This window comes from Fundulus heteroclitus, unplaced genomic scaffold (genome assembly GCF_011125445.2).
Source record: "Fundulus heteroclitus isolate FHET01 unplaced genomic scaffold, MU-UCD_Fhet_4.1 scaffold_348, whole genome shotgun sequence".
Classification (NCBI taxonomy): Eukaryota; Metazoa; Chordata; class Actinopteri; order Cyprinodontiformes; family Fundulidae; genus Fundulus; species Fundulus heteroclitus.
The window spans coordinates 16,627-88,715 of record NW_023396758.1 but is presented as its reverse complement, the minus strand read 5'-3'; the positions used below and the strand labels follow the sequence as shown (position 1 = coordinate 88,715).

General features: G+C 41.2%; 1 protein-coding gene across 1 annotated transcript; it reads right to left on the bottom strand.

Moving 5' to 3' along the window:
• Window positions 1–27,375: 27,375 nt before the first annotated feature.
• Window positions 27,376–67,436, bottom strand: LOC105923241. The gene is made up of 20 exons (XM_036130358.1): window positions 67,131–67,436; window positions 66,741–66,778; window positions 64,976–65,261; window positions 64,062–64,105; window positions 59,255–59,546; window positions 59,123–59,166; window positions 58,612–58,894; window positions 57,529–57,575; window positions 41,608–41,935; window positions 41,495–41,523; window positions 37,660–37,930; window positions 37,131–37,177; window positions 36,969–37,042; window positions 32,860–33,074; window positions 32,510–32,763; window positions 29,499–29,684; window positions 29,211–29,343; window positions 28,454–28,483; window positions 28,160–28,177; window positions 27,376–27,979 (listed from the first exon to the last, which is right to left on the bottom strand). The coding sequence occupies exons 1-20, from the start codon at window positions 67,426–67,428 to the stop codon at window positions 27,729–27,731; spliced, it is 3,168 nt and encodes a 1,055-aa protein (XP_035986251.1). The 5' UTR covers window positions 67,429–67,436; the 3' UTR covers window positions 27,376–27,728.
• Window positions 67,437–72,089: the final 4,653 nt, after the last annotated feature.

The following is a 72,089-nucleotide window of genomic DNA, read 5'->3' as shown; positions in this document are numbered from 1 at the left end:
GAAACACGACTGCTTTCTGGTCTGCCTAGCCTTTTTAAAAAGACAGAGAACCATGGATTAACTTTTCAAAAAGAAAAGATAGTTTAGATGCCACAAACAGTTGGAGGCAACGGATGGATGGCTGAAGTTAAGTGTTTACAATCACTCTACTAAAATCTTCTTCTGTGTTGTGAATTCACATTGCACAAATAAACTGTGTTAAACTGAATTCAATTTATGAAATTCCATTTAGGGGCATGGAGGGATGGGGGTTTGATTTGCAATATAGGGCGAAATGGCTTAATGCAGCATTAAAATAACTTAAGATAAAATGTAGATTTTAAATAGTCTAAACCTATAAACTTCTGGAGATGTTGCCATTTATTTCTATATTTAAAATTTTACACAATATTTTTACCTTGGGATTTTCATGATCATTTTTGTATTGTTTGTTATTGTTTGAATTGGTATATTTTGTATTTTTTCTACCTTTTGGATACGGACATAATCACAACAATCCCCAGTAGTGTCCCAGTTTAAAACAAATATGTTAGCAACACAAGAAACAATAGTAATGAAAATGGTCTTAGGAGGGAAAAAAGGATCAATAAATATGTTGGTACCCACAGACTATTTTCTATGTGTAAACATGCTTATTGGTTCATATAGAAGAGCATCTCTGTCATATTCTTGTATGCCTAGACTGTATACATACATAACCTTTTATATTGTAGATCGTTTGCTTCAAACTTTACTACACCATTTAAGCAATAATATATTAATAAAACAATATCTTGTTTTTACTCATAAATCATTGATTTGTGGTTTATTTTGGTTTCCAATATCAATTACTGTTTCTTGACTGGGAAAACAGGGAAAAGCACAACTAGAGAGGTAAAGGGAAAAAAATCTGACATCTAACACTTGGCAGCCATCGGTTGTTCAAGTATTTTGCGGTTTGCGGTAAGGCGTATTGTATCACTTCCTGTTTTCACTGCGTGAGCAACGGTTTGTTGCTCCAGATTCTCTTGCTTTTATCTTTAATCTCTTTGCTGTAACATCTGTTTCTAACACATAAGCAGTGCACTTTTAAAACATTTTCTGTTGCTGCACATCACGCTTGGGAACTCCTCGTGTTTCACGGTTTGCTCTCTTGGCGTGGTAGAAGGGCGCTAGCCTAGCTTTAGCCTAGCCTAGCTTTAGCTCCACAATGGCTTCCTCTCCTACTATTACTTCAGCTTCTCCGTCTCTGACTAAGTCTCCTCTTATCTCCTGCTCTCTGTGTCAGATGTTTAGCTATTCCTCTGCCTCCTTTAGTGATAATGGTACTTGTAATAAATGTAGTGTTTTTGTAGCTTTGGAGGTGAGGGTGTCAGAATTAGAGTCCCGGCTCCGTGCTATGGAAAGACCAGCTGATAGCCGCCCCTTTGCTAGCGCGGAGCCACATAGACCTAGCGTTAGTTCACTTAGTGGTCCTCCAGAAGCACCCGAGCAGCCGGGTAAGCAGGCCGGCTGGGTGACAGTTCGTAGGAAGCATAGCTCTAGATTTCAGCCCCCAGTTCACCACCAACCTGTCTGCGTTTCAAACAAATTTTCCTCACTCAGCGACACACCCGCTGAGAAGCCGACCCTGATTATTGGGAGCTCAATAGTCAGAAACGTGGCACTAGAGACACCAGGGACCATAGTTAAATGCCTGCCAGGGGCCAGAACGGGCGACATAGAATCTTACCTAAAACTGCTGGCTAAGGATAAGCGTAAATACAGTAAGATTGTTATTCACGCTGGCGGTAATGACACCCGGTCACGCCGATCGGAGGTCGCTAAAGTTGGTGTTGCTTCGGTGTGTGAGTTTGCTAAAGCAATGTCGGACTCCGTAAGTTTCTCTGGTCCCCTGCCTGATTTGACCAGTGATGACATGTTTAGCCTCATGTCATCATTCAACCGCTGGTTGTCTAGGTGGTGTCCTGAAAACGACATTGGCTACATTGATAACTGGAGAACTTTCTGGGGAAAACCTGGTCTGATCCGGAGAGACGGCATCCATCCTACTTTGGATGGTGCAGCTCTTCTTTCTAGAAATTTGGCCGGATTTATTAGTCCTCCTAAATGCTGAACACCCAGGGTCCAGACCAGGAAGCAGAGCCGTAGTTTAACACACCTCTCTGCAGCTTCTGTACTGTTACCCATCCATTATCCTATTGAGACGGTGTCTTTCCCACGGCCAAAACTTAACAGATCAAAAACTGATCTAAAAGGAACAAATCATAAAAACCTAATAAAAATCAATACGGTTCACCTTGAACCTAAAAATAGAACAATTAAATGTGGTCTATTAAATATAAGGTCTCTCCCTCCAAAGACTTTGTTTATTAACGAATTGATTTCTGATAAACAGATTGATGTGTTTTGTCTCACAGAAACCTGGCTACAAGAGGACTACGTTAGTATAAATGAGTCAACTCCCTCCAATTATTCAAATTTCCACTTTCCCAGATCTGTGGGAAGAGGAGGAGGAGTGGCAACCATCTTTCAGTCTGATTTATTAATTAGTCCCAGGCCAATTAATAATTACAGTTCTTTTGAACATTTAACCCTCAGTTTCCCTCATCCAAACTACAAAGCAATAAAACCTCTTCTGTTTGTTTTTTTGTATCGTCCACCAGGCCCTTACACTCAGTTTTTGGATGAGTTGTCAGATTTCTTATCTGATTTGGTGTTAAATACTGATAAGGCTATTATAGTGGGTGATTTTAACATCCATGTTGACACAGAATGTGATAACCTTAGTGTAGCCTTTAAAACTATCCTAGATTCAATTGGTTTTGCTCAAAATGTGCATAAACCGACGCACTCTTTGCTCCATACTTTAGACCTTGTGCTGACATATGGCATTGATTGTGAAGAATTAATAGTATTTCCTCAAAACCCTGTCCTATCTGATCATTTTTTAATAACATCTGAGTTTAATCTAACTGAGTTCTCCACCCCCAAAAGAGGGTTCCATTATAGTAGATCTTTATCGGATAATGCTGTATCAAAACTTAAAGAGTCTGTCCCCTTTTTAATATCCTCCGTATTGCAGAAATGCCCTGTAGATGGCAGCAATGTTGTTTCTTCCAATTCACAAATAGATGTCTTTGTAAACGGTATGACTTTGTCATTGCGTTCTGCATTAGACAATGTAGCTCCCTTGAAAAAGAAGGTGATTATTCACAGGAAGCTTGCTCCTTGGTTTAATTCAGAGCTGCGTTCCTTGAAGCACAATGTTAGGAAATTGGAGAGAAAATGGCGCTCTACACACCAAGAGGAATCCTACCTAATCTGGAAGAACAGTCTATTGTTGTATAACAAGACCCTTCGCAGAGTTAGAGCAGCATATTTTTCATCATTAATTGAGGAGAATAAGAATAATCCTAGATTTCTCTTCAGTACAGTTGCCAAACTTACCCAGAGCCACAGCTCTGTTGATCCATCCATTCCCTTAGCTCTTAGCAGTAATGATTTTATGGGATTCTTCATAAATAAAATTGATTCCATTAAAAATAAAATAATTGGCATCCTCCCAAACATGATTACCTCGTCCTCAGTAAGTGAGGCAGCATTGGAGGAATCCTTAGAACCTGCGCAGTGTCTGAACTGTTTAAAAGCAGTAGAGCTTTCTGAGCTATCTAAAATTTTAGCTTCATCTAAACCTTCTACCTGTATGTTAGACCCAATCCCAACCAAGTTGTTTAAGGAGGTATTCCCTCTGATCAGTGGTCCTATTTTAGACATGATTAATCTATCCTTGGTAAATGGATATGTACCACAGGCTTTTAAAGTAGCTGTTATTAAACCTTTACTTAAGAAACCATCTCTTGATCAAGATGAGTTAGTAAATTACAGACCTATATCTAATCTTCTTTTCTTATCTAAAATTCTTGAGAAAGTAGTTGCTAATCAACTATGTGAACATTTACAAAGTAATGACCTACTTGAGGAGTTTCAGTCAGGCTTCAGAGCTCATCATAGCACTGAAACAGCTCTGGTGAAGGTCACCAATGATATTCTCATGGCCTCAGATAATGGACTTGTGTCTATACTTGTCCTGTTAGATCTCAGTGCTGCATTTGATACAGTTGATCACAATATTCTCCTACAAAGACTTGAGCATACTGTAGGGATTAAGGGAAAAGCATTAGGCTGGTTTAAATCTTATCTGTCGGACAGTTTGTTCATGTTAATAATAAATCTTCCTCAAACTCTAGGGTCACTTGTGGAGTACCACAGGGTTCAGTCCTTGGACCAATTCTATTTACTATATATATGCTTCCGATTGGCAAAATTATCAGACATCATGGGATTAATTTCCACTGTTATGCTGATGACACTCAGCTATATTTATCCATAAATCCTGATGAATCCAATCAGTTACTTCGACTGCAGTCATGTCTTGATGACATCAAAAGCTGGATGACTTTAAATTTCCTGCATTTAAATTCTGACAAGACAGAAGTTGTAATTTTTGGGCCAGAGTCTTCAAAAAATAAAGTTCTTAATCAATCACTTTATCTGGATGGCATTAACTTGGCCTCTGGTAATAAAGTTAAAAATCTTGGTATTGTTTTCGACCAAGACATGTCATTTAAATCCCATATTAAACAGATTTCCAGAGTTTCCTTTTTTCACCTCCGGAATATCGCCAAAAATAGAAACATTCTGTCCAGGAGTGATGCTGAAAAACTAGTCCATGCATTTGTTACTTCAAGGCTGGACTATTGTAATTCTTTACTATCAGGAAGTCCACAAAATGCAGTTCGAAGTCTTCAGCTGATTCAAAATGCTGCGGCAAGAGTTCTGATGAAAATCAACAAGAGGGATCATATTTCTCCAATTTTAGCTTCCCTTCATTGGCTTCCTGTTAAATCAAGAATAGAATTTAAAATTCTCCTTCTAACGTATAAAGCCCTTAATAATCAAGCTCCATCATATATCAGAGCTCTGATTACCCCGTATGTTCCTAACAGAGCACTTCGCTCTCAGACTGCAGGTCTGCTGGTGGTTCCTAGAGTCTCTAAAAGTAGAATGGGAGGCAGATCCTTTAGCTATCAGGCTCCTCTCCTGTGGAACCAACTCCCAGTTTTGGTCCGTGAGGCAGACACCCTATCTATTTTTAAGACTAATGTTAAAACTTTCCTTTTTGACAAAGCTTATAGTTAGAGTGGCTCATACCCTGTAACCTGGCTCTGCCAGATAGATTTGCTCCGCATATCCATCTGGAAACCTTCCGTTGAAGTAATTTTGGGAAGGGGCGAAAATACTGGTTAGCTGATTGGCCTATGTTGGTGATAGACGGGCCAAATAAACCAATCAGATTCGTCGTCGCTCTGTTACGAGCGACGACGAAAACACAACCACAAGCCAAGCTACTCTTGCTGCTGCAAGTAAAGGCTCGTTAGCTCAGCAGAGAAATACTCTGTAATTCCGATAAAACTTGCTCGATAGCCACGCTAACGCTAGTTTCATCGGCTGAAGCCGCCATGTTCTTTAGACTGAACTGTCGCGCTTCCCGTTACGTCACACCTCAACCGCCTCAAAGCCAACGCTGATTGGACGTTCGTTTGGTGAACGGCTCCAAATTTTCTTTAACGGAGAGTATCCAGACTGATCTGCGAGGTGAAACCTTGAACACTCGCGAGATCAGGATGGTCTCACGAGGCTACATACCCTGAGCTATCTCTATAGTTGTGCTGTGATAGGCCTAGGCTGCTGGAGGACATCAGGGTCTAATTTTCTCACTCTACTGATTTCTACTGTTCTTCAGTCTACTGTTCTCCAGTTTTGCATTGTATTACATTGAAATGACTGTCGTCATTTCAGCTTTTAACTTTTTGCTCTCTCTCGTTTTCTTCATAGTAGGTACACCTGGTCTGGTGTTCTGTTAACTGTGACATCATCCAGAGAAGACGGCTCACCCACTACTACCATCTAATGTAGAACAGATTACTAGATCAATGTGTGCTTCTGTGCTTTTTTGTCTCTCTTGTTGTGTCTCTGCTCTGTCTTCTGTAACCCCAGTCGGTCGAGGCAGATGACCGTTCATACTGAGCCCGGTTCTGCCGGAGGTTTTCCTTCCCGTTAATGGGGAGTTTTTCTTCCCACTGTCGCTTCATGCTTGCTCAGTATGAGGGATTGCAGCAAAGCCATGTACAATGCACACGACTCTCCCTGTGGCTCTACTGTTCCCCAGGAGTGAATGCTGCTTGTCATGACTTTGAAGCAATCAACTGGTTTCCTTATATAGGACATTTTTTGACCAATCTGTATAATCTGACCCAATCTGTATAATATGATTGAACTTGATTTTGTAAAGTGCCTTGAGATGACATGTTTCATGATTTGGCGCTATATAAATAAAACTGAATTGAATTGAATTGAGTAGTATATTTTTCAAAACCGCAAACCTGTACTGCTGGTATCTGCTCAATCAGCTGCCTTAGGAAGTTATTACCTGCACCAAGCCATTTGCCTAGAAGCTCAAAAGTTGGAGACATAGAAAAAATATGAGAAATCACATTCCATTAAATTTGGTCAGAAGTATATTGGTAGAAATAACAGTCTGAATTACCTTAAAAATGTCTGTTATCAGTCTGTGGTCCTTGAGATGGCCTCGGACTGACATTTTCAGCAGATCAGGCAAAAAAAGAGATTGGAGTTTAGACGTCGCACTCACAGCTTCCATGTGTGGAACTCCACATTTCGTCCCCCACGTGTTGCAGTGATTCGCTGTCGATGCACCTCAGTGACAAAGTTCTGGTCCATGACTCAGAAACTGGATGAGGTATGCAACTCCAGTGTATGCAGACAGTCATTTTCCCTTGACAGCTTAGGATCTGTGCTGTTCATAGGCATTGGCCATTGTTCCAGGGTGAGGAAACATTGTTCATGGGAGCGTTATCCCCTAGATGGGGCACTGACCTTCTTGAAGGTGAGGTGGTATTGGGACTTCATGCCAGGATTTAGTGATGTGAAACAGTCCCTGGCCCAGTGTCCAGCGTAAGCAACTGTCCCAGATGTGATGGGTGCCCCACGACACACATATCGGCTGTAAATGCTCAGTTTTATTCTTCCAACCCCAAATCGGCATCGATCTGCATCTCATGTCATCCGTGTTCATACTCCAGAACGAACAGACCTGTAACAAAATTAAGACAGAAAAAGAAAAACAGGGGGGAAGGGAACTCCCCCACCTTAAATTAAAATAGAGACAGTTCTCGATGGAATCAGCTGCTTACTCTCACTCGTTCCTATGTTGTTTTCCAATAACTGTAATTTTACCAACTTTTAGTAATTAACAAACTCAAGCGTTGTGTATCACCCTTCCTTTGAGTCACAGGCAAATGGTGTATCAAATATTGTCTCAGCGAGCGTATCAAGATTTAAATTCATCAGCTGAGATATTGAAGACATTTGTTTTGTTTTTTTGTAACACCATTACTCTAAATAATTCCCCTAAATTGGACTGATTTACTACTCTCTATTAAACAGCTAGATTAAAGTCTGACAGATTATATTTATTTATTTATCTATTATAACTAGGGCTATCAAACAATGAAAACCTTTTAATCACTATGTAATCGCAAACTATATTTCATGTCTGAAAGTATATACATTCATTAGGCATTTTTAAAACGCTATTTTGCAATAGATAATGCTAGTTAAAATTACACTCTAACAGAAGGCATTTTCCCTTGTTTGTGTTTTCCCAATTTATAATGCCTCAAACAGATGTTTAATGTTCTGCCAAATTTTCAACAACTTCCCCAAACTTCTAACCACTTACTAACTTTTAGGCTACAGTTTAAAATAAAAATCTTCTCCAAAATTCACCAAGATGTAGCAGGCCGTGCTCTCACTCTAATGCAACTCACCCTTTCAGCTTGCAGCCAATACCTCAAATCGCTTGTCTGCATTGAAACTTGTCCTGCACTTCAACAAACATCATTAAAGGCATACTATGCAACATTTTTCAGTTAATTAATGTGTTCCATACCGTTTTGGATGATTAAATGAGTTATTTCAGGCCGAACAAAGGTTTTCTCGGCCGCCCTGGTGGTCTGTGGGGGAAATACCGCACTTGCAATTGAAAGAGCTCACGGCCCGCACACACAGAAGTCTCGCTTTACGGCGAGAACTCCATGTGTTTTTGCCCTGCCATTCACTATATGCACGCGCGAAAGCAACAACAAAGAACCGCGTGTTAACGTCAAATAAACATGCAAGCATATCAAGTTTTATTATTATTATTATTATTATTATTATTATTATTATTATTATTATTATATATTTTTAAATTTATTTATTTATTTTTATGTTGGCGAGACGCTACCGCGGCGGCCGTGGCGAGGCGGCGGCGGCTGCGGCTTGGCGAGGCGGTGGCGGTAGCGTCTCGCCAACATAAAAAAATACAAAAAATAAAATAAAAAATAATAATAATAATAATAAAACTGGCGAGGCGGCGGCGGTGGGCGAGGCGGCGGCGGTGGCCGCGACGGCGGCTTGGGGAGGCGTTCGCCTGTCTGCTAAGCTCAAAACAACCGCGCCTGGCTTGATGGAGAAACCAGAACAGCTGAGCATCTTTACGACAGTGCACTTTTACTTTCGCCCTCTGGGGGGAGCCTCGCTGGAAAATCAACCCCGGTTGCATAGTATACCTTTAATGCATCAACCTTTTTTCCAATGATTTCCAAATTCCCTTTTAGTTTTTATTTTCACCCATATTTTTACTTATCACTTTTTACTTAACAAAATTAAATCTGCTCCCCAGTCACTGCTCTTATCTTTAGGCCCACGCACGTGGAGAAATTCACACCCTCATGAAGACACACACACACACACATGCAGAGCCGCAGGGCCCAACCAATCTCTCCTTCTCTCAACCCATGGATCCCATATTACTGAGACAAAATTGTTAGACAAGACGTAACAAACATAACATTTAAGACAGACAGCCTGGCGCATCACGGAAGGTCCTCTTTGCCCTTTCCGTAGTCGACGAAACCAGCTATTCATTTTAATACCACCTCGGTCTAATCGTCGTGCAATCAGAATCCCCGTTCTGATGCTAGAGAACAATTTAATTGTTCTCCTGGGCCCCTTTTAATCTCTTATCTTCTATAACAGCTCACTCTTTAGGTCTTGCTGCTCTTAGCCTCAACTTAAAGATGTTACGTATTCTTGGCCGTTCCTATCGCTACGTTTCTGTATAGAGTCTCCTTTCTCCGAGGTAACGTTCCACCACAGTCTTAAAATTTACCAGACTCGTCAGTCATGGGGGGGAGCGACCAACTTCCTGAGACTATTTTTTATTATTTAGATTTTTAACCTTTTTATTGTCTTTTTATTTTATTATTCGACAGCCTCACCACTTGGCTTCTTGGCTTTTATCTCTTTTATCGTTTCTACCTTATTTTACGTTTTTTGACGTGGACATACACATAAATTCAATCATTTCTCGGTTTCAACATAAATTCCAATCAACCCTCTCACACTAGTTGCTCTGTTCAACCTCTGATATTTTGAGAAGAAAGCGTCTCACTTACAGCAACACTTAATTTAGCCTAGATCTAATCTTTAGCCAATAGGAGAATCAAAATCTCCTTAGTTTTTTCGGGTCGACCCTGTTTTGCTCTAAGTGATTACCTCTTCGTGCCCAAATTCAAAAATGTCTCATTACCTCCAAATCCGGGTCACGGCACCATGATAAAGATCGGGTTTTACGGGCTTGCTGTTACATGTCTATTGAAAACCCAACTTTCCCAGTTCCGGATTTGGTTGCAAATGAGGAAAACATTGATCAGAGGTAGAACAGTTTAAATACATATTTAATTCATAGAAATTAAATATGGAGACAGAATACATTACCATTACAAGATGTTTTCTCACACGGTGGATAAGTCTGTCTAACTTTAAAAAGTCTGAACACATCTTTTCAAGGGTGAGACCATCCCATGTTTTTTAGGAGGAGGGAAAATCTGTTTTGAACAAAGGAACTCTCTGACCCACCCCCTCAGCAATAAAACTCCATGTTTATCTTACGGTGGAGCAGGGAGGGACAGACCCCACTCTGCTTTCCTCAGTAACCCCAACTAAGATATATTTTTTAATTCTTAACACACTCCAGTGTATTATATAGCTCAGTGCTCTAATCCTTCATCTGCCTCTCAATCTCAGCAGCAGGATTGGTTTTTACACTAGAACTAACAAAACTACATGTTCCTCACCAGTGTTGGGGGTAACGCGTTATAAGAAACGCGTTAGAGTACTCTTATTAGTTTTTTTCAGTAACAAGTAATCTAACGCGTTAGTTTGGGAATTCAGTAATCAGTAACTCCGTTATTTTCCAAAATAAGCACTCGTTACTCCGTTACTTTAATAATTTCCCTTGATAAGGAAAGTGAAGTCCCTGCTTTTCTGCATTTAGTCAGATGCAGCTGATTGCATCTGTACCCTGCTCCTTGCCTCTCTCTCTCTGTGTGTGTGTGTGTGTGTGTGTGTGTGTGTGTGTGCGTGCACACCTGTGTGTGTAAGCTACTTGTGTTTGTACCCCGGCAAGATGACCGAGAAGACAGCGTTTGATTCTTGGAGGTAGCCTACACACATTATTTTGAGTTAGACAGCGAAAAGGACAAGAACATGGGTCCGGCAACACCGATGCGTCGGCGCATGAGTCGAGCTCGTAGAGCAACACCTGTGTTGATGCGCGTATGCGCTACGTGACCGATACAGGAACTGTTTCGAACTGACTGATAGGGCTGTGCATAAAAATCGATATAAAGATTAATATCGATATTTTTAAAAACGATTTAATATCGATATTCTGGCTTTCAATATCGATATACCTCCCAACCTCTAGGGGGCGTTTTTTTTTTTTTTTTTTTTTTTTTTTTTTTTTTTTTTTCCCCCCAGTGTCCTGTCTAGCAATATGGCAATAGGAATTGATATCTCAATGCCAGATAGAGCTCGACAGATTTTGCTTTTACAAGTGGAGCAAACGGCTTTCGCCATAGTGCTCCACTTGATTTATGCTTGTAAATAGCTTTATTATGATTCCTGCAAGGAGAATTTCAAATTATATGGACATGACAATGGGAGGGTAAAGGAAGAACAAAAAGTGAAAGAAGAAAAAAAAAGAGTAGAGGTGAAAGAAAGAGGAGATAAAAGGGAGAGAATGATAAAACCTTCTTTGTCTGCTCCATCACCTGGAAAGAGACACAAAAAGAACAGCACAACCAACAGACATAAAGCAACAGATACACTCGAATAACACCTAGATGCCATTGCTAAATCATATATATTATTATGTAAGCTGACATGTGTAATGTGATATTTGAAAAAAGAAAGTGAAAGAACATAAATAAATAAATAAATTACAAGATTACTGTATATAAGTGAACACTTAATACCTGGGACCCAGCACCTGTGGGAGATGTGAAAGTGCACTAGTTTAGGTGAACATTATCCAGAAATAGCTTGATAGTGATTGTGGAGAACCGAAGACCCTAGGGGGCGTTATTACAGCGCAACCATTACAGTTCACAGCGAAGGAGAGCGAGTGAGACGAATTTGTGGAACGGCCGACAGGATTTTAGAAGCTCCTTTGACCCTAAAATCAGATGTTTGGGCACATTTTTGGTTTCTGTGACACGTTAAATGCATTGAAGCAAATGCACTTTATTTTCCTGTTAATATGTCTGTGATCAATAAATAGAACATAAACATAATATTTGGCTGATTTTGGTGATTGAATCACTGAGCATTAATTCAAAGTAATAAATATCGATATTGGAATCAAATCAAGCTGAGCTATGTATCGAGAATCGTATCGTATCGTGAGCTGTGTATCGAGAATCGTATCGAATCGGCTCATCCTAGATGATACCCAGCCCTACTGACTGACGCGCCAAACTGTTTATGTTCCTTCTAAACTGCGCACGTGTGCATTCGCGCACAGCATATGGATTCAGCGCGCACAGCAAAGCTATGCTGCACAGTCGTTTCAGAAAAAAATGGCTGATCTACACTGAGTAGAAAGCTGCAACTCTGAGCAGCTCTTCCTCCCTTTGTCATTCTCAGCCAGGCCCGTATTAAGACAATGTGGTGCCCCTGGGCACTATACTTCAAAGCCCCCCCCGCCCCCCTTACCTGTGCTGTCCTCCAGTCAAAAACATCACACATAATCAAGGGGATTTCTGTAATGTAATTTACTATTTACTAACTTACACAACTACATGTAGGCATATGAGCAGTGAGCAATATTCAAATATCTCATTTTAAAATGTTGAAATCAAAAAAATCTTGATTTATTTATCATTTATTCTTATTGTGACATCAGTGTTCACAAAATGAATAATGCATGGTCTTTCAACAATTTCAAGTAAATAATATAACAATTTATGAAAAATATATTTTTAAAGCATGTGTCATGTGGTTCCCCCCCACCCCCCCACCGTTGGTGCCCCTGGGCACTGGCCCACTGGCCCTTATGGATAATCCGGCCCTGTTCTCAGCATATCCGTTTTCAGAACAGATGATATTAGTCAGGTAACTAAACACAGCGCCCAACCGACCATTGAACGTGAGCATGAGAAAAATCCCAATCACTGGAACGCAAATAACATGATTCCCCATGGCAATGACAGGAAATAAGTTTGGAAGTGCGCATGTCCTGCGAGTAGAATTAGAAATATTTAAAAAAGGCATATGGACAGTATTAAACCATAAGAAACAATGCCGTTGCTGCTGAAAACCGCAAGAGAAAATTGTTGAAAAAGTCAATGCATGCGTGATATGAAAGTTATGTGATGGAGAATTAAAGCTGCTTTCACCACACTTCACTGTTCAACACAAAAGGAGGAGTATGTGTGTGTGTGTGTGTGGGGGGGGGGGTTGCATTGAATGGACATGGCAGCAAAAAAATTGTAAAAAAATAAATAAAGCTAGAAACGAAAAAGTAACGCAATAGTTACTTTTACTAGTAACTAGTTACTTTTATAGTGGAGTAACTCAGTTAGTAACTCAGTTACTTTTTGGGAGAAGTAACTAGTAACTATAACTTTTACTTTAACTATTACTTTTTCAAAGTAACTTGCCAAACACTGCTGATGATTGAAAAATGAAAGGGAAACATATTTTATGACTAATGTGAAAAATGCTGAAAGGCTGTTAATGAGACAGACAAATGAAAGCATGAATAATAACAACATTACACTAATTAATAAACATAAAAAACAATTAAAAGAATCTTAGAAAAGCCTTCATCTTCAGAATCAAAATCAGACATACTTTAATAATCCCAGAGGGAAATTACTTAATCTTATTTTAAAAAGAACTTAGATAATTGGATCCAACAGGATTTAAATCCAACTCACTTTAAGTTTAGTTTTATCTTTATCAGGTTTTCTTCCATAAATATCTGTTTTCTTGTGCTCAGTTCTAGTCTTGGTTCTTCCTGTTCCTCATGTTTCTTTTTATGGTTCCTTAAACAATCATTTTACAGTGAGTGTTTTTCCCCTACAGTCCGCTGTTAACATCCCCTCGCTGCTGCAGTGCTTCCTGCAGATCAGACTCACCTTGCATTACTGATCACCTCCCCAGCAGCTAAAAGCTGTTAAGAGCTTTTCACACTTTGTCAGATCTCAGCCTCGCCTCTGTGTGTTATCAACAGCCGAGTTTCTCCATTTCCTCTTCTGTGTTTTACATATTTATCAGTAGTTTAATAAATGTTCAAAATCACCATGAGCCTGGCCATCTTTGTGAACACCTGGGTCCAACAACTCCACAAAACTTGACTTGGAGGGCCTTAAAGGTCGACTCCAAAATAAAGAAATTAGTTCCAGCAGATGCCAGCAGTCAAGAGGTGATGACCGACATCCCTGTTTGTCCTTCTATTAGCTTCAGTTAAATATCTTTTTGCATTACTTTGTTAGTTCTGCTTTTTTCTTCATGTTTGGTTCTGCCTACATCCTGCCTCTGCTTGGGTCCTCAGCCACCGGCAGCCATAATGACACTGAATGTCTCAGACTTAACTAGTCCAAACGAGCCGTTATTGAGATACTGGGCTAATAATTATCTGTCATTCTGACTGAATTAGAGGAGCAGAAGGGCTGTTCTAAAACAAAGTGGTCCTTCAAATTGCTCTTCAGTCAGCCATGCTTGCCTTCATTGACAGACTGCTCATAAGATAGTATTTTATAGTATCTTAAGAACATGGACTGTTATTTTGGATTCATCACTTATTTATATCATCAGCTAAAAGGATTTATTTCACCCCTCTATTAATCAAGCAGCAGATCCATCTTCAGTCCAGTTCATAGTTGATTTAGGCTGTCTCTGGATGGCTGTTTCCATCGGTTTTTAGGGCCACTGAGTTACTTTCATCTAGATCTGCATTGATCTTTTCATTATCATATAGACTTTGATTTACCTGAAAACCAAAGATGGAGACTTGTTAGCAGGAAGCAGGATGATGACAGCAACAAATAACTTGAAATTAAAACCAAACCCAATGCAGCAGAGAGAAGACCATCAATCATTGTCAGGAAACAAGACGAGACACGAAGAGTCAAACTAAAACTACAGAATCTGAGCAGGAACACCAGAAACCTGCAGGTACTTCAAAAAGGTATTACCATTAAACTACAGCTACAACTGATGGTGAAGATTCTCAGTCATCCAGGTCACGGTGATTCCAAAAAAAGTAAAAAACAAAGCAACTGGACTTGTTTTCCGTAGTTGAAGACGTTTCGCTTCCTCTCCAGGGAGCTTTCTCAATTCAAAAAGTCTGGAGTAATGTGGAGCATCAAGCTTTATACTACTGCCCAAACAAAGGCCTTGTAATGGCTTAGATAACATGCAGATTCAGCAGAAACAGGTCCACCCCTTAGTAATGGGCGGTCGTTAAAGCCATTAAGCCAGTAGATTGAACCGAAACTGGTCCAATCCTCTGTAACGACGAGTCGTTAGGGTTGTTATTGGTTTGGCTTAAAGGAACAATGTTTTGATCACCCGAATGATGGTGAGAGTTAAGGTGATGATTGACCGGAATTAACCCTATAGCTGTGTTGTAAGTTTTTGAGAGTTGGAACCTAAGGCCTCCTCCTCCGTTTAAGGTTGTTTTTTCTCTCTTAACGTAGATGGCTTCCTTCACACCCCTTTCAAACCATCTGTCTTCTTTGTCCAAAATGTGAACATGTTGGTCCTCAGAGAGTGTCCTTTGTCCTTAAGGTCTAGGTGGACAGCAGAGTCTTGTCCTGAGGATGTAGCTCTCCTGTGTTGAGCCATGTGTCTGTGGAGAGGTTGTTTGGTTTCTCCAATATAAAGATCAGAACATTCCTCACTGACTGAACTGCAGACACCACTCCGCTCATCTTAGGTTTGGGGTTTTGTCCTCAGGATGGACCAGCCTCTGTCTGAGGGTCCTGTTGGGTTTGAAATGTTCTGGGATTTTGTGTTTGGAGAAAATCCTCTTGAGTTTTTCAGAGACTCCAGCAACATATGGGATGACGATGTTTCTGTGTTTGTTCTTCTCACCATTATGTTCTGCAGCAGGTCTTTTGGATTTTCTTGCTGATTTGACAAAAGCCCAGTTAGGGTAGCCACAGGTTTGGAGGGAATCTCTGATGTGTTTCTGTTCTTTGTGCTTCCCTTCTGTTTTAGTTGGGACATGCTCGGCCCGGTGTTGTAAGGTTTTCATGACCGAAAGTTTGTGCTCCAGTGGGTGGTGTAAGTCAAAAAGAAGATATTGGTCTGTGTGAGTGGGTTTCCTATACACTTCAGTGTTGAGGTTTCCATCTCCTTCCAAGTTCACCAAACAGTCGAGAAAAGGTAGCTTGTTGTCGTTGTCATCCTCTCTGGTGAACTTCATGTTGTTGTCCACCGAGTTGATGTGTCTTGTGAAAGCTTCCACTTCTTTTAACTGGATTTTGACAAAGGTGTCATCCACATATCTAAACCAGTGGCTTGGTGGTGTTCCTCTGAAGGTTCCCAAAGCTCTTTTTTCCATTTCTTCCATGTAAAGATCGGCTACAATTGGTGACACTGGAGATCCCATGGCACAACCATGCTTCTGTCTGTAAAAATGATCGCTGAACTTGAAATAAATTGTAGAAAGACAGGAAAAAAGTGATTTTGTTGGGATTTTAGCTGAATGTGGGACAAAGCAGTACTTCGCTGCAGGGCGAAACAAATATGCTGCAGGGTTCTCAACTTTTTATATCGGGTGTTCAAAACTTTGTGGAACCACATTTCACAGTTACAGCAGAACGACACCTGCAGTCAATTAAAATGGAGATTTTCTGTCAGAATCAGTTTTCAAGACCACAGTCTGCTAGATTTGGTTCTGGACTTTAACTGGGCCATCCAACTCATGAACATTCTGTGACCTTCAGCTTTCTTCTAGGACTGTCCTCGATTTTTTTTTTCAGTAGAGACCATCTATCTTCTGGTCTCTACTGAAGACATCCCTCCCCACAGCATCATGCTGCCACCACCAGTTGTTAATGTTTGGATCTCCAGGGAGGAATTTTTTGGATGATAGGGATATCCTAATAAAAGAGGGTGAATATACTTGTTACGGGTCTCAAAGGATGATGACCACATTAACAAATATGTTACCTGTTTTAAGCAGGTGAAAGAGGAGAAGTGAGGACAGGATGCGAATCGTTTCTCTCCCAAATCACGTCTGGAGAAACAGCGGAGGCGTGCGCCCCTTTACCACTCCCAGCGCAACGAGAGAGAAACAAAAGTTCCGCCCCCCACTTTTACAGAGAAAACAAACTACTGAAACTTAAAATCACCAAATAAACACAAATAAAATTTCAAACAAATGTGGTAACCCTATTGTAGGTGCCACATACACAGATGCTTCACTTTTCAGAATTTCATTTGTGAAACGCTGTAAAAATTAGTTGCTTGGCTTCTTAACTACCATGCTTTAATTTGTGAAGAAAAACCCAGAAATGTGTGACTGCAACATGACAAGATGTGAAAAAGTTGAATGGATGTAATACTTGTGAGCCTTTAAAGTAACGATCATCAGTATTTTAAGACCTAATGGGAGGCAACAGCAGAACGAAAGAAAACTGAAGCAGAGTTCAGAGTTTATTTATTACCAGATGTAGTCAGACCTGTCTTTTTCTAACTGTCCATTCATGATCTTCAACCTTTAACCCGTAGTCTCAGATGGAGCTGTTGGGTTTCTGGTCACGTCCCTATGAACATAATATACTAGTGCTGTCAAACGATTAATAATTTTAATCGCGATTAATCGCATAATGTCGATAGTTAACTCGCAAATTAATCGCATATTTTATCCTTTTATTTCTGACAGTGTAATAGCCTGTTTGGGCATTTTAATATGCAATTTTGCAATAAATGACACTAATAAAATACATGCTTGTACAAAAAATATTTTTATTTTGTTATTTTTCAAGCACTTTTCAGAATTGGAATGAAAACATCCTGGTGCCAAATGTTAAACTCTGGACTATAATGGCTAAATGACTAATCATGACGCCCTGATGTTTACACCATGTGTAAACAAATGTGTAAATAAATACCTGTTTTCATGCCGATATTTTTTTTGCCTCTTAAACAAAGATAGACATGGTATTATGCATAAATATATAAATTAATAAAAATTGTACATTTCAATAAAGTCATAAGTTTTGTTCATTTCTTCTCTCTCTCTCTCCCTCTCTCTCTCTCTCTGTCTCACACACACATCTAATTCTGAGCTTTTACACCAACAACAACAATTTCTTTGAATATTTTTGCTTGCTGTTTCTATCCATATTCTTAGAGTTTAACCCTGGAAAAAGGTTTTAAATTTCCAGGTCATTCCAGTCTTACACTTTGCTTGTAACTGGGCAGGAGCTTAGTACCCTTGAAAGAGACCGTTTAGCAACTGATTAGTAACTCTAGGTACTTCGTTTGGCAACGTGATTCAGCCTTAGTTTGTCAAATACAGAGACAATAAATTAATAAGCATTAAAGTGCGGTTTATGGGTTGGGGTTTCTGCAATGTTATCAACGTGTAAAAACTCATCTTCAGAACCAATGTCTGCTTAAAATGGTGATCTGCACCAAGTAATCTACTTTCAGCAGTTATCACCGGTTATTGCACCGTAAACTGCAGAAAATACGTGCAGATTTGCTCTCTCTGCCTTTACTACCGTCGGCTCCTATGGCGGAGGGATATTTCAGCTGGATACACTCTAATGTAGTGCAGGCAGGTCTCATAATAACCGCTGTTTCGTCACTTATTGTAGAGCCCAAATAAGCGATTTCACTTTCAGAAACCTGCCCAAAAAAAACCGCAACCCGTGACTCATGAAATTTAGAAGCGCTTTTAGAAAAAAGAAGCCCAAAGTCGCATGTGTCCGAGGGTAAAAGAAACCCTTCGGGGCTGGTGTGTTTTTCTACAGTCTCTTGCACTCTTGAAACTACGGAAAGCGCCGAGGGTAAAAGAAACACAGTCCGGAGAGCGCGGCGGGGGAAAAAACATTAGGGAACGGTGTGTGTGTTTTGACGCGCGATTAACGGCGACAAAAAAATTGTCGGCGTTAAAATAGGTTTACGTTAACGCTGTTAATAACGCGTTTAACTGACAGCACTATAATATACATTATATTTCACTTTGAGAAGATGATCTGATGTATTTTATTCTAGAGAGAAATATTTTTCCTAAAACGAGAATATCTCACATGGCTGATCTTCCCAAGGTGGACGTTGAAGCAGATCAATAGGGGGTTTTCAGCTGACGTCACGCTCACGTGACTACTCAGCGCGTCCGCCATATTGGGTGGCAGTCGTTTCGCACCGTTGACCTGCATTGTATGACGCCTTAGGCAGTATTGGAAGTGAACAACGGGGAAAACGTGTTTAATGGTTGGTTGCACGGCCCGTGGAGGTGGAGATCAACGCTCTTTCTATCGCCTACCAGCCGTAATAGTGAATCAGTGTGAAAAAACAAAACAGCTCTCTGAACAACGCCGTCACCTATGGCTGACACGGATATCCAGGTCCGATTTGGACGGTGTTAAGCTGGAATACGCCAGAGTCTGCGGTGCTCACTTTGTCACAGGTAATTAACTGTTAAGTATTTAAAACATGTAAGAAGAATATATTAATAATAGGGCTTGGGCGTCATGACGTATTACTTTCCGCGGCTGCTATGTTGACTGCCTCCGCCGCCTCTACTGCCTATGACTACCGCATACTGTACTCCCTCTCTCAGCCGTGTTTTAATTTGATTAATTTCACCTTAACTTGATTTCAACCATGGTAAACCGTTGCTGTATTGTGGGCTGTAACAGCGCAACACATGATCGCCATGGGAAAAACATAGAAACAGATTAATTTTCCACCGCTTTCCTGCCTGGAGGCGCAACCACGGAGAACAACTGTTAGTGATAACAAAGAGTCGTCGGCTCGCTTGGATCGCGGCTGTAAGTCGACCGAACATAACTTTCCACAGTATCCCGATGTCAATGAGAGTGTGTTCTAAACCTTTGAAACACATAGCAGCTAGTTAAAAGTACATTACATGCGTGAGTGGTTGTTAGCGCTAACGGTTAGCATGTGCCAGAGCCCGTCTGAGCGCAGCTTACCTTTGAACGAGTTGCTGTGTTCCCACTGTTTGCTGGCTTTATGATCTGCAGCTCCTACCGGCGCCAATACGGTAAATACAACTTAATTTTTCACTGGTCATTGTTCTGCTTAAATAATTAAAGCCGCGAGCGGCGTCGATCGGCCTTGCAGCCAAGCGCCTTCGCGCACCGCCGGCTGCCGTCCGTCAGCCACCGCAGAAGCATGCGACACATTTGCGTCGGATTGTTTACATTTTTACCATCTTATTAAAACTCACCCGTCCACGTATGATGGCGATTTCCTTGATGTACATAACCAGATGTGAACTGGTTGTGAGCCTCTAGACCCTTGTAAGCTCTCATTTCCTCAAGAGTGTGCAGAGGGTTTTCACCGAACACCAGGTAATGCACTATGTCGCCGTGCTCTACATTTGGCCAATCATCTGGATTACGGCTAAACAAGGCACCGTGGAGGGCATAGGGGTCCATATGGTCGATCACGGAACATTTCCTCAGATATACGTCCTTATCTGGTCGCTCTAGCGTGCTGGCGTACTTATCCATTCGCGATACGATAATACGTATACGACAACTAGAGATAAGGAAGTGTACCACCCAATATGGCGGACCGGAAGTTGGCCAGTGACGTCAGTGAAAACTCAACTCAACTCAACTCAAACTTTATTTATAAAGCACATTTAAAACAACCGGGGTTGACCAAAGTGCTGTACAGATAAAAGATAAAAACTGAATGCTAAAATACATAAACACAATGCAAAAAGAAAAATTGAATGCAGATAAAAATATAATAGGATAAATGTTTCAATTTAAATAAAATATTAAAATAGATTATAATTTGCCAAATGTCCACCTAGACTTGATTAAAAGCCAGGGAAAAGAAATGTGTTTTTAGAGAGGATTTAAAAACCTCCAAGCAGCCTGCCGATCGAATATGCCAAGGCAAGTTATTCCAGAGTCTCGGTGCCGCTGCCATAAAGGCACGGTCACCTTTGGTTTTAAGTCTGGTTTTAGGCATGACCAGTAGCAACTGATTAGAGGATCTCAGTGTTCTGGCCGGGACATGGATTCTGAGAAGCTCAGTCAAATACTGGGGGGCTAGACCATTAAGAGCTTTAAAAACAAACAATAAAATTTTAAAATCTATTCTAAAAACAACCGGAAGCCAATGCAGCGAGTCTAGAACGGGTGATATGTGGTCACGTTTACGTGTGCCAGTAAGGAGACGGGCAGCTGCATTTTGTACCAACTGCAGACGGTGTAAAAGTGAGTGGTCCAAGCCAGCATATAATGAATTACAGTAATCTAATCTTGTATTAATAAAAGCATGGATTACAGTCTCCAGATCTCTGCGTGGCAGGTACCCTTTCACTTTTCATAAAATTCTTAACTGGTAAAAACTGTTTTTTACGACCGAACTAACCTGGCGATCGAATTTCAACCTATCATCAAATATTACACCAAGATTTTTTACTGATGATCGAATGTTAGGTGTAAGAGGGCCCAAGGAGCCAGGAGGAAAAACTGCTGGACTACAACCAAACGTAATAATTTCGGTCTTATTTTCATTTAGATTGAGGAAGTTTGAGGTCATCCAAGATTTTACATCGTTTAAGCAGTCAGAAAATGACTGTACGGGGTTGTTGGATTTTGATACTAAAGGAAAGTAGATCTGAACATCATCAGCATAACAATGAAAAGAAAAATTATGTTTCCTGAAAATTGATCCTAATGGTAACATATATAGAAGAAAAAGAATAGGTCCAAGAATGGAGCCTTGGGGAACCCCAGAACTCAAAGGAGCTGAAGATGAGGTGAATTCACCTAGCTGCACTGAAAAGCTCCGATCAGTCAAATAAGACTGGAACCATGAGAGAGCAGATCCTGTAATGCCCACCCACTGCTCAAGTCGCGTTAAGAGGATCCCATGGTCCACAGTGTCAAAGGCAGCTGTAAGATCAAGGAGCACTAGCATAGCAGGACTTCCTGAGTCAACAGTCACCAATAAATCATTAAAAACTCTCAACAGTGCTGTCTCAGTGCTATGAAAAGGTTTGAAGCCAGATTGAAACTTCTCATATATATCATTGGCCACTAAGAATGATTGAATCTGGATAAAAACCACTTTCTCTAAAATTTTAGATAAAAACAGCAATTTAGAGATAGGCCTAAAGTTGGACAACACAGAGGGATCTAGATTTTTCTTTTTGATCAGAGGTTGTACAACAGCATGTTTAAGAGCAGTTGGGACACATCCGGTACTAAGAGAGGAATTAACAAATAAAAGTATGACAGAGCCCACCGTAGTAAATACCTCTTTAAAAAGACGAGAGGGGATGCTGTCTGAGGGACAGTTTGTAGGTCGGAGATGCTGAACTATACTGGCCAGTGAGGAGAGACACACAGGTTCAAACTGATCAAAAACAGCATTTAGAGGAGGAACGGTGAGGTCAGGGCTGGGGCCTACCCTACGGAAGAGAAGGCAGGTGGTCTAAGAGCAGATACTTTATCAATAAAATTTTTTAAAAAACTCTCACAAAGGGTAAGCGAAGGTACAACTGGGGAGTTATCACAAGGATTTACAAGAGAGTTAAAAATATTAAAAAGGACTTGGGGCTTCTTACTATTACAAGAGACAAGACTGGAAAAATATTCCATTTTTGCAACTCTAACAGCATTCTGATAGATGGACAGGTTTTCACGAAGGACTTCTTTAGAGACATGAAGCTTGTCTTTTTTCCACTTTCTCTCAGCGCGCCGGCATAAGCGCCTGAGAGCGCGTGTGGAGTCATTAAGCCACGGTTCAGAAAGTGCTTTAGTGCGCTTTACTCTATAAGGTGCAACAGAATCAAGAATATCCGCACATACTGAATTAAAATTGCTTAAAAAATCTTCAGAGTTAAAAGCATGACAATCACCTAACGTGTCAAGAAGATCACCACGAACAGCATCATTAAACATAGTTGAAAACTGTGATGCAGTTTGAGTATTAATTATGCGCAACCGGTGCATAGGAGCACAGGTTTTAGCCCGCGAACAAGGGATTGAAACAGTAAAAAGCACAGGCAAATGGTCAGAGATACAGGCCGATTCACAAATTTCATTAACACACACAGATAAATCATATGATAAAACTAAGTCTAAAATGTGCCCTTTTTCGTGAGTCGGGCTTTTAACACATTGAACAACATTAAAAGACTCGATGAGGTTTAAGAAGTCAGTGACCAGTGGTCTTGATTCACAACAGACGTGAATATTAAAATCTCCAGAAATAAGAAAATAATCATATTTCATAGTGGCTCCTGACAGAAAATCTGCAAAGTCACTGATGAAGTCCTTATTAAACTTTGGAGGGCGATAAATAACCGCAAACATAGCAGAGAGAGTGGAGAGTTGTAGCTCAAAGATTTGTAGTTCAAAACTGGAGTAGGTAGCGGAGGGAATTAGACGACACTGAAAGCTGGATTTGAACACCGAGGCCAGACCGCCACCTCTGCCGGTGCTCCGAGGGGAGCTGAGGAATGAACAGCCGGGAGGAAGAAGTTCAGAAAACGGTGTGGACTCACCGTCCCGAAGCCAAGTCTCTGTCAGGAGCATAAAGTCCAAATCCCGTGAGGTGAAGAAGTCATTCAGTAAAATCGTTTTGTTTACCAGCGATCTGGTATTTAGTAAAGCCATGCGAAGATCGAGCTCCTCAGTAGCCGGTGACACAGCGCGTTTCAGCGGCCTAAGGAGATCAGGTGTAACGCCGCTTCTGCGGGCCCGGAGCTGACAGCACCAGCGTGGAACCTCCACTGGCAGATCGGAGGAAGTTGCAGGAAACTTCAGCAGAACCGGGCACGGGTTGGGCAGTGTCGAACAGCCGGCGATCAAAGTAGTCAGTAGCTCAGGGAGGACAGGACGAATCCAACGGCCCCTCATATGCAGTACACGCTGCACCGCGGGGAAGTAGCGTCCGTCATGGATTAGACAAGCATCAGATCCTCCGACAAAAGTCGCCAGGTAAGCCTTGAATTTCACAATCACGCCACCTCGTTTTCCGCGTCTTCTAGAGCGCTTTTTCCGAGGAAGAGCACAGGGGAAACGCAGGAGGAGCACAGGTACTCCAGCAAACACAGGTGGGAGACTATGTGGGTTTCCCAATCTGGGTTTTAACAATAGCGACTCACTGAGAGCCTTAATGCTAAAAAGAGTCTGGCGATTATAAACAATCAAAGTGGAAACATCTTGGCAAAATACACACAGCAATAGTTTAACTGAAAATAGCATGCTGAGCGAACGAAGGAGATGAGGCTGACGGCTTGCCACCACAGGCGCCATCTTTTGTGCCTCGTTCAAAACCCCCTATTGTTTTTAACTGAGGGGGGGGGGGGTCTGTCTACATTGGTTATCAAGCAAGAAGCATGGCTGACCCTCAACAGTTCAGCGGTCCATCACAGGAAAACACAGAGACGCAACCAAATGAGGGATTGCAGCAAAGCCATGTACAATGCAGACGACTCTCCCTGTGGCTCTACGGTTCCCCAGGAGTGAATGCTGCTTGTCGGGACTTTGATGCAATCAACTGGTTCCCTTATATAGGACATTTTTGACCAATCTGTATAATCTGACCCAATCTGTATAATATGATTGAACTTGATTTTGTAAAGTGCCTTGAGATGACATGTTTCATGATTTGGCGCTATATAAATAAAATTGAATTGAATTTAATTGAACCATGGGGCACAAATTCAGCCCTAAGGGAAATTTGAAAACTAATTAACCCAACGGTCATTGGACTGTGGGAGGAGGCCAGAGTAACCTGAGAGGACCAACGCATGCACAGGGAGAACATGCAAACTCCATGCTCAGACCCCTGGTTGGGATTTGAACCCAGGACCTTCTTGCTGTAAGGCAACAGTGCTATAAATTGGCCTGATAAATATGGCCAAAATTATTAATGTTTTTAAAACTAAACTGTCATTCAAGGATGTTTCTGTTCTGAGTAATATTTTGTTTCTATAAATGTGATATCTGGCGACCTGTCCAGGGTGAACCCCGCCTCTCGCTCATTGAACGCTGGAAGATAGGCACCAGCAACCCCTCGTGACTCCATGAGGGATAAGCGTGTCGGAAAAGGGATGACTAAATGTCATACTATATATATATATATATATATATATATATATATTAGGGCTGGGCAACGATTAAAATATTTAATCGCGATTAATCGCACTGATTAATCGCGATTAATCGCGATTAATCGCATTGTATTTACAAACTCCAAGAATGAATTCAAAAGTAGTGTAAAGAGCACTTTTATTTTAATGTTCTGCTGCCATATGAACAAAAGTGTTGTAACATTTGTAGCACTTATCAGTAACACATATTTAGTGTAAAGCTCAACTTAAACATGTAAAACAAAAAATAGCAATAATAATAAATTAAAGCTTATTGCCACTGACAGGGAATTCTCTTTATGGGGAAAAAATCTACCAAAAACAGGCAATTTCTGAGGTAACAGCAGGGAGCAGCATTACCATTTTATGTTCAATACCAAAGTTTAACTTGGCAGTGGTTCCAACTAACTTGTTTCTGTCATATTCCATGCTGGAAGAACTTTAAACTGAAATGCTTGCTAACTCGATATGCTTGCGTTTATTTGACGTTAACACGCGGTTTTTTGTTGTTGCTTTCTCGCGCGCATATAGTGAATGGCAGGGGGAAAACAGGCAAAAATACATGGATACTTTGAAACGAGAAGCGACTTCACCGACGGCGTCGATGCAGACCCCCCGCTCCGCTCCGCACAAAACTTGTTCCGGCCGCCAACTCACCGCCTCGCCTCGCCTAAGCTCGCTCGCGGTACCTGCGGGAAACACCGCCTTCCGCATGTCAGCTGTGTTTTTTTCCGGCCAGCACCTTTCTTCCTCTTTGAATCTGAGGCTGGGCTGACAGCGAGGTTATTGGCGCATTATCGCCACCTACTGTTCTGATTCAAACCCCTACACCGCAGCAACAGACCTTCACAAAATAAAAGCATGTGACCAACATGCGTTAACGCGCGTTAAAGAAAATATCGCCGTTAATAGTCTAATGAGTTAACGCGAAATTAACGCGTTAACTTGCCCAGCCCTAATATATATATATATATATATATATATATATATATATATATATATATATATATATATATATATTAGGGCTGGGCAACGAATAAAATTTTTAATCGCGATTAATCGCATAATTTGCCCGATTAATCATGATTAATCGCATTGTATGCGCAAACTCCAAGAATGAATTCAAAAGTAGTGTAAAGAGCACTTTTATTTTAATGTTCTGAGCACTTTTATTTTAATGTTCTGCTGCCATATGAACAAAAGTGTTGTAACATTTGTAGCACTTATTTTATACTGGATATTTTCAACCCATCTATTGAATTTAGTGCACTAGTTGATCTTTTCTTCATAAGAGGACAGCAGCACTGCAGCCAAAATATGGCCTTTTTTGACCTGCTGTATATTAGTCAGTCCCTAAGCTTGATGTATCATGAAACTGTTGACCTTTTGGGTTTTGTGGTTTTTATTTTATTATTACAACTAAATAACAATAATAATAATAATAACAACAATAATGTTATGTTCAGTGTTTTTTCGCTAATCCACCTCTTATATATTTCAATCCTTATGTAATTTTGTCTGTGTTGTGTGCACCTGCCTGTTGCTTTAATCCTATAAATTTCCCCGTCGTGGGATAAAAAAAGGATTAGCTAATGTTATCTTATCTTAAATAACACTTTTTAATATATGTACTGGGTTCTTTCAAGGTCTTAATTACATTTTCTGTGTGGGCTCCAGTAACATATGATATATAATATCTACTTTGAAAGTTAACATGAACTGCTGCTGAAGATGACCACTGATCTACCTGGATGTTCCCTGGAGGACTGAAACGCCTCAGTCAGAGACGTCTGTGGGTCTGTCGGGGCAATGACAGAAGTTTCGTCTCCTCTCTCCGTTTCTGTGGCTCGACGTTTTCATGTTTTTTCACGTGCTTAGATAAATTTGTTGTGTTTCCACTGAAATGAACCGGCTTTTTACAAAACATACAGCTTGATTTAATTTACGGTATTAAAATAAAGCCAAACGGTGCTACTTCCCCTGTTCATGTTTTTCCGCTGCTGCGGTCTCTCTCAGCTGTTTGTGTGTTGAGTTTGTGTGAGAGCTGAGTGGGCGGGCCAGGCTGAGCCTGCGTGTTGATTGGCTGGCGCCGCTGAGCCATGTATGAGAGGGGAGGGGGAGCAGCAGAGTGCTGCCGTGACAGCGCGCTGCAGTCAGCGCGTGCTGCTGACTGACACTGACTGAAAGCATGTGAGCAACATGCGTTAATGCATGATAAAATAAATATCGCCGTTAATAGTCTAATGAATTAACGAAAAATTAACGCGTTAACTTGCCCAGCCCTAATATATATATATATATATATATATATATATATATATATATATATATATATATATATATATATATATATATATAAAGTTTTAAAGTTTATATGAAGAAAGTATTCATACTATTAACTTTCGCTGTGCTGTAAGATGACTTTTATTTGAAACCATACTGTTATAGTCAAGGGGTAACTTCATATGAATATAGTTTGTCAATTATGTCAGTTTTGCTTTGTTCAGAGATGATATTTTGATCATAATACGTCATCCATTGTATAATGTTTGACTTGTAATAATCCAGAAATTAAATGTATTCCAAGAACGTACATTTATCAAATATTACAAAACCATCTTTAAGAAGGACTTTAATCCTGACAAAAAAATAAACATTACATCACAGTGAAACAGGATTGGCTAAGGCCAAGTTCAAGTCCTCGTGGATTGAGAGGCAGAAACTCTGCAAAGGGAAATTCTTGCTTAATCAAAATGTTTCATTGAGTTTAAACAAAGTCTGAAAACAGATCACTGCATGTGCATGTGATGATCAAAGGTAAAAGGTTGAATGTTTTGGTTTTTACTGATCTGTAAATAAGGAACGTCACGTCAGCAGGAACCAGGACCCCTCTGACCCACCCTTAGAACCGTCCATGGTTCCCCCTCATCGGTTCCTTCAGTCAGGTGAGGTTATTGATGACGAATCGCTCTTTCTCCTGAAGGATGGAGAAGAAAATGTCTTTGCAGGCATCACCAGCTCTCAGGCAGATGAAGATCTCCCTCATCTGAGACTGAGTGGTCTGCAGACGCAATATTTGGTTATAAGTTTCCTGCAGGATAACGTTCCTCTGTAAAAGTCCGTCTAAGATGGGTGCAATGTTGGTGACTCTTTGGATCAACTCTTCTCTGTGTCTGTCCACAAAGTGCTCCCCTGTGGAGAAAGAATTGAGACAAAAGTTGATTTCATCCTGATGGAAAGCCTGAAAGTGAAAATATTTCCTTCATAGAGAAAGCTCCGATTGGACCTCCTGCCACTTATGTGTCTCTAATGTTAACTACGACGTGCAGAAGGATGATTTTTAACTCTCAGTAACTTTCTGTCACTTCATACCTTCTGTTGGAGCGCCTCCTGCTGACACAAAGTGAGAGGAACAGAAATATTTCAGTGAAATAGTTTTAATTCAGCTTCAATGAGGAGAAAACATCCAGCAGGATCCAACCAAAGGCTTCCCTTCTTACTCGTACCATCATACTGGACTCTGTGTTTCCAGCTAGTTATTGTGATTGTATAGAAGTTGCATGCTGGATGATTTACTTATGGGGATTATAAAATTTTAAAATTGTTTTATCTTTTATCATCAGATTCCTTAAATCCCATTTTTCCCAAATAAATGAAGCATCTTACCTTCATAGGAACCAGACTTGGGATGATCATCTAAAAAGCAAAAACAATCGTAATGTTTTACATTCAGTTTCATTTCCGCCACTCTATATTCATCATTAAGGAGGAAATACAGCAGAGATGTAGCAGCAAAGCGCCAAACGCTTATCCTACGCTTGAGTTAGCTTTTCATTTTAATCAGTAAATGAATTTACACTAGAAGCATAATACGTGCGTACAGCGTGTGTATTACGCTACGTGACCGTTAAATTAAGCAGTAAATACACTGGGTGCGTAACGTAAGCGGTGCAACTTCTAACACCTTGTTGATAAACTGAGACTGGACTATTATTTTGGGATAATTTCAGAAGTGAACTTTGACACAGGATGCTGTTTTTTCCGTTTGTTCCCTGTCAAACAGGAGCATATATGCGCAAAATTAGAAGTTCAATCTAATGTAGGCGTTGCATAGTGTAAATACGCGTATATTATGCTTCTAGTGTAAATTTATTGACCAAATAAAATGAAAAGCTAGCCTAAGTGCAGGATGCGTGTATGTTGCTTTGCTGCGCTGACGCGCTACAAACATGTCTGGTGTCTTTCCTCCTTTAGGTATATTTCCTCCCCATCCTGGACCCCACCTATTACACCAGCCCCCCCCAGGACCCTTCACGGATAAGTGGGTACAAACGATAGATCGATAATGAGCTGAACGATCGATGCTCATCAGGAGATATCTGAGTGGAAATGGAAAGATAGGATCATTAAGGCATAAACTGACCTTTCCGGATCTCGCAGTGCCAAACCTTTTCTGAACAAGTCTGCAGCAGCTCAAGGTTGAAGTTTCTGTCTGGATTCTGAATGAAAACCTCGTAGAAGTTTGGGTCCTGGCTGTCGTGCCTCAGAGTCATTTTCTGTGAAACAACATGAAGTCAGTCTGACGTACAAAGACAAAAAGGTTCCCAGGCCATAAAGTCAGACTGGGACTAAACAGTTAGAATCAGTCTGTTAGTGTTTCCCTGAGATTCAGACTGAAAACCCAGTTTCTCTAGATGAGTCCAAACAGTACCGGCGGCTGAATTTTGGCGGTCTCTACGGTAGCTTTGAGAGCGAAGACATGGCCCCTCTTCAGAGGCGTGTCTGGCCGCGGCTTCTTGATGACTTCATACCCAAGGGAGGTTTCTTCTCTGTGGATTGACTGTGAGGACAGCAAACAGTCGAGATGTTTCTCCTGGATTTTATCAACTGAAGACAACTGAAAAAATAAATTACCAATCATAAGAGAGTTCTGCCTCTCAGTAAGAGAAACTAATTAACTGCCTTTATCCAGTTAAAATACGTCTGAAACGTCTTAATTCAGTTATTTGTTTCTGCTCTGAATCAAGGAGACGTTCTTTGAGCTGCAGCCCTCTATCTGAAGGTCTTCATCTGATCTGCCTGATTATTACAGGATGGTCAAGCAAACCTCATCATATGGTGCTGAGTGAGCTTAGATAGGTGGTTTAATGAAAGAACTGGGGATAAACACAGCGCCACCAAGCTGTACTGGAAGGACAAAGCTCGGGCTGGATTATTAAATTTAGGCCAGTAAGAAAAGAATATTATTAATATTGTCACATTCTAATTCTGGATCACAGAATCATGGGACGGCTGACGAGACGGTCCACAGAGGGCTGCATCCAACCATGTTCACAGAAAGTTGAGTGGAAGGACAAGGTGCCCCAGCAACATGAATAGCTGCAGCCTTGACAACACAGTCAAGCAATTTCCATTCAAGAATTTGTAGAAACTTCACAAGTAGTAAATTGAGACTTTATCCCTAACCTTAACCAAGGCCTGCAATGAATTTGCTAACATCTTTACTTAGAACATCCTAAAGATTAGAGGATCAGTTTGTACATCCATATCAACTCCAGAACCAAAGCTGTATCCAACTAGAACTTATCTTGACAAAATGTCCCAATTCAGCCAAATAAACCGCATAAGCTTAGAGCAGATCATTCTGCAGCTAAGTTCCTCCTCCTGCTGCCTTGATGTTCTACCCACAGCTTTCTTTAAGAACGTTCTGCCTGTCATAGCGTCTGATCTGACTCAGATAATAAACACGTCCCTTCTGTCAGGTGTTTTCCCCCAGTCCCTAAAAACAGCAATTATCAAACCACTGCTAAAAAACAATAATTTAGACAAACTACTACTCCAGAACTACAGGCCCATCTCAAACCTCCCCTTTATCAGTAGATTATAGAAAAAGCTGAGTTTCAACAATTAAAACACCTTCTTAAGAACGACCAGCCGCTTTGACGTTTTTCAGTCAGGTTTCCTCACCACAGTACAGAGACCGCCCTGATCAAGGTGTTTAATGACATCCATATAAATACAGACTGTGGAAGAACCACCATGCTGGTTCTGATGGACCTCAGTGCAGCATTTGATACTGTTGATCACTCCATTCTGTTAGAACGCCTGGAGAACTGGGTCGGCCTCTCTGCTACAGCTCTCCACTGGTTTAAATCATACTTAAAGGACTTTTAGTGTCAGCAGGTAACTTTACATCAAAGATGACAAAAATCACATGTGGGGTTCCCCAAGGTTCCATCCTGGGTTCCTCCTGTTCTAGATCTACATGCTCCTCTAGCTCAGATCATAAGAAACAACAACATCAGCTACCATCACTATGCAGACGACACACAGCTCTACATCACCATGTCACCAGGTGACTATGGACTAGTTCAGGCTCTGAGGAAATAGAAGAAATCAATGCAGGAGGAGACAAAATGTTCTTTAACTGAATAAAAACAAAACTCAAGGAATAATTTCTGGACCAATAGAGGAGAGATCCAGAGTTAGCTCACAGCTTCAGCTGCTTCAGCTAAAAACCACCAATCAGGCCCGAAACCTAAGAGTAGTGATGGACTCAGACCTGAACCTCCATCTAAAGACAATTACAAAGTGGACCTTCTAGAACCTGGAGAACATTTCCAGGATTAAAGGACTGATGTCTCAGCAGGATCTGGAAAAACTAATCCATGCGTTTATTTTTAGTAGAATTGATCACTGCAACGGTGTTTTCACAGGTCTGCCTAGAAAGTGGATCAGAACGCTGCAGCTGATCCAGAACCTGCTGCCCGCGTCCTCACTAAGACTAAGAACGTAGAGAACATGGACCCAGTTCTGAAGTCCTCACTAAGACTAAGAACGTAGAGAACATGGACCCGGTTCTGAAGTCCTCACTAAGACTAAGAACGTTTAAAATCCTTCTGTTAGTCTATAAATCCCTGAATTAGCACCTAAATACATCACAGACTTTTCTTTTTCTTTGACTGTTCTAGTTAAACTGTTTTACTGAAACATCATTAGTTCAAGTTTGTAGTCCAAATGTTTCAAATATTTGCTTTTAGTTTCTATTTTCCCATTTGTGTTTCATTTTTTGCATTTCATTCCAACTTGCTTTTATTCTGTTTTTAGTGTCCTACATTTTTATCCTGTAAAGCATTGTTTTTGTGCTGAAATGTGCAATACAGATAAATGTGTCTTAGTGCTTTCAACTCTGAAATAGTATCAAAAGCTTATAAGCTAAAGGTCATAAATACTGAAAAGAAGCAAACTGCTGTCTAATGAAATACTTTCCTCCAAACTTGAACTTTGTTGGATTTTTTTTTTTTTTTGTAACTTTTTTCGGCTCTAGTGGCTTGCTTTCTGTGACAGTAGGCTGACAGGAAGAGGGGTAGAGACAAGCAGCAAAGGACCGCGGGTCGGATTCTAACCCAGATCAACCGTGTCGAGGACTAAGGCCTCTGTATATGAGTCGTGCTACCCGCTGTGCCACGAGCGCGCCCCACTTTGCTGGATTTTTCAAATCAGATCCAATTCCTGTCATTTATGACATAAAACTTATTATAGTTAAACATCTTTAATTATTTAAGTCTAAGTAGGAACAAACTGTGTCAATCATGACGTTGAATATCAGTAAGATCTGCTGCCCACTTGTTCTGCTTTCTGTTGAAAGGAGAAACTTAATTCTCAAAAGGACATTAATTGTGTTTAAATGAAGGATGTAATGATGAAAATAAGAAGAGTCACCAGTTTCAGTGCAGGGTCTAGTGGGATCAGGTAGATGTGCAGTTTGAGGAACGGCGTCTTGGGCTGATAGTAAATCAATGTGTTGCAGGTGATTTTTGGAAAGAGAAAATAATTTATCAGAGCTGCTAACAAAGAGAAAACAGGATCTCTTATTCTGACATGCGTCGCTGTGACCCCGGTCACTTTTTCCAAAACATCTCCGCAGTCATTCACATGTAGGACTGCAAAGTTCTCCAGTAACTGAGGAACACCATCTGAAACAGCAGAACGAGAAGCTCATGGATAAACATCTGAATCAACCCTGAAAACACCAACTATAAATTAATTATAATATATTTCTTTGCTCCTACCGATGCAGACCCAGTGGGGCAGCTGCACCTCCATCATCTTCCCACTGAAGACGGTGATGTCCATTAACGGACCTGCAGGCCGGTATCCTCTGCCTTCCATCCTCAGCATGTGTCCGTTCCAGGAGCAGAACCGGTACCGAAAGCTGACCTTTTCCTCACAGACCCAACGCAGACCAGAGACCCGACACTCAAAGTGGCCCGCTTCAGACCGGAGGCTGAAATTAAAGAAGTTTGAGTTATTTATGTGAGAATATGGTTTATTGTTAAAAAATTAAACATTCAGGGAAACAGTTTTGTGTAAAACACAAAGTGAGCTGCAGGTTCTGCACAGCCGGAGCTTTATGTACAGAAGACCAGCTGTTGTGCACTCAAGCCATGAGGAATAAAATCAGACTGAGTTGGAAACCACATGAAATTTGACACTGTTACAGGCAGGGTCAGTAAAAGATCAAGCCTTATACAAAACCATAGTAATTCCTAAAGACAGGTCAAGCAGACTACAGAGCTAGTAATTCCTAAAGGTTTAGCATCTTAACACAGAAAGAATAGTGTTGTCATAAACTGCATGTTGAACAGCCAACTTGTAATAATAATATGTAATAAATTTCCTGCATCTAAATTCTGACAAGACCGAAGTTGTAATCTTTGGACCAGAGTCCTCAAAAAATAAAGTTCTTAACCAATCACTTAATCTGGATGGCATTAACCTGGCCTCTGGTAATAAAGTAAAAAATCTTGGTGTTATTTTTGACCAAGACATGTCATTTAAATCCCAGATTAAACAGGTTTCCAGAGTTTCCTTTTTTCACCTCAGGAATATCGCCAAAATTAGAAACATTCTGTCCAGGGGTGATGCTGAAAAACTGGTCCATGCATTTGTTACTTCAAGGCTGGACTATTGTAATTCTTTACTATCAGGAAGTCCACAAAATGCAGTTCAAAGCCTTCAGCTGATCCAAAATGCTGCAGCAAGAGTTCTGATGAAAATCAACAAGAGGGATCATATTTCTCCAATTTTAGCTTCCCTTCATTGGCTTCCTGTTAAATCAAGAATAGAATTTAAAATTCTTCTTCTAACGTATAAAGCCCTTAATAATCGAACTCCATCATATATCAGAGCTCTGATTACCCCGTATGTTCCTAACAGAGCACTTCGCTCTCAGACTGCAGGTCTGCTGGTGGTTCCTAGAGTCTCTAAAAGTAGAATGGGAGGCAGATCCTTTAGCTATCAGGCTCCTCTCCTGTGGAACCAACTCCCAGTTTTGGTCCGTGAGGCAGACACCCTGTCTACTTTTAAGACTAATGTTAAAACTTTCCTTTTTAACAAAGCTTATAACTAGTGGCTCATGTTACTCTCAGCTACCTTTATAGTTTTACTGCTATAGGCTTAGGCTACTGGAGTATATCAGGATCTAATTTTCTCACTATATTGAGTTCTACTGTTCTTCAATTATGCATTATGTGTTGTCATTTCTGCTTTAACTTTCTGTTCTCTCTCTTTTCTCTAGTAGGTACACCTGGGCTGGCGTTCTGTTAACTGTGACATCATCCAGAGAAGACGGCTCACCCGCTACTACCATCTAATGTAGAACAGATTACTAGATCAATGTGTGCTTCTGTGCTTTTTTGTTTCTCTTGTTGTGTCTCTGCTCTGTCTTCTGTAACCCCAGTCGGTCGAGGCAGATGACCGTTCATACTGAGCCCGGTTCTGCCGGAGGTTTTTCCTTCCCGCTAATGGGTGGTTTTTCTTTCCACTGTCGCTTCATGCTTGCTCAGTATGAGGGATTGCTGTAAAGCCATCAACAATGCAGACGACTGTCCCTGTGGCTCTACGGTTCCCCAGGAGTGAATGCTGCTTGTCGGGACTTTGATGCAATCAACTGGTTTCCTTATATAGGACATTTTTGACCAATCTGTATAATCTGACCCAATCTGTATAATATGATTGAACTTGACTTTGTAAAGTGCCTTGAGATGACATGTTTCATGATTTGGCGCTATATAAATAAAATTGAATTGAATTGAATTGAGTATTAGTAATTACATTGTCAGGTGAATTGTCAGGTGAAGTCCTCACACGATCAACCCCACCAGACTGACTCTTTGCATGAGCTAGAATCAGAGAACAGCTCTGCAGGTTCTAACGCAGCACCTAGAACAGAACCAGTCTTGCCAAAATTTAGAACAGAACCTCTAAATTTTGAGTTTACAGGAAGTATTTCCACAGACTCCATGGGAGATGCTGGAAGTCAGACTGTCCACAGTGAAGCGTTGCTTCATCCTGCTGCAGTGGACAGCCCTAAAGAGTACCAGGTAAACATCTCTGCAGTCACAGGTGGTTCAGATGGGAGGGATGAGCAGACATCACACCTTACTCATACCACCACCTGTTCTGACTCTGTGCTGCCCCCTAAGGGCCAGAAAAGTCACACAGGTGGTCCACACCAACCTAAGCCCCCACCACGTCAGAGTTCACACCATGGAAAACTCTCAATTAGATCAGGAACATTCTTCCTTACATCAAAAGTTAGTTCACAGACCTCCATCAGGTCACGAACTTTACCAGTTTGACTTTCCAGGTGGTCCAGGTCCACCTCATAGAGGCAGTATCCATATTCTCCAACTTGAGTCCCTTGCTCGGGACATAGAACATTTTCGACCCAGATAATCAGGATTCAAACATTTATGATTATCTGCAGGAAGTGGAACTCTGTCTTTCTGACCTGCCTTTTCCCTCATCTCGTGAGAAACTAAAGCTTATTTGAAAAACAACAGCTAAGAGCGTCCATGTTTTCATTAAAGCTCTTCCTCCAGAGATTCGTGACAGTTATTCAGCTCTTTGCAAAGCTTTAAGAGAAGAATAATATCTGTACAGGGATCAGGCTTCTATAACTCTTGACGCTTTTGCCGTTCTTCAAGAAGAAAATGAAACACCCAGAGATTATTACCATCGCATAAGGATAATAGTAATATCTGTTTCTTTGGCACAATCCAAAGAAACTGAGCATACATGCGCGTCTCCTGCATGGAAAAATTATTTTCCCTGCAATGAATGGTCAAATCATAATGTACACTTTCATGTAGATTATGTAGGAAGAAAGAGTTTGTCATCTTCAGGACCTGGAGAGTTACATCCCTGAATTACATCCCTGAGAGAACTTGCCTCAATCCCTCCCTGAGAATTAACTTCTCATACTGCACCCCACTTCACTTCTATGTGTAGTGGGGTGTAAAATGCTTGGTATTGGATCGCAACGCTGCCCTCTAGAGTCCAGGAGAACAATGCTACTTCGGAGGAAAGGCCGCACATAACGCCAGGTTCACACTGAATACTGTGCAGATGTGGTTTCTGCGCCGCAAGGAAACCAAGTAATTATAAATCAAATGTGTCTACTCACGTGCAGTTGTGGGTCAGGTTACCAAGGCCGTGCAGCGCTGCAAAAAATTCCACAAGAAGGAAGTTTGACCAGACGGTGCAGTGATCCGCAGACCAAGCTCCCGAATTTCACAAGCCAAACAGGAAATGTTTTGGGGAATTTCAAAATAAAATCACCCCACCAACTTACGCTAACTTGACTAGTGTAAACAAAACAGCAATACAGAAACACGAGGAAACAGAGAGGCTTTTAGAGGAGAAAATAGGACAGCGAGTTTTGCCCTTAAAGACAAAAAACATAGCAGTTATTTAATCATTTATGAGGGATAACAACAGAAATAACATGTTAGCTTCTGTTCTCATTAACGCCCTTTCAGCAGCCAGAGCCGCAGCCAAAGGAGCAGTGGAAGTGTGGGTGTGCTGCAACCCCACACTGGATTGAAACTGTAACCTGCGCCATAGTCAGTGTGAACCTTGGAGAAATACTGCAGACGTTGTGTCCGCACTTCTCATTTCCGCGTGGAACCTTAAGCTTTAAGAACTCCATACATCAGCCGCGTGTGCTACCACTGCTGCGCACCAAGGCAGGTCAAAAGTATGTATGGATTAAAGCAGACTTCTATGCAACACTGATTTTTGCACATGCCAAGTTGGATGTTAAGCATTGCGCTGCAAGTTCTTTTTGGTGTACGCAAGCTTCATACATGAGCCCCCTGCTCTTCTTGGGTTTTACCGGTAGGTTGGCGCTTCGTCTGGAGATGTCCAGTCCTCCTCAGGGTCAACTTTGGTCCAGCTGCAGGAGTCCTGCTGCAGGGCATCATTCCAGATGTTGCTTTTTCACACTTTACTTAGATTAAACAAAGTAAAGACCAGGACCATAAAATGGATCCATTACCTCGGCACTTTTACAATCCATCGGATCCAAACTTGGTGAAAGTTCTTCTGGAAACACAGTAAGGTTGCAGCATTAAAATCATGAGGCGATCAGAACGTTCTCTGTTCTGACAGAAAAGAGATTTATTTGATATGACTGACAGCTAAAGATAAACACATTTTTATTTTTATCTTTTTATTTTTGCTGCTTCAGTAGGGAGGCTACCCCCGCCATCCGACCCCGGATAAGCAAAAGACGATGGATGGATGGACTGCTGCTCAAAGTTGGATATCTTACCCATTTATTACTGATAATCTGTCTTTCTTTAATTACTTGCCCATGACAAAGGTTCTCTCTCAGACAAAAGAGAAAGGCTTAAACATGATATGTTTATAATAAAATCTGCTTAATGCTCAGAAATAAACTCCACAAGCATTGAACATGTTGTTGATTATTCATCGGATTTAAAAAATCTTATATTAATCAGAGAAAGATAACCCATTGTCATCAGCATACTGCATTAATCAGAAGTTGGTTTCCCTTAACTTACTTGTCGAGATTTTCACTGGAATCTTCTGCACCAAATCAGACCGATTTATCTGCTTTAAAATCTGCATCGCCACGTCTAAACTTTGTTCATCAAACTGCTCCAGCATCAGCTCGGCCACTTTCCATTTCGTTTCATTAAAGTAGGTCGGGGTTCTTCTCCTGTGCTTCATGGCTGTCTTCCGTAGGGTTTCCCAAAAACGCTCAAACTCAGCTTCATCTAAATCTTCAAATGTTTCCAGAAGTTTCTCCATAACCGCTGTAAGACTTGCTTCCTGAGGGGTGAAACATATCATGTCTTTATTTGAATATACACAGCTATTGCTCCAAAAATTTCAATATTGTGTAAAGATCCATGTTTTTATCTCTCTTCTCATAAAGTTAGACTCATGTATTGAATTAATTACACATAGAGAGAAATATTTCAAGCCTTGATTACTTGTCATTTTGCCTGAGTACCAGATCTGAGCTCCTTTTACATGAATTGTGATTCTGCTGAGGTGTTCTGGAAGCCCAGGTTGCTTTGATAGCAGCCTTCAGGTCATCTGGATCGTTGGTTCTGGTGTCTCTCATCTTAATCTGGACAATACTCCTTAGATTCTCTAAGGGGTTCTGGTCAGGCCCATTTTTTTCTCAATTAAGCACAGAACCACCCTGGCCATTGGACCAGCTTTTGGTACCAAGTCCTGTTGGAAAATAAAACCAGCATCTCTGTGAAGGTTGTCAGCAGAAGGGAGCATAAAGTGCTCTTAGATGTCTGTGTTGACTCTGGACATCAGAAAACCCAGTAGATCAGAACCAGCAGATGACATGGTGCCCCACTGATTGAGGAAACTTCAGATTGGACTTAAAGCAACGTGGATTATGTGCTTCTCCACTCTCTTCCTCCAGATTCTGGGACCTTGTTTTCCCAAATCAAATGAAAACTTTACTTTCATCTGAAAAGAGGACTTTGGACCACCAAGCAACAGTTTGGTTCTGTTTCTCCTCAGACCAGGTAAGATAATTATCAGATCTGTCTGTGGATTGTGGTTCTTGGTGTACTGATCCAGTCTCAGTCTATTCCTTGCAAAGCTCTTTCAAATTCCCGACTGAACTTTGCTAGACAATCCTCTCCAGGCGGTTGTTCTCTCGGTTGCCGGAGCACCTTTTCCTACAACACTTTTTCCTTCCACTCAACTTTCTATGAATATGCTTGGATGCAGCATCCTGTGAGCATCTGGTTCTTTGCAAAAACCTTCTGTGGGTTCCCCTCCTTGTGGAGGAGATCAGTGCCTGTCTTCTGGATCTCTGTCCAGTCAGCTGTCTTTTCAATCATGGTGTCGCCCTACTGAGCCAGACTGAGAGACGTAACCCTAACCCTTTTTCACAATACTCTAATAATCTGAGACACTGATTTGCGTTTTCAGTCTCTGTAGCCAGAATTATCAGAATTACAAGAAATAAAGGCTTGAAATGTTTATGTGTGATGAATTTATATAACAGGCAAATTGTCTCACTGTTAAAGGGGAATTTTCCTGTCCACTGTTCCCTCATGCATGCTTGGTATGAGGGATTGCTGCAAAGTCAATGATACAACACAGGCTACTCTCTGTGAGCCGATGCACATCAAATATATGTAAAGAATTTTAGGAACACTTTCACTCTTACAGAAAAATAAAACTGTGACAATTCAGCAGATTAACTCCAAATAGTTCTGGTTTGATGGTTCTTAGAGCGGACAAGGTGGAGATAATCACACGTGTCAATAAATAAAAGTTAGAAGTTGCGCGTAAATGTGGAAGGATGGCAGCGTCGGCACTGCTGGAGGACATCGCTGATGGAAGAATGTTGAGGGAGTATTTTTCAGAGATCCTGCTGGAACATGATGATGAGGAGCTGATTAGCCGGTTCAGATTGCCCAGAGCAATTATTGTTAAACTGGCCCCAGCCTTAATCATTAGTCGCTTGGCCTTAATCGTTAATCGCCAGTTTAAGTTGTAACTATGCTGCGTTATTTGTAACGGGAGCTTTTTAAAGGGAGATGACCGACAGGTCAGGTATTTTACAGTAAATCCTAAATCGTCCCAAGTCTGTGTTATTAGACAAAAGCAGTAATGTTCTAGTTGGGAAATGAAATCTTTGGGCTTTCCCTGGCATTAAGACAGCAATTCTTAATGTTACACAGCCAGACAAGACACATAAAAAATAACGAGGTATTTCTGCAGAGGGGTGTGCTGAATATTTCCAGCAACAGTGAAACCTGTACAGGGATAAAAGGAGGTGTGGACAGGATGAGACATGAAGGTTGAATCAAGAATTGCTTACTTTATGCCAAAGAGAGCCCAACAGGTTTATTCCACAAATGGAATATTACCGCTTTTGCCATAGTACTCGGCTCTATTTATACATGCAAGAAAACTTTATTGGATATAATTCTGGGATTATTTCAAGTTCAATGACAGGTAAATCCCACGGTGCATGAGTGCTAGAGACTAGTTGTGCGGTACAGAGGCGTTCCCTGTCTGGCTTCAGGTCTATTTTTGGTACTGCAGTTGTGTTATCTCAGGGCTATTTTGTCTTTCAACGCTGCTATGTCAAAGTGCAGACTAATCGAATGTGACGTTAAACAACTGTGAATTGAATTAAGAATTGCTATCTCTCATTTAATCCATTTTTGACTTGTTTTATTTTCATTTATTCTCTTTGGCATGTTCTTTGAGTAGCGAATAGTGGTTCCTAGCGTTTTATTAAGAAGGATAAATGCTGTAACAGGGAATTATTAGTTTAATAAATAATAACGTGTGAAATAGTAATTGTTTGTGGTTATTTTGGTCCAGAAGGTCCAGAAATTGTCTCTAAGAGCAAAAGAAGTACCTTCTTTTGAGTTAACAAATGAAATCAACAGACATTTTCATTGGTTTGTGATAAAGTAGTAAGGTTAAAACACCAATTGCAATTATAATTCGAGTTATCAACGTTTGCTGGATAAGTCTAATTGGTCAACACCTGGTCAGATCACATTTTTCCAGCATAAATAAGTTCATAACAGCTAATTAATAAATGCATTGTTAGTGTTAATCATTACAGGCTTATAGCCCTTGGATCACAACCTTTTGAATTATATTTGTGATAGAAAACATTTCAGTTTGAATGATCTATTATTAAATTATAATAGCAAATTATAATTAATAATAATATTCATAATGGTCACGAGCTTTGGGTCGTGACCGAAAGAACGAGATCCCGGATACAAGCGGCTGAAATGAGTTTTCTCCGTAGTGTGTCTGGGCTCTCCCTTAGAGATAGGGTGAGGAGTTCAGTCATCCGGGGAGGACTCAGAGTAGAGCCGCTGCTCCTCCACGTCCAGAGGAGCCAGTTGAGGTGGCTCGGGCATCTGGTCAGGATGCCTCCTGGACGCCTCCCTGGTGAGGTGTTCCGGGCACGTCCCACCGGGAGGAGACCCAGGGGAAGACCCAGGACACGCTGGAGGGACTATGTCTCTCTGCTGGGAACGCCTTGGGATTCCTCCTGAGGAGCTGGGCCAAGTGGCTGGGGAGAGGGACGTCTGGGCCTCCCTACTGAAGCTGCTGCCCCCGCCACCCAACCCCGGATAAGCGGAAGAGGATGGATGGATGGATGGACGAATAATATTCATAATCAAACAGGTTTCTGGCATAACACTGTTTTATTTGGTTAAAGTTTTCTACTCTTCCTCACATTCCCGTCCTGTCCGCTGTCATTTTTTTGGTGTTTTCCCAAAAGGCATCAGTGTGATCTCTGAATGTTTTTGGGCGTTGGGTAGATTATACAGCTGAAAGTCTGAGGAAGTAAAGATGTGTTGATGTGATCATACTTACTTTCTGGAGCAACAGAGACTGTAGCTCCTCTGAAGAAAAGAGAACAACATTTTGAAAATCATTAACTTTTAAAACATAATCTTAATTCTTCATAGCGCCAACAACAGTCCAACCTTTTGATCCTAAGCTGCTTCCTGTCAGCTTCTGTACCACATCCGTCCTCTTCATGTCCGTCAGAACCTCCCTGGCTACGTCCACAGACTCTTGGCCAAGTCTCTGTACCATCTGATCCACCAAGTCTGGTGGATCCACCAAACTTCTGCTGAACCAGGAGCTGGACCCCAGCCTAATGTCAAGGATTTCTGTGATATCTGGGATGTCAGGGAGGCCTTTCTGGAAACATGTGAACTGCAGCAACCATTTAAATTTCTTGACATCCCAGGGGTCCAGGTCATTCATCATCTTCAGAAGAGTATCTTTTAGAGCCACCTTTGCTGGCACCTGAAACATTTAAAAAAACTCGTTGAGCAAATAAATTTTTCTCAGGAGTGATTAGATAACTTTCTGTTTGCAGGTTTTTTTTTCTTAAACTGGGAATAATTGGAACCATAATCTATTCCTTCCAGTTCTTCTATTTTGTGTTTTTTGTTTTTATCTCTGAAATGTAGAAAGTGTGCAAGGAGCCTCCAGCTTTTCTCATCCACTCAGTTCAAGGAAAAGTTTGGATCATATTTATGGTATTGTCAGGGTTGGTTTATCTCTGTTACAATGCTGCTCATCTCTGATTGTCTTGGTGCATCTCAAACCCAGAGCATGGTTTGAATTTGACTGAATTCCTCTGAGAAGAAATAAAGCAGGTAGTAGAAAGTCCCACTTACTTTGTTTAACACGTCTGCTCTCAGATATTCATCAACGGACGCTTTTCCTGACAAAGAAAACAAAAACATTGTCTTCTGTAGGATTTTAAATTAATTTTCATTACAGAATAACAGAAGAAAAACATGAAACATGAGTTAGAATTATTTAAACGACAGAGTAATGGAGTAGTATTTGATTCAGCTGATCTGAAACAACGAGTCTGACTACAGGCAGGAGGTGGAACACCTGGAGAACCACAGAGGACTGTGGGAAGGAGCGTATCCTCCACCATGGACATGTAGACCTCCAGATGCAGGAAATGGTTCTCCAGCATCCTGAAGGACCCCCCCCCCCCCCTTACACACCGTTAGTCCTCCTTCCCTCTCACAGCAGGCTGTGGAGCAGAGCAGGACCACCAGATGGAGGAACAGCCTCTACCTGGAAGCTGAGAGTCTGTTGAAAGCTGGATCTCAGTTTTACAGAATTGCCTCCATTATGTGGCAGAGAGCTCTGAGTTATTCATTATTCCCTTTATGTTGAAAAATCACACAAAATAAGACAATTCCCTCAGAGCAGAGAAGCCTGAGGACCAGCCGGTCCTGGGGGAGAGCTTTCAGCCTGGACCTGGTGGTCCAGCCCTGTTTCTGTTGCCTAAATAGGCTCACCCCTAAGGAGCAACAGGGAGCGACACAATGTAGACCCACAGGGATTAATGAGCAGGCTGGGTGCCTTATGAGCCGTGTGGTGAGGGAGGGCAGGGGCCTGGAGATGGTGATGCATCAGAACGGCAAACAGAAACACAGAGGCCCAGGAGAAATGGGAAATTGGTGTTGGACTCAACTAGATAAACTCAGACGAGTAGTGAAGGTGAACTAGGAACATCTGATGAAGGTGGATAATAACTCAGGACCTTCAGGAAAAGATGTTCTCCTATCATAAGGAAGGCTGAGGTCCTTTTGCAACAAGCTACAAGAGGAACTCTACGTACGGCTCATTGGTGATGACAGAATACAGATTTAGATTTGTTTTAATTACCTTTGAGTCCTGAGCTGTTCTCCAGGAGCCTCTGTACCAGATCGCTCCTGTTAATGCCCCTTAAAATCTCCATGGAAACATCCAGAGACCGCAGACCAAATGTCTCCATCATCCTGTCGATTGTAGCTGGGACAGATCCCAAACTCAGAGAATGGTACAGGTCATAGTCAGAGGACGATAAGATTGAGTCCAGATACATGTTGTAATCCTCAATCTCCCATTGTTTCAAATGTCTCAGGACGTCTGTGAGAAGCTGTTTGAAAGCTGCCATCAGAGCCACCTGAAACATCAACATATCATTCAGAAACGTTCTGATGGTTTTATACAGATTCTTAAAATGTTATCATTCTGCCACAATATTCAGCAGATGTTCAAAGTTAGTGTATTTCAGATGTATTTTTTCTTTGTTTGGCAAATTATAAACAAACTTTAGTCCCTTTTTAAGCTTCAGGGTCTCATTATTGCTAAAGACATCAACCTAATCGGAGTGAAAAGAGAACCCTCACTTTGTGCACGACAGCAGAGCGTCGCTCATCCACTGAGAGTTTCTCTGAGGGAAACAACAAAGATATTAGTAATTAAAATCAAAAGGAGAAGGTTAAATAAAATATTAACATGTTTAATCTGTATCTTCTTACTTTCCTGCCTTTTGCTGCACGTTTCAATCCTCTGAAGCATATCTGACCTTTTTATCTCCATTAAAAATTTCTTGGTTGTCTCCACAGACTTCAAGCCGGTCTGCTGCACCATTTCAAACACAACAACCTGCAGGTCTAAAAATCTTTCTCCAATGCGAAGTTGATACTGAAAACAATCCTCAAAGGACAAAGTGTTCGTAAAAACCCAGTCGATGAATGAACGCTGCTCTTCTTCATTTAGAGCACCGAGGGTTTCCAACAGCAGCTCTAAAACAGACTCCATGGCTTCTACCTGGTAATAAAAAGGAAATATTTAATCACCTTCACGTTGTTTTACTCATTAAGTTGCAGGTTTTCACATTTGCTCTTGATTCATTTTTATGCTGATCTCAGATAAGTCTGCCCTGAACCTTGACCCTGAATCGTAGAACTTCCTTCTCGGGTCGCTGAGAACATCAAGCCGGCTACAAAGACCCAACACCTGGTTCCTCTCCGCTCTGGGATCTTAGGATACAACCAGAAGGAAGAGATCTAGATCCTAATCTAACAAGAAGCTACTCCATTGTCTTTTAACCCTAAGGTGGACTTTTTAACAGAATCAAAACATTAGAAATGTCAGATTCATGAATCTATCAAACAAAAGAGATAAAATGAGAAAAATCTGAATTAAAAAAGAGCTGAAAGAAAAAGCTGTTTCCTCTCCCAGTGTGACAGTAATGATTAGTAAAAGATGAAAAATCAATAAAATGCCAATAATATCTATGTCAGGGTTTGTGGAGTTTCAACCCGAATTGAGCCGCACACAGAGTTTCGTTTTAAAGAGTTTATTGAAGGTTGATGGATTGTGGAGGATGAGAACCAGAGTCTTAACTGAGCTGGGGCAGAAGAATGTAGATGGCGGGAGCTGAAGGACTGCGGGTGATGTAGACCCAGGGAGACGCTGAGAGCCAAGGAGCATACAGGGCAGGCGTGAGAGAGCTGAGGTCCAGCAGGAGCCGGAAGCTCAGCAGCAGAGCGGGTTCTTAGAACGCCGGGGTATGAGGTTAGCCGACAGCACAGAGAGTTGTTGGAGCGCTGGAGTAGCAGCAGAACCAGCAGCACAGCAGAGAGAGAACATGCAGGCGGGCGTCGACGAGGGGAACTCTGGCATGGAAGCTCTGACTAGGAGACGTGAGAAGCACAAGGCAGGACGAGGTTTGGATGAAGACAATCAGGCGGGGAAGAGCAGACTGAGGGAGGTTTACGTAGAGGTGTTGGCAGGTGTACTGAGTCCGGGATAATTAGGAACGGCAGGTGGAACTAATGAGGAGGTGGAGTGAGAGCTGAGCTGCTTGAGAGGTGGAAAGAGCTGGTAAGTTCATGGGGAGACAGGCAGGCTAAAACTGCACCATCACAATTTATATAATTATCTATAAAATGTTCTGTCTGGTGAAGATATCCTTTTTTGTTTAGGGACCAGAGGAATAAAATAAGTATATATTTAAAAGTGTACAGATATTCATCATAATTAAACAAACATAAAACTCTGAGTAAAATACAGAATACAGTTTCTACTTTTATCGGTCAGGTGAGAGAACCAGTTGTTGCTTTTATTGGGAAGGGTTACGGCGTACTTTCTAAACTATTAAATAAAGCTAATTATTCTAAAGACAGGTGGATTATTCACCAGCAGAAATCTTATCAAACTGCTGCAAATCTTCACTGGAAACAGCAACATCAGCTTATACTGACTGTCAAGCAGGATAGTGGAGGAATGATGATGTGAGGTTGTTGTTCACAGCAATAAGCACCTAGCAGGGATTGAGTTGACAAAGAAATCCTCTGGATATCTTGCCTGAATTTCCCCATTGTGGGACAATAAAGGTATTTCTTATCTGAATAAAACCGCTGGTCCAAACGGTGAAGCAGTTGATTCACGTCTGTCTAAGTTCCAAGGTTTTGGTCAGGAGAACCGAATGAATGAGATCCAGATTTAAGAACCTTCCTCAATAGGGTGGCTGGAGCCAAATTCATCAGCTTCTCACTTTAAACAGCGTTCAATCAGGCTGAGGTCTGGACTTTGACTGGGCCACTGCAACATTTGATTCTGGTACTTTTCAGATATTCTGCTGTAGATCTGTCGCTCTGTTTAGAATAATTGTTCTGGTGATGAACTAAATTGGACGGAGATTCAGCTGTTGGACAGATGACTTCACCTTTGACTCTAGAGAATCAGAGAAGACAAGGCTCCAATCTGTTTTACCATCTCCTGCTCCTTCTCACCCATCCCTCAGAGGGACGAATCCTCCTTTTTCCAGTTGAGAACCATCGTATTAGAGTCTGATTCTCATCCCAGCAGTGGACCGTTCCAGTGGTCATGACTTCAGAACCACATGATCCCAAGGTTTCCACACCATTAAACCTCTTCTCCATGTTCAGGTCTTAAGATCCTGTTCCCAAGCACCCTAAACAGAATCTGTGATGAGCTGTCCTGCTATACTTCAACAGGAACTTGCTTTGGGTTTACGAGGACAGCATAACTTTTAAAAGTACGAGAGCTAACCTTTTCATCTGCAACACCCAAAATAAAACCTTGGCACAGGTCTTATCAACTAAACTCTCTTGAAGTCCTCATCAATTCTGTAAAAGAAAATATCTGGTCCACAACCTGAACCAAAGCCACACTGCTCCTCCAGGACTAATAATTTAATGGTTGAAGCCTCATTTAGACAGAATTCTGCCAATGTGGCTGACAATTTAGATCTCTTGATAACTTCAGCATGCTCTAAGATCCCTTATCTCAAGGGTTTGGGTCTCCTATCCCAGTCTGTATGGTCTGTAGTGTTGCCATTTTTAATAACAATAGCCAATAGGGATAAACCTGTTAGCCTATGAGTTTTCCCTATCTGTCTTCTATATTGAACAGTTCTAGCACTTTCCATCTCCCATACAGCCCCGATTCCACTCACCGTAGATCTTCTCCACCTGCCGTCACCAATCAACCTGGACTCAATTCACCTGTCAGTCAACCTACTTAAGGACTCCTCAGTCTGCCCTTCCCTGCTGGTTCGTCACCATCCTTCCCACATCTAATCACGCCCTTCATCTCCCAGCGCCCTTCGTCCCTCGTCGTCTTCCTCACCGCCTTCCTCCGCCTCAAGCCAGCTGCTCTTCCCTTCCTCATGTCTGCTAGCAGTCCTCCAGCTTCACCTGTGTCTGCCTGCCCTCGCCTCTCGCCTACCTGCCGGTGTTCCCTCACGTCTGCCTTCTCCAGCTGTCATCTCCACCTCCTTCAGTCTGGTACAGAACTCTGGTTCTCCTCAGCCGTACTCCACAATCTTCAATAAAACTGTTAAAGGTGAAACTCTGTGTGTGTGGCTGAATTCGGACTCAATAACCAACCCTTAACACTGTAGTGTTAATTTTAGATTGTAAATAAGTGGCTTCTCGTTGAAAAACAGGACCAAAATAAACGTAACTCAACGAATTTACTACTGACTTTAGAGAAAAAAACAAGGCCAAAGTTAGTAATAACGAATTTAATAACTGTGCTAAAGAGAATTTCGCACTAAGACTGTAGCTATGAGCTATTAGCAGTAGCTAATACATGGAGGACATGTTTACATTGTCACATTTGTGATTCTGTAGTAGTTATTACGCTGTTAACAACAAGATAGTTTGTAATTCATTTAGCTCACCACTACTTTAAAGAGTGTAAAACTTACTCCCTGGGGCTTTAAACTGCTTATATGATTTTTTTGCCAGCTTAATGAATGCAGCTTTATTTTATAATAATGGAGTAAAATGAACACAATGTGTAATGTAGCATAATTTTCATGCTAAGCACATTTTAGACCTTTAAGCATTTGATGAAAGTTGCTGTGTTTAATGTCACAGATTACTCACTTTGTCGATCAGTCCAAGCCAAAGTTCTTCCAGAGAAAGTTTCTCTGAGGGGAAAAAGATTTGATGATAACTTGAATGTCAATATGAATGTCTGAACAATATAGTTTCTACAGAAGACTAACCACAGGGACACTAAAGCTTCCAGCTAAAACAAAGGAAGCAGCATTGGAGGTTGAAGCTGCTCCTCTTGGATCATTGAGGCCAGTTGCTGAGAAGGCGTGTCAACTGAATGTTAAATAACCAATAAGCTGCTGTTTTTACTTTTTAAGGGCCCTGTTTTCTTTTAAATGTAAAGTTGAGGCGATGCTTGGAGCCCATTTAGTCAGAAACCCTGATGTTCACATATGTGTGCTAATCCCACTCTGATAGAAATGAATCTGTTCTCAGATCCCACTGATCTACTTCTGCTAGTAAAGCTTTGTGAGCTTTTGAAATGAACTCATTGCTGTGTGCTTCTCTTTTTCTAGGACTGCATGTCAGCGAACCTTAAACATCGACTGATTTTAGCTAGTTGGTTCTGTGTTGTCCAGACTGGAAAACATCAGATTTGGTCCATTTTTGGCCATAATGAATTTTATTCATAAATCTCATCTAGGTTTGTTGTAATCAGTGTTTCCAGTAAACATGAAGGAAAAAAGGCTGGATATGAATACTGTGGAAGAGAAAAAGAGGCGAATATAATGGAAAACAAAGCAGATTGCTTCTGACTATTTCCCTCCTGTGTCTTTTTAAGGAAGTAAAATAAAGAAGGAACCACCAGAAGGTCTGCAGCACTTTATCAACCCAGTTAGTGGAGAACAGGAGCTCCTGCTTCACCCAGAACACAATATTCCTGCAGGTTTAAGCCCACGCTGGCGTGGACGAGACGTTGGAAATCAGTGCTCTGAATTACTGAGGAGCGTAGTTCAGCTTACCTTCAGCTCCATCGCTCTTCTCTGGCAGATACTGCAACAGATCGGTCTGATTCATGTCTGTTAGAACCTGACTGGTCACCTCCAAACACCGCTGACCGTATGTGGCCAACATCAGATTCATTGTTGATCTACAGTCGGCCCATTGCAGATCGCTCCATGGGATCTCTGGTAATTTCTTCTGGAAGGATGTGAACTTTAAGAAGATCTTGAACTTTTCAAGGACTACAGGATTCAAATTAGTCAGTGTTTCCAAAAGCAGCTCCTTCACAGCTGCCATCGTTGCTGCCTGAAATAATAAGACGCCTGTTTAAGGAGAATTCATCCAGAATTACAGCTTAACATGTAATTGTTATGAGTACCTTTAAAAATGTGTGTGTGTGTGTGTGTGTGTGTGTGTGTGTGTGTGTGTGTGTGTGTGTGGGGGGGGGTTCCCATTTGAGACTGGAATCGTTTGATGATAATAACTTTAATGAAATTTTTAGCTCATATATTACCTAAAAATCCACCAGCAGCTCAGTAATGTATCTACATATTTACAATCTGTAAAAGTTTTGGGCACGTCCCACCTGGAGGAGGCCCAGGGGAAGACCCAGGACACGCTGGAGGGACTATGTCTCTCTGCTGGGAACGCCTTGGGATTCCTCCTGAGGGGCTGGCCCAAGTGGCTGGGGAGAGGGACGTCTGGGCCTCCCTACTGAAGCTGCTACCCCCACGACCCGACCCCGGATAAGAGGGAGAAGACGGATGGACGGACGGACGGATATTTACAATCTGTTAATTTTAATTATATTAATTGTTCAGCACTAATCTATGGAAACCCTATGATAACTTTAAAGTTCTGAATTATTTACTATCATAGGATAATGTAAAGTCCACCGTCCTGTTTCACTAAAGCAGGAGTTTTCTCAGTTTGCTGCTCTGAAGCATCCAGGGTGTAACATGTGTTTCTGCTGCTGACGTCACTCTCTGCTCCCTGTGCTGCTCTGGCAATCACTCCCTGACTTCATGCACCTGTGACTCCTCTAACTAGTGGTGCTGCTGCACCTGTTGGCTGCTCTATATATTCCTGACTCCTCCAGTGTGAGAGGACCTTCCAGCGTTCCTTTATTGCCTTCCTGTGAGTGACTCTGTTGGAACCACAGCCACCAACCAGTCCCTCTCCCTTACAGGGGTACAATCACCTCAAAGTAGGCGCTGCTTGCTGCCTATCAACCTGGGGAGGGTTCAAAGGTCATCTACAAACCATTTTAGGCCTTCATCCTGCAGAGAGAAACATTATTCCCAGGATGAGAACATCTCAACAGCTTCCAGGATGGACGTCCAGCAGGTTCAGCCCAAGATCAGAGTGGGAAGCTCAGAGAAATGATTATTAGTCAGGAGCTCCACCTCAGACTCTACAGTCCTCAGGTAGCAGGTTAAAGGTCATGACCCTGAACCAGTCTGGCTGCTTGGAAGGCTTGAAGGAGAAAGCCTCTTCTCTCCAGAACCAAGATGGCAGCAGGACTGAGGTCAGCAGAGCTGCACCTGGAGGAAGGACCAGACTTCTGGGACAACAGAGGAGACCAGAGTTCTGGAGATGTTTGTCTAAAATGCTCATCAGCACCATGTTGAAAGAAAACCAAACAGAGAATATCAGCAGAAATCCTCATACTGTCAAGCATGGTGGTGGTTGGGTGGTGATGATCCTGGTTTGTTTTTCTGACATGGTCACCCTGCAGTGTCAGCTGAGCTGTGAAGGGACTAATTTCTGCAAACCTAAATGACCTGAAGCAACGCTGGAAAGAAACGTGGGTCCTCCTCCAGTGATGTCAGAGACTGATCCCCGCAAAGAGTTAATGCTGCTACAGAGTTCTACAAATGGCTGGAACATGGGGGGGGGGGTGTGCTTACATTTCCATAACTCAACAAAGTGAGTCCAGATCATGTTAAGTTTTACTCAGATGTTTCACAGTCCTACGTCTGACCCATGAAATGGAGAATAGAAACAAGCAGCGTTCTGAAGTCAAGGGGACTCAGAGACTTTACTCACTTTGTGGAGCAGCGCTGGCAGATGATCATCAGGGTTTTCTGAGTGGAAGAAAATTAAAGCAGCTTTAAGACCCACAATATAAAGAGATCCACATTAAAATATGCATCAACCTGAGCTAGCAAACAGAACCTGTGAGACCTTTAATTGCTACTGTCTTATTTTATTTCCAGTTGATTTATTTAATTAATTGGTTTTGATCCAGATTGATTATTTCATCTAAAAAGGCTAGAATCTGTTTTAACATGTTGTAGTTCTGTATCTTTCTTTAGATCAGGGCATTCTTAAATATCTGACCTTGTCTCAATGACATTTACCTGAATGAATGAATAAATGAATAAATAAATAAATAAGGTGAAATTTGGGTGAAAAAAAATTAACCCACTAAAAGGAGATTTCATGATGTATAGGCTTTGTTCTTATTCTCTTACTTTTGCTTCTTGACCTGTGATCCCAAAGCCTTTGGACCAGATGTGTTTCATTAATGTCTGTTAAAATCCTTTCAGTAACGTCCACAGCCAGTTTTCCCTCACGCTGCAACAATGAGACTGCTAAGATCTCCAGCTCAGTCTTCACAGCAGACTGTGGGAAGGGTTCTCCTTTCAGAGCTGTGATACCGGCAGAACTTAAGAAACGTTCTCGGTCCAGGTACCACTTCCAGAATTGACTTAAACTGTCTTCGCTCAGAGCGGACAGCGTCTCCAGCAGCAGCTCCAACACAGACTCCATCTCTCCCACCTGGTCAATTCACAGAAGAGTTAATTAAACAGAAGCAAATCTTTTAGAAATATAAATCAGCCATCAAACTCTCAACTGCAGAACATAAATACTGTTTAACATATCAAATGAGTCAACCTTAAATATCTGTGCATGTGTGAATTTGTGTATTTAACAAAACGTCTATTTTAGTTTTCTGAACAGAAGTATTTTTGTTTTTACATCTTCCAGTGTTATAATACACTATATAGCTAAAAGTATTCACTCCCTCATCCAAATCATGGAAATCAGGTGTTCCATCACTTCCATGGGTCTAGGTGACTATAATTAAGCTGCTAGGCCTACAGACTGTTTCTACAGACATCTGTGAAAGAGCGAGTCGCTCTCAGGAGCTCAGAGAACTCCAGCCTGGTTCTGTGAGAAGATGAAACCTAAACAAGGAAGTCCAGTCAGGAAATGTCCTCGCTCCTAAATATTCTTCAGTCAGTGGTCAGTGGTTTTAGAATGAAGTGGAGCTATTGGCAATGACAGCAACGCAGCTATGAAGCAGTAGACCATTTAAACTGAAGGAGAGGGGCAGTGGATGCTGAGGCGTATGGTGCACAGAGGTCACCACCTTTCTGCAGAGAGCTTCATAGAATGGTGTCCTGTCGTAATCACTAGTGTGCAAATTTAACAGAAGCCACTGCTGTGGGCTTTTATACTTGAAATCTTGATGCTAAAAACAGTGTAAACCCGGTGAAAACAAAACAGTTCAATTTATGTTTATATTCATTTTGATTAATGCATGTATTTCATTTTGAAAAACATTTATTTTGAATAGATAAAACGTTGACCTGCTTTTACTTTTACTTCCCGTCTTTTGGATCACCCGTGCATGTCTGCACCGAGCTCTCTGTAGCTTAGAATTCTTTCTGATCACAGCTTGGAGCAGAGGAGGTGTTGCAAGGAAAAAATGCTACACTGGTGAGTTTGGTGATACCAAAAGCTAATGTGTAATAAAACATTAGTGGGCTAGATGACTAATTATTTTCTCAATCAGAAAACGGAGCAGAGAAGTGGTGTGATGATTGTCTACTGTGCTAAGCTTGAGCAGCATCTTGACTAGGTTGTGTTTGCTGGTTCAGGAAACCTTCCAAACAGACTGAAGAACTCTTTCCTGAAGGAGATGGTGAGCCTGAGCCGAGAACGTTGATTGAAGGACAGCATTCATTCGACATTGTCCAACTCACAATATGGTAATCGGCCAACTACCACAAGAATTGAAACACTAACTGACCAAAAGAATTGACTAAGACTACTAACTACTGAACACAGACTACACTAAAGGAAATGGGGTATTGCACTAAATGTAAAACATAGGGCTGCTGGCTTGTTAAGTTGTAAGCTTCTATTTGGGTTATCTTGTTTCCAAATAATAATAATATAGTTTTAGCTCATCCCTTGTCTCCAGCAATTTCCTAACACCACACACTGTTGCCTGCAATACCTGCCTTCAAACCTAGACACTGGTCCACAGCGTTCCCACCTAAGGCCTCTAGTCTTCTGTAAAGGGTCTCACCAGCTTTTAAGAGAAAAAGTTGTAGAAAGGAAGGTCGGGGCCAGAGATCAGCAGCATTCACGCATGCAAAGGGTGGAGAGGTTCCCCATCACATGTGATAGGCTGGCCTCAGTCCATCCTAACAAGCTGAGAGACAAGGGAGAGTAAACCTGCAGGTACCAGAGATCATCCAAGCGGGGAGGAGAGGAGCATGCTGGGAACGCAGGGGCCTCCATGAAGGCCATGGAAGTAAATGCCAAGAGAAACAGAAGAGAAATCCACTTATGGCCTCCAGAGTAACGACACCAGCAACTGCCCTCGTCATATTTATTAGAGCCATATTTTGGAGTTTAGTGTTTATTTTACTTTGTTGTAATACCTAAAACGGACAGTGGGTGGCTTCATCTGTTTTAAATGGAGTCACAGGTAGTCGCATGGCAGGTGTGCTGATTGCGGCGGAAACAAACAGTTTTTGACCAGTGGTGATAGTATTTGTTGTTCTGTTATCGATCACTGCGTTGCGGCAATTATATCATCTTTTGGTTGTAAGCCAGTGGGCAATTACAATTTGCATTTTTGTGAGAGCGTTGGATCAATAAGAGCTCTTCAGTCATACCTGAAGTTAATTCATTGGATGCAAGAGGCTCACGGTGGCTTAGGTTTGTTATTGTTTTGTTAAGAAATCACTACAATATTAAAGATGTTGCTCTCCTTTTCTCTAAACATTATTGCATGTATTAGTTCCCTTTTCACATGTTAATCATGGTTATTTACGCTGATATAAGGCAAGTTTATTTGTAGCACATTTCAGTAACAAAACGATTTAAAGTGCTGAACAGAACATGAAAGAAAACCTTACAGAGGACAGCACATATCAGTGGAATAGTAGCAGTGGGTCAAGACAAAAGACAAGCTGGACTACAAACTAAAATATTAACATTTAAAGGCAACTCAAAACAGGTTTTTAACTTTGATCTAAATATAAATATGCTTAGAGCCTTAGAGTTTTGTCACGTTTTCAAACTTTGTCAATCCTTATAAGCTTCTGACTTTTGTATCTGCTTATATTTCTCTTTAATCCTAAATCTATGATTACTGATACATTTTTATTTACACAAAAACCTCGTCTCTTGGAGTTTGCCTTTTGGTAAGTGTCCCTCCATCCTTTAACACATTTTTGTTTCCAGACCGGTTTTAAAGATTATGAGATTACAGATGCTGGAGCTGCAGAAAGCAGTTACTGGGAAACAACAGATAATGCTGAAGACGTCACATGTTTTTTTTGGGGAAAAAAAAGAAAAAAGAAGACGTCACATGTAGCACAGTTAAACAAATGGACGGGTATCTCGGGGAAGAATGGACACGTGGATAAAGTGGAGTAGAAGTTATTTCACAGTCTAACAGTGACACGTCTCCCAAAGAAACATGAGTGAAGTTGGCCCCCATAACTTTTTCCAATCTAAAAAAAAATTGGTGTCAATCAATTCTGCTACATTTGTGCAGCAGAGAAAGAAAGAAAGAAAGAAAGAAAGAAAGAAAGAAAGAAAGAAAGACAGAAAGAAAGAATTTTTTTAATTATTCAGGAGGTGGTGTGGGAATGTAGGTCATGAATTATACTTCTGTAAATATGCAGGGGTCAGAAGTGACGTAATTAGAAAGTTCCAGAAGGAGAAGGGTAGGGGTGATTAAAACTTTACTTTCATTTGCAACAGTTCTATTTCTCCTTAGACCAGCTAAGATACTTAAAGGATCTATCTGCGGATTGTGGTTCTTGGTGTACTGATCCAGTCTCAGTCTATTCTTTGCAAAACTCTTTCAAATTCCTGACTGAACTTTGCTAGACAATCCTCTCCAGGCTGCTGTTTTCTCGGTTGCTGGAGCACTTTTTCCTATAACACTTTTTCCTTCCACTCAATTTTCTATGAATATGCTTGGATCCAGCACCCTGTGAGCACCCGTTTTTTTAGCAACAACCTTCTGTGGCTTCCCCTTGTGGAGGAGATCAGTGCCTGTCTTCTGGACCTCTGTACAGTCAGCTGTCTTCTCCATGAAGGTGTCGCCCTATTGAGCCCGACTGAGAGACCTAACCCTCACAATACTCTAATAATCTGAGACACTGATTTTGGGTTTTCAGTCTCTGTAGCCAGAATTATCAGAATTACAAGAAATAAAGCCTTAAAATGTTTCGGTCTATGTGTGATGAATTTATATATTATATATAATAGGTGAGTTATTTTCTGAAATAAGGGACACTAAATATTAAACTTTTGCACAATATTCAAACTCCTTGAGGTGTATATTTAGTTATAATGTCAAGGGATTATGTTAACAGGAAAGAAATATATTTGATAATATTAGCTTCTGTTATTAGTTTAGGAACATGTGTTCCTGTATGTGTTCAAGTTTAAGGCCATATAAAACAACCTGCTCTAACACGTTTTGGTCATTTCATATTTTCTGGTCATTTAGTTTTAAACAAAGCAGATTTCACACTATTGTTCTCCATTAAAAGGTAAAATCAAAAAGGAAAATGTGTGAAAAACTAAGTTAAGTCCTGCTACCTCCATATGAATAACTTTCCTTTGTGACAAAGCTTCTAGTCAGAGTGGCTCATGTTACCCTGAGCTATCTCTATAGTTATGCTGCTATAGGCTTAGGCTGCTGGAGGACATCAGGGTCTATTTCTCTCACTCTGCTGAGTTCTCCTACTGCTCTCCAATTTGCATTATTTGTTATTTCATTTTAAACTTTATGTTTTTCTGCTACATCTGGAATTGTTGCATTAACAATTGCTGACTTATGCCAAAGAGAGCCCAACAGATTTACTTTCACAAGTGGAGCATTACTGCTTTTGCCATAGTGCTCCGCTTGATTTATATGCAAATAAACATTATTTTATTTTAATATTACTGGGACTATTTCAAGATCAATGGGCAAAAAACTGAAAGGTAAAATGGAGAGGAAGGAAGACAAAGAGATGAGACAAAACATTAAAAGAGAAAAATGTGACAAAAATAGAATAGAGGAAAAAAGGAGAACAATATAACATCCACTGAGTCTGCTTCTACACCTGTAGAGAGATATTTAAAAAGAATGGAACAACCAACCTATAAAGTATTACAGGTACAAACAACCAGTGCGTTGATACATCACTGATGAAGTATTTTTTTTATTATAAGATGTATAAAGTTACAGGTGGCTCGGGCATCTGGTCAGGATGCCTCCTGGACGCCTCCCTGGTGAGGTGTTCCGGGCACGTCCCACCGGGAGGAGGCCCAGGGGAAGACCCAGGACACGCTGGAGGGACTATGTCTCTCTGCTGGGAACGCCTTGGGATTCCTCCTGAGGAGCTGGCCCAAGTGGCTGGAGAGAGGGACGTCTGGGCCTCCCTACTGAAGCTGCTACCCCCGCCACCCGACCCCGGATAAGCGGATGAAGACGGACGGACGATATAAAGTTACAGCCAAAGCTAATTAAAGGGTTTATCTGTATAGAAGTGAATCCTTAAGCACCTGGATTCAAGCACCTGTGTGATTGTCAGAGTGTGCTTGTGTATGTAAAGTTTATCCATAAGACAAATAGATTTTTAATTTCTAGTATTAACCTGGGGAGACTTTCATTGGTCAGCGCCATCTTGTATTTTGATCCTGAAGATGGTTTATTTCTGAGGTTATTTACTGCTCTGGTAAAGTTTAGGAGAAAATCCTGGGAATCCTGTTTTATTTGGTTAAAGTTTTCTACTCTTCCTCACGTTGCCTTCCTGCCCGCTGTCATTTTTTGGCTGTTTTTCCCAAAATGCATCAGTGTGATCTCTGAATGTATTTGGCCGTTATGTAGATTATACAGCTGAAAATCTGAGAAAATAAAGATGTGTTGATGTGATCATACTTACTGTCTGGAGCAACAGAGATTGTAGCTCCTCTGAAGAAAAGAGAGACATTTTTTTAAAGTTGTTAACTTTTAAAACATAATCTTAATTCTTCATAGCACCAACAACAGTCCAACCTTTTGATCCTAAGCTGCTTCCTGTCAGCTTCTGTACCACATCTGTCCTCTTCATGTCCGTCAGAACCTCCCTGGCTACGTCCACAGACTCTTGGCCAAGCCTCTGTACCATCTGATCCACCAAGTCTGGTGGATCCAGTCCTCCTTCTCCCCGATCCACCAAACTTCTTCTGAACCAGGACCTGGACCTCCGCCTGCTGTTTAGGATGTCTGGGAGGCCTTTCTGGAAACATGTGAACTGCAGCAACCATTTAAATTTCCTGACATCCCAGGGGTCCAGGTCCCTCATCATCTTCCGGAGAGTACGTTTTAGAGCCACCTTTGCTGGCACCTGAAACATTTAAAAAACTTGTTGAGCAAATAATTTTTTTCTCAGGAGTGATAAGATAACTTTCTGTTTGCATGTTTTTTTTTTTTTGAATTTGACTGAATTTCTCTAAGAAGAAATAAAGCAGGTAGTAGAAAGTCCCACTTACTCTGTTTAACACATCTGCTCTCAGATATTCATCAACGGACGCTTTTCCTGACAAAGAAAACAAAAACATTGTCTTCTGTAGGATTTTAAATTAATTTTCATTACAGAATAACAGAAGAAAAACATGAAACATGAGTTAGAATTATTCAAACGACAGAGTAATGGAGTAGTATTTGATTCAGCTGATCTGAAACAACGAGTCCGACTACAGGCAGGAGGTGGAACACCAGGAGAACCACAGAGGACTGTGGGAAGGAGCGTATCCTCCACCATGGACATGTAGACCTCCAGATGCAGGAAACAGTTCTCCAGCATCCTGAAGGACCCCCCCCCCCCCCCTACACACCGTTAGTCCTCCTTCCCTCTCACAGCAGGCTGTGGAACACAGCAGGACCACCAGATGGAGGAACAGCCTCTACCTGGAAGCTGAGAGTCTGTTGAAAGCTGGATCTCAGTTTTACAGAATTGCCTCCATTATGTGGCAAAGAGCTCTGAGTTATTCATTATTCCCTTTATGTTGCAAAATCACACAAAATAAGACAATTCCCTCAGAGCAGAGAAGCCTGAGGACCAGCTGGTCCTGGGGGAGAGCTTTCAGCCTGGACCTGGTGGTCCAGCCCTGTTTCTGTTGCCTAAATAGGCTCACCCCAAAGGAGCAACAGGGAGCGACACAATGTAGACCCACAGGGATTAATGAGCAGGCTGGGTGCCTTATGAGCCGTGTGGTGAGGGAGAGCAGGGGCCTGGAGATGGTGATGCATCAAACAGCAGTTCAGGTGTGACAGAACAGGATACAGAGATAACATCTGGGAAATGAATGGCTGGTCAAGGAAACGGCAAACAGAAACACAGAGGCCCAGGAGAAATGGGAAACTGGTGTTTGACCCGACCAGATAAACTCAGACGAGTAGTGAAGGTGAACTAGGAACATCTGATGAAGGTGGATAATAACTCAGGACCTTCAGGATAAGATGTTCTCCCATCATAAGGAAGGCTGAGGTCCTTTTGCAACAAGCTACAAGAACAACTCTGTGGAGGGCTCGTTGGTGAAGACAGAATATAGATTTAGATTTGTTTTAATTACCTTTGAGTCCTGAGCTGTTCTCCAGGAGCCTCTGTACCAGATCGCTCCTGTTAATGTCCCTTAAAATCTCCATGGAAACATCCAGAGACCGCAGACCAAACGTCTCCACCATCCTATTGACTGTAGCTGGGACAGGTTTCAAACTCAAAGGAGAACGGTACGGGTCATAGTCAGAGGGCGATAGGATTGAGTTCAGAAACTTCTTGAAGTCCTCAAACTCCCGTTGTTTCAAATCACTCAGGACGTCTGTGAGGAGCTGTTTGAAAGCTGCCATCAGAGCCACCTGAAACATCAACATATCATTCAGAAACGTTCTGATGGTTTTTATACAGATTCTTAAAATGTTATCATTCTGCCACAATATTCAGCAGATGTTCGAAATTATTTATTTTATTTCAGTTGTATTTTTTCTTTATTTGGCAAATTATAAAACTTTAGTCCCTTTTTAAGCTTCAGCATCTCATTATTGCTAAAGACATCAACCTAATCGGAGTGAAAAGAGAACCCTCACTTTGTGCACGACAGCAGAGCGTCGCTCGTCCACTGAGAGTTTCTCTGAGGGAAACAACAAAGATATTAGTAATTAAAATCAAAAGGAGAAGGTTAAATAAAATATTAACATGTTTAATCTTTATCCTCTTACTTTCCTGCCTTTTGCTGCACGTTTCAATCCTCTGAAGCAGATCTGACCTTTTTATCTCCATTAAAAATTTCTTGGTTGTCTCCACAGGTTCCAGGTCGGTCTGCTGCACCATTTCAAACACAACAACCTGCAGGTCTGACAATCTTCTTTTAATAGGAAGTTGATACTGAAAACAATCCTCAAAGGACAAAGTTTTCTTAAAAACCCAATCGATGAATGAACGCTGCTCTCCTTCATTTAGAGCACCGAGGGTTTCCAACAGCAGCTCTAAAACAGACTCCATGGCTTCTACCTGGTAATAAAAAGGAAATATTTAATCACCTTCACGTTGTTTTGCTCATTAAGTTGCAGGTTTTCACATTTGCTCTTGATTCATTTTTATGCTGATCTCAGATAAGTCTGCCCTGAACCTTGACCCTGAATCGTAGAACGTCCTTCTCGGGTCGCTGAGAACATCAAGCCGGCTACAAAGACCCAACACCTGGTTCCTCTCCGCTCTGGGATCTTAGGATACAACCAGAAGGAAGAGATCTAGATCCTAATCTAACAAGAAGCTACTCCATTGTCTTTTAACCCTAAGGTGGACTTTTTAACAGAATCAAAACCTTAGAAATGTCAGATTCATGAATCTATCAAACAAAAGAGATAAAATGAGAAAAATCTGAATTAAAAAAGAGCTGAAAGAAAAAGCTGTTTCCTCTCCCAGTGTGACAGTAATGATTAGTAAAAGATGAAAAATCAATAAAATGCCAATAATATTTATGTCAGGGTTTGTGGAGTTTCAACCCGAATTGAGCCGCACACAGAGTTTCGTTTTAAAGAGTTTATTGAAGGTTGATGGATTGTGGAGGATGAGAACCAGAGTCTTAACTGAGCTGGGGCAGAAGGATGTAGATGGCGGGAGCTGAAGGACTGCGGGTGATGTAGACCCAGGGAGACGCTGAGAGCCAAGGAGCATACAGGGCAGGCGTGAGAGAGCTGAGGTCCAGCAGGAGCCGGAAGCTCAGCAGCAGAGCGGGTTCTTAGAACGCCGGGGTATGAGGTTAGCCGACAGCACAGAGAGTTGTTGGAGCGCTGGAGTAGCAGCAGAACCAGCAGCACAGCAGAGAGAGAACATGCAGGCGGGCGTCGACGAGGGGAACTCTGGCAGGCAGATGTAGGAAACTCTGGCAGGCAGACGTGAGAAGCACAAGGCAGGACGAGGTTTGGATGAAGACAATCCGGCGGGGAAGAGCAGACTGAGGGAGGTTTACGTAGAGGTGTTGGCAGGTGTACTGAGTCTGGGATAATTAGGAACGGCAGGTGGAACTAATGAGGAGGTGGAGTGAGAGCTGAGCTGCTTGAGAGGTGGAAAGAGCTGGTAAGTTCATGGGGAGACAGGCAGGCTAAAACTGCACCATCACAATTTATATAATTATCTATAAAATGTTCTGTCTGGTGAAGATATCCTTTTTTGTTTAGGGACCAGAGGAATAAAATAAGTATATATTTAAAAGTGTACAGCTATTCATCATAATTAAACAAACATAAAGCTCTGAGTAAAATACAGAATACAGTTTCTACTTTTATCAGTCAGGTGAGAGAGCCAGTTGTTGCTTTTATTGGGAAGGGTTACAGCGTACTTTCTAAACTATTAAATAAAGCTAATTATTCTAAAGACAGGTGGATTATTCACCAGCAGAAATCTTATCAAACTGCTGGAAATCTTCTCTGGAAACAGCAACATCAGCTTATACCGACTGTCAAGCAGGATAGTGGAGGAATGATGATGTGAGGTTGTTGTTCACAGCAATAAGCACCTAGCAGGGATTGAGTTGACAAAGAAATCCTCTGGATATCTTGCCTGAATTTCCCCATTGTGGGACAATAAAGGTATTTGTTATCTGAATAAAACAGCTGGTCCAAACGGTGAAGCAGTTGATTCACGTCTGTCTACGTTCCAAGGTTTTGGTCAGGAGAACCGAATGAATGAGATCCAGATTTAAGAACCTTCCTCAATAGGGTGGCTGGAGCCAAATTCATCAGCTTCTCACTTTAAACAGCGTTCAGTCAGGCTGAGGTCTGGACTTTGACTGGGCCACTGCAACATTTGATTCTGGTACTTTTCAGATATTCTTCTGTAGATCTGTTGCTCTGTTTAGAATAATTGTTCTGGTGATGAACTAAATTGGACGGAGATTCAGCTGTTGGACAGATGACTTCACCTTTGACTCTAGAGAATCAGAGAAGACAAGGCTCCAATCCATTTTACCATCTCCTGCTCCTTCTCACCCATCCCTCAGAGGGACGAATCCTCCTTTTTCCAGTTGAGAACCATCGCATTAGAGTCTGATTCTCATCCCAGCTGTGGACCGTTCCAGTGGTCATGACTTCAGAACCACATGATCCCAAGGTTTCCTCACCATAAAACCTCTTCTCCATGTTCAGGTCTTAAGATCCTGTTCCCAAGCACCCTAAATATAATGTGTGATGAGCTGTCCTGCTATAGTCCAACAGGAACTTGTTTGGGTTTACAAGGACCGCATAACTTTTAAAAGTACGAGAGCTAACCTTTTCATCTGCAACACCCCAAATTAAAACCTTGACACAGGTCTTATCAACTAAACTCTCTTGAAGTCCTCATCTATTCTGTAAAAGAAAATATCTGGTCCACAACCTGAACCAAAGCCACACTGCTCCTCCAGGACTAATAATTTAATGGTTGAAGCCTCATTTAGACAGAATTCTGCCAATGTGGCTGACAACTTAGATCTCTTGATAACTTCAGCATGCTCTAAGATCCCTTATCTCAAGGGTTTGGGTCTCCTATCCTGGTCTGTATGGTCTGTAGTGTCGCCATTTTTAATTACAGTAGCCAATGGGGATAAACCTGTTAGCCTATGAGTTTTCCCTATCTGTCTTCTATATTGAACAGTTCTAGCACTTTCCATCTCCCATACAGCCCCGATTCCACTCACCGTAGATCTTCTCCACCTGCCGTCACCAATTAACCTGGACTCAATTCACCTGTCAGTCAACCTACCTAACGACTCCTCAGTCTGCCCTTCCCTGCTGGTTCGTCACCATCCTTCCCACGTCTGCTCACGCCTTTCATCTCACAGCGCCCTTCGTCCCTCGTCGTCTTCCTCACCGCCTTCCTCCGCCTCAAGCCAGCTGCTCTTCCCTTCCTCATGTCTGCTAGCAGTCCTCCAGCTTCACCTGTGTCTGCCTGCCCTCGCCTCTCGCCTACCTGCCTGTGTTCCCTCACGTCTGCCTTCTCCAGCTGTCATCTCCACCTCCTTCAGTCTGGTACAGAACTCTGGTTCTCCTCAGCTGTACTACACAATCTTCAATAAAACTGTTAAAGGTGAAACTCTGTGTGTTGCTGAATTCAGGCTCAATAACCAACCCTTAACACTAGTGCTAATTTTAGATTGCAAATAAGTGGCTTCTTGTTGAGAAACGGGACCAAAATAAATGTAACTGAACAAATTTACAACTGACTTTAGAAAAAAAACAAGGCCAAAGTTAGTAATAACGAATTTAATAACTGTGCTAAAGAGAATTTCGCACTAAGACTGTAGCTATGAGCTATTAGCATTAGCTAATACATGGAGGACATGTTTACATTTTCACATTTGTGATTCTGTAGTAGTTATTATCAGTGTTGTATAAAGTACTGAAATCTCGGAGTCAAGTAAAAGTATAAGTACCTCTCCAAAATATGACTTTGGTAAAAGTCCAAGTCACTGACTGAAATGTTACTTGAGTTAAAGTCTTAAAGTATCTGAAATGTCTTGTACTTAAGTATGAAAATTACTGTAAAAAGAGATGTACTCAAGTAATGTAATAAAAAGTATAAGTAAAAAGTAAAATATAGCAAATGCAGTTTAAATGACATTTTTTAGATTTTGGTAAACTTTGAAAGTCAAATTCACTTAAAATAATATAAACAGCCAAGTGCAGGAGAAATTTAGACCAAGTTTAGACAGAAAATACAACATTTTTGTAAGCTTTCAGTTTTCCTTCTTCAAGTAAGGTCAGTGCAATGCACTTTAAAATTGTACACAACCAAGTGTAGAAAAAGGGGGTGTATACTAAGAACATGGTTAAGTGATAAAGTGATAGTTAACCTACAGGAAGGGGTAAACTTGCTAAAACATACACCTGCGGTTGCAGATATCATTTAGTTAAGAAAATTAGGACTCTCTGCTATTAGATGCTGTACCTATACCACAAGGTTAATTTAACCTGCTTTACCACTGAACCAGCTTCTTATCCCATTGGTGGTGATGAACAAGCCCAGGCAAGTCCCGACTTTGTCGCAGTCAATCAGTAGGTGGAGTCAAAACACTTGCATGCGTATGTCTCTCTCTCTCTCTTTTTGTAACAAGTAACTAAACCAAACATTGAAAATGTACTGGAGTAAAAGTATGCAATTAAGTTCAGAAATATAGTGAAGTAAAAGTAAAAGTTATCAAAAAATGTTATACTCGAGAAAAGTATAAAGTACTCCAAAATATACTTAAGTACAGTAGTGAAGTATTTTTACTTCATTACTATACAACACTGGTTATTATGCTGTTAACAACGAGAGAGTTTGTAATTCATTTAGCTCACCACTACTTTAAAGAGTGTAAAACTTACTCCCTGAGGCTTTAAACTGCTTATATGATCTTTTTGCCAGCTTAATGAATGCAGCTTTATTTTGTAATCATGAAGTAAAATGAACACAATGTATAATGTAGCATAATTTTCATGCTGAGCACATTTTAGACCTTTAAGCATTTGATGAAAGTTGCTGTGTTTGATGTCACAGATTACTCACTTTGTCGATCAGTCCAGGCCAAAGTTCTTCCTCAGAAAGTTTTTCTGAGGGGAAAAAGATTTGATGATAACTTAAATGTCAATATGAATGTCTGAACAATATAGTTTCTACAGAAGACTAACCACAGGGACACTAAAGCTTCCAGCTAAAACAAAGGAAGCAGCATTGGAGGTTGAAGCTGCTCCTCTTGGATCATTGAGGCCAGTTGGTGAGAAGGCGTGTCAACTGAATGTTAAATAACCAATAAGCTGCTGTTTTTACTTTTTAAGGGCCCTGTTTTCTTTTAAATGTAAAGTTGAGGTGATGCTTGGAGCCCATTTAGTCAGAAACCCTGATGTTCACATATGTGTGCTAATCCCACTCTGATAGAAATGAATCTGTTCTCAGATCCCACTGATCTAGTTCTGCTAGTAAAGCTTTGTGAGCTTTTGAAATGAACTAATTGCTGTGTGCTTCTCTTTTTCTATGACTGCATGTCAGCAGACCTTAAACACCGACTGATTTTAGTCAGTTGGTTCTGTGTTGTCCAGACTGGAAAACATCTGATTTGGTCCATTTTTGGCAATAATGAATTTTATTCATAAATCTCATCTAGGTTTGTTGTAATCAGTGTTTCCAGTAAACATGAAGGAAAAAAGGCTGGATATGAATACTGTGGAAGAGAAAAAGAGGCGAATATGACGGAAAACAAAGCAGATTGCTTCTGACTATTTCCCTCCTGTGTCTTTTTAAGGAAGTAAAATGAAGAAGGAACCACCAGAAGGTCTGCAGCACTTCATCAACCCAGTTAGTGGAGAACAGGAGCTCCTGCTTCACCCAGAACACAATATTCCTGCAGGTTTAAGCCCACGCTGGCATGGATGATACGTTGGAAATCAGTGCTCTGAATTACTGAGGAGCGTAGTTCAGCTTACCTTCAGCTCCATCGCTCTTCTCTGGCAGATACTGCAACAGATCGGTCTGATTCATGTCTGTTAGAACCTGACTGGTCACCTCCAAACACCGCTGACCGTATGTGGCCAACATCAGATTCATTGTTGATCTACAGTCGGCCTCTTGCAGATCACTCCATGGGATCTCTGGTAATTTCTTCTGGAAGGATGTGAACTTTAAGAAGATCTTGAACTTTTCAAGGACTACAGGATTCAAATTAGTCAGTGTTTCCAAAAGCAGCTCCTTCACAGCTGCCATCGTTGCTGCCTGAAATAATAAGACGCCTGTTTAAGGAGAATTCATCCAGAATTACAGTTTAACATGTAATTGTTATGAGGACCTTTAAAAATGTGTGTGTGTGTGTGTGGGGGGGGGGGGTTCTCATTTGAGACTGGAATCGTTTGATGATAATAACTTTAATGACATTTTTAGCTCATATTACCTAAAAATCCACCAGCAGCTCAGTAATGTATCTACATATTTACAATCTGTTAATTTTAATTATATTAATTGTTCAGCACTAATTTATGGAAACCCTATGATAACTTTAAAGTTCTGAATTATTTACTATCATAGGATAATGTAAAGTCCACCGTCCTGTTTCACTAAAGCAGGAGTTTTCTCAGTTTGCTGCTCTGAAGCATCCAGGGTGTAACGTGTGTTTCTGCTGCTGACGTCACTCTCTGCTCCCTGTGCTGCTCTGGCAATCACTCCCTGACTTCATGCACCTGTGACTCCTCTAACTAGTGGTGCTGCTGCACCTGTTGGCTGCTCTATATATTCCTGACTCCTCCAGTGTGAGAGGACCTTCCAGCGTTCCTTTATTGCCTTCCTGTGAGTGACTCTGTTGGAACCACAGCCACCAACCAGTCCCTCTCCCATACAGAGGTACAATCACCTCAAAGTAGGCGCTGCTTGCTGCCTATCAACCTGGGGAGGGTTCAAAGGTCATCTACAAACCATTTTAGGCCTTCATCCTGCAGAGAGAAACATTATTCCCAGGATGAGAACATCTCAACAGCTTCCAGGATGGACGTCCAGCAGGTTCAGCCCAAGATCAGAGTGGGAAGCTCAGAGAAATGATTATTAGTCAGGAGCTCCACCTCAGACTCTACAGTCCTCAGGTAGCAGGTTAAAGGTCATGACCCTGAACCAGTCTGGCTGCTTGGAAGGCTTGAAGGAGAAAGCCTCTTCTCTCCAGAACCAAGATGGCAGCAGGACTGAGGTCAGCAGAGCTGCACCTGGAGGAAGGACCAGACTTCTGGGACAACGGAGGAGACCAGAGTTCTGGAGATGTTTGTCTAAAATGCTCATCAGCACCATGTTGAAAGAAAACACAGAAAGCAGAAATCCTGATCCTGTCAAGCATGGTGGTGGTTGGGTGGGTGATGATCCTGGCTTGTTTTTATGACATGGTCACCCTGCAGTGTCAGCTGAGCTGTGGAGGGACTAATTTCTTCAAACCTAAATGACCTGAAGCAACGCTGGAAAGAAACGGGGGTCCTCCTCCAGTGATGTCAGAGACTGATCCCCGCAAAGAGTTAATGCAGCTACAGGGTTCTACAAATGGCTGGAACATGGGGGGGGGGGGGGGGGGGGGTGCTTACATTTCCATAACTCAACAAAGTGAGTCCAGATCATGTTAAGTTTTACTCAGATGTTTCACAGTCCTACGTCTGACCCATGAAACGTAGAATAGAAACAAGCAGCATTCTGAGGTCAAGGAGGCTCAGAGACTTTACTCACTTTGTGGAGCAGCGCTGGCAGATGATCATCAGGGTTTTCTGAGTGGAAGAAAATTAAAGCAGCTTTAAGACCCACAATATAAAGAGATCCACATTAAAATATGCATCAACCTGAGCTAGCAAACAGAACCTGTGAGACCTTTAATTGCTTATTTTATTTCCAGTTGATTAATTTAATTAATTGGTTTAGACTCAGATTGATTATTTCATCTAAAAAAGGCTAGAATCTGTTTTAACATGTTTAAGTTCAGTATCTTTCTTTTAATCAAGACGTTGTTAAAAATTTGACCTTGTCTCAATGACATTTACCTGAATAAAAAAGGTGAAATTTCGAAAAAAGAAAGACACCCAGTAAAAGACTTCATGATGCATAGGTTTCATATTCTCTTACTTTTGTTTCTTGACCTGTGATCCCAAAGCCTTTGGACCAGATGTGTTTCGTTAATGTCTGTTAAAATCCTTTCAGTAACGTCCACAGCCAGTTTTCCCTCACGCTGCAACAATGAGACTGCTAAGATCTCCAGCTCAGTCTTCACAGCAGACAGTGGCAAAGATTCTCCTTTCACATCTGTGATATCAGCACGACTAAAGTGATGTTCTCGGTCCAGGTACCACTTCCAGAATTGACTTAAACTGTCGTCGCTCAGAGCGGACAGCGTCTCCAGCAGCAGCTCCAACACAGACTCCATCTCTCCCACCTGGTCAATTCACAGAAGAGTTAATTAAACAGAAGCAAATCTTTTAGAAATATAAATCACGCATCAAACTATCAACTGCAGAACATAAATACTGTTTAACATATCAAATGAGTCAACCTTAAATATCTGTGCATGTGTGAATTTGTGTATTTAACAAAACGTCTATTTTAGTTTTCTGAACAGAAGTACTTTTGTTTTTACATCTTCCAGTGTTATAATACACTATATAGCTAAAAGTATTCACTCCCTCATCCAAATCATGGAAATCAGGTGTTCCATCACTTCCATGGGTCTAGGTGACTATAATTAAGCTGCTAGGCCTGCAGACTTTCTACAGATATCTGTGAAAGAGCGAGTCGCTCTCAGGAGCTCAGAGAACTCCTGCCTGGTTCTGTGAGAAGATGAAACCAGAGCAAACAAGTCCAGTCAGGAAATGTCCTCGCTCCTAAATATTCTCCAGTCAGTGGTCAGTGGTTTTAGAATGAAGTGGAGCTATTGGCAATGACAGCAACGCAGCTATGAAGCGGTAGACCATTTAAACTGAAGGAGAGGGGCAGTGGATGCTGAGGCGTGTGGTGCACAGAGGTCACCACCTTTCTGCAGAGAGCTTCATAGAATGGTGTCCTGTCGTAATCACTAGTGTGCAAATTTAACAGAAGCCACTGCTGTGGGCTTTTATACTTGAAATCTTAATACTAACAAACAAGTGAAAAAAATTGTTCTGCCCATATTAATTTTGATTAATGCATGTATTTCATTTTGAAAACATTTATTTTGAAAAGAGAAAGTGTTGACCTGCTTTTACTTTTACTTCCTGTCTTTTGGTCCACCCGTGCATGTCTGAACCGAGCTCTCTTTTTCTCTGAACATTATTACATGTATTAGTTCCCTCCTCATATGTTAATCTTAGTTATTTACTCTGATAGAAATCAAGGCAAGTTTATTTGTAGCACTTTTCAATAATAAGAAGATTCAAAGTGCTGAACATGAACAGAATATTAGAAAAGAAAACGTTACAGAGGAAAGCACATAGCAGTGGAATAGTAGCAGCAGGTCAAGACAAAAGACAAGCTGGACTACAAACTAAAATATTAACATTTAAAAGCAACTCTAAACAGGTTTTTAACTTTGATCTAAATATAAATATGCTTAGAGCCTTACTTTAGCCAGTTTTTAGAGGTGCTTTTTGAAGTTCGAGTTTTGTCACATTTTCAAACTTTGTCAATCCTTATAAGCTTCTGACTTTTGTATCTGCTTATATTTCTCTCTAACCCTGGATTTATGATTACTGATACATTTTTATTTACACAAAAAACCTAGTCTCTTTGAGTTTTCCTTTCCTAAAGTGTCCCTCCATCCTTCAACACATTTTTGTTTCCAGACCGGTTTTAAAGATTATGAGATTACAGATGCTGGAGCTGCAGAAAGCAGTTACTGGGAAACAACAGATAACGCTGAAGACGTCACATGTGGCACACTTAAACAAATGGACAGTTATATTAGGAAAGAATGGACGTGTGGAGTAGAAATTATTTCAGTCTAACAGTGACACGTCTCCCAAAGACAACATGGGAGGATCAACCAGGTGAGTGAAGTTGGCCCCCATACCTTCTTTAAATCTAACAAAATTGATGTCAATAAATTCTGCTACTCTTATGCAGGTCTGTGCAGCAGAAAAAAGGGGCTGAGCAGATCGTCGGCACTGCAGTCAGTTAATAAACTAAAGCTGTGTGTGAAGGATTTTGCTCTGTGTAATGCCTGGTGATCCACAATAAGCCGTACGCTCCACAGAGCTGAGCTTCATGGAGGCGAGGCCAGATAAAGTGATTATTGAGTGTTAAAAAGAAGAAGACACACTTTAAGTTTTTCAAAAGGAAATTTCTGTCTGGCCCAAACCCAACACATCACTCCATGAAAAACATCCCACAGTGAAACACGCTGGTAGCAGCAACAGACTGAGAGGTAAACATGTTTATCTTATAGTTTGTATTCCATATTTTTGGGGGGGACTATTTTTTATCCTTCTTTTACAGCTCAAATGTGTCATTGTTGGCTTAATTAGCATCACTTACTTTCTGCTCTAAAGATGGATTTTGCTGTCTCTGTGCTCCACTCTGAACATGAACATATGGAGCTCAGAAAGAAGATTATCTGTGTTACAGTTAAAGTGTCCATGTTCCAGTGACCACAGCTGGAAACATGATTAAAAATATAGGGTTCATTATAGACAGTCTCCCAGGACATGGACCTGATGGTCTCATGGGAAAAGATCTAGAAGGGCTTCACTAAGTAGAAAAGACTGACTGAAAAAACCTAAAAGCTCCAGAGATTCTGGCAGAACATTCCTTGGACTGACACAAAACTGGAGCTTTATGGGCCATTTATTCACAGAAAAGAACTTTGTACCAACTGTTGAATCTGGAGCAACTTTTGTTCAGGGACTTCTTTGCTCCATCAGAGGAAACATGGAATTTTTAATGGGTTGGTAGAGAACACCAAGGCATCATGTCCTGAAACATGCTGGCTGGTTGCAGAAAGCTCAGCCTCATTGACCAGGTATGGGTTCTCCAGCAGGATAATGACCCAAATCATTCAGCTAAAAGCTCTTAGCTTTATTCCAGCAAACAAAATAGGGAACATTTGAGTATTTATAAAAGGTCCCTCAGTCAGATCTTAAACTTACTGAACATTTCTAAAAGGTTCTGGAGGAATGATCCAAACATCCTGTTGGGATCAACACCAAAATAGAATGACCAGCACGTCCACGGACTGAAACCCTTACAGGTTCTAAATGTTAGTATAAAATATTTAAGCGCAAATAACTAGAAACAGATGAAGGGAAACTCTCAGAGTTTAAGGCGACGTTTTACCTTCGATTCGCTGGTTTTCACCGAGGATTCTCCAACATTACTGCCTTGAACTCCTCCAGATGTTTCAGGAGAATCCATCTTCAAGTGTTACAAGTTCACCTCTACTGAGACTAAAACGTTTTACGAAACTGTTACGGAGAAGCAAAGGAAGTCGCTGTTTGTCAAAGAACCAGGAAATGATCATGTATGCTGTGCATGCAGGGTTGCCAGATCTGACAGTTTCCAGCCCAAACACAACGTAAAACCCGCCCACCAAAAAAAAAAAAAAAATCTCAACCTGCCTTGAAGTTGTATTAAAAATGTAGAACTATTGCACATAATAAAGAACATCATTAGCACACAGCTGCACTAAAGCATTGCTCATTCAGTCTCCCCACAAAAAGTGCAATCAGGCAACCAAATAACCTCCAAAGATTCCTTTCCCAATCATGTCATCATAGCAAAAATAAAAGTTATCAGCAGCCTACCAACACGAGTTGTAAATGTAATGTAATATGAACTGTATTGTCAAACAGGAAAGTTTTAAGCCTAGTCTTAAAAATAAACAGACAGACAACCCAGCCTTTATTTTGTTAAGCTCTGACTTGATGTGGAGAGGCAGCATCATGCGGAAGGAGGAAATACAGAAACTATTCAGAATGCTAAAAAAGTGGATAGGCCTGCTCCCAGAGGATGAGTCAAAACACGTTGCAAGTATTGCAACACAGACATTCGAGCTCCACTTCATCATAAAACAGTGGAGGAAACGAGCATAAACCTCTTTAAGAACAATTCAATTATTAGCATGTAGATAAGATAAACTTCACCATCCCCATTGAGGGAAATTAATTAGTTTCAGCGGCCAGACGGGTTAAATGCGGCTCTAGTAACGTTATTTTATTGAGGATAAACAAATAATAGGAGAAATATTGAATGAGCATGAATAAAAGTGGAGAAATTCATAAAGACTTTATATAAAAAAGGAGAGAAAGTATTTTCTGTTTTTCATGATAATGTCAGTAGCTTAAATGGTCGTCTAGAAGTTCGCTTGTGTGATGCCATCTCTTCGCTTTTGATGCTTCTCTTTTGGCTGGTGCATAAAAGCACCAAGACGCGCAGAGAAAAAGACGCATTCATCTGCGGCAACACGCTTCAAGTTCGTATAATTGTCGCCGTGATCCAGGGACCAATTTCCCTTCTACAATCCTTTCTCCTCTCAGAGCTGTGAGCTGGGCAGCGCTGTCCAGTTCGGGGTTTTCCAACTTTTCCCCATTTCATTTTGGTCGTTTTGCCAAATCCAGCCGCGGGTGATCTCATCCCAGTAAAATGCTGACAGGTGAGTGCGCATTAATATCACATAAAGTAGCGAAACGACTGGCGTGTAAAAATAGATAAATCAAAATTACGAGGATGTAAATAAGGTGCGTTCAAACATTTTGATGCGAGGTGACAATTATTTAATTTTGCTTTAAGTTTCATCATCATGACACATTTCTTAATCCAGTCTAATCATTTCACTCCTTTGATTAGGAGCGCATTCGTGCTTTTATTTCGTCTTGTACTATCAACCAATCACAGCTCTTGAAAGAAAGCCTCACACCTAGCAAAGGGCCAACCGCACCTGCTCACTAACATAAAACTTTATGTCATTTCATTCCTCAGAGTCGCTCTCAGCAGCATCTGATTCACTCTGAAGCTCCTTGGCAGGAATGTTTAGGTTAAGATAGGAACTCTGAGAGACTCTGCGGGTCTTTGTGAATACGGGCCCAGATGGTTATACAACTTTCTGTGCTCATTTCCTGC

What these genes read in the sequence shown, in the direction of transcription:
- LOC105923241 (XM_036130358.1), bottom strand. Translation starts at nt 67,428, where the DNA reads ATGGAGTCTGTGTTGGAGCTGCTGCTGGAGACGCTGTCCGCTCTGAGC. An exon ending in GAAGAGCGATGGAGCTGAAG is followed by an intron (nt 64,106 to 64,975) that starts GTAAGCTGAACT and finishes TTTTCCCCTCAG; the next exon opens with AAAAACTTTCTGAGGAAGAA. An exon ending in CCGCCAAAATTCAGCCGCCG is followed by an intron (nt 29,344 to 29,498) that starts GTACTGTTTGGA and finishes GTTGTTTCACAG; the next exon opens with AAAATGACTCTGAGGCACGA.